Source organism: Protopterus annectens, chromosome 4.part0 (genome assembly GCF_019279795.1).
Source record: "Protopterus annectens isolate FY-2018-M chromosome 4.part0, PAN1.0, whole genome shotgun sequence".
Classification (NCBI taxonomy): domain Eukaryota; kingdom Metazoa; phylum Chordata; order Ceratodontiformes; family Protopteridae; genus Protopterus; species Protopterus annectens.
This window is the reverse complement of record NC_056733.1, coordinates 1,295,783,813-1,295,855,901: the sequence shown is the minus strand read 5'-3', so window position 1 is coordinate 1,295,855,901 and position 72,089 is coordinate 1,295,783,813. Positions and strand designations below refer to the sequence as shown.

General features: G+C 37.9%; 1 long non-coding RNA gene across 1 annotated transcript; it reads right to left on the bottom strand.

The window, feature by feature from the left end:
* Positions 1-19,123: 19,123 nt before the first annotated feature.
* LOC122799845 lies at positions 19,124-50,681 on the bottom strand. The gene is made up of 2 exons (XR_006364509.1): positions 50,616-50,681; positions 19,124-20,869 (listed from the first exon to the last, which is right to left on the bottom strand). It is a non-coding gene; the product is annotated as an uncharacterized LOC122799845 (long non-coding RNA).
* Positions 50,682-72,089: the final 21,408 nt, after the last annotated feature.

The following is a 72,089-nucleotide window of genomic DNA, read 5'->3' as shown; positions in this document are numbered from 1 at the left end:
AGGTTCAGCACAAACTTCTCCCCACCAAAGGGCAAATATCTATCCCAGCAGAGTGCTGCCCCTGACATCTCAGATGCTCATGTAAGAGCCGCCCTCTCCAAAGCAAAAAACACAGCATCAATGGGACCAGACGGTGTCCCGGGCTGTGTCCTACATGAACTCCAAGAAGAGCTAAACCCAAACATAAAACTACTGTTCAATCTCAGCCTTACTACAGGATATGTGCCCAAAGAGTGGCGTTCAGCAACAGTGGTCCCTCTCCATAAAGGTGGTGCCTCAACGGATCCTGGAAACTATCGCCCCATAAGCCTGACTAGCTTGGTCTGCAAAGCTATGGAAAGGATCATCATGGACCTCATAAATAAAGATATTGAGGACCTACAGACACTGGATCCTACCCAGTTCGGCTTTGTTAAGGGCAGATCCTGCCTCTTAAACCTGGTTGATTTCTTTGAAACAGTCACCAAGGCCATTGACGAGGGGAAGGTGGTCCACACAGCCTACCTGGACCTCGCAAAAGCCTTCGATGCAATACCCCACTCGGGCATTATAGATAAGCTAATCAGCTTAAATATAAACCCATATGTAACTAGATGGATTGCAAACTGGCTCAAGGACAGAACCCACATGGTTAGAATTTCTGGAGCCATGTCAGACTCCAAACCAGTTACAAGTGGTGTCCCACAAAGCTCAGTCCTGGGACCTCTCTTGTTCGGTATATATTTCTCGGAGGTACAGACCAACACGGAAGGGCTGTGGCTGACCAAGTTCACAGATGACTGCAAACTGGGCACCATAATCGACTCTCCAGCCAACACAAGCATCCTCCAAAAGGGCCTCATAGAAACAGACAACTGGTGCCAGAGCCATGGCCTCAAGCTAAATGCCAAAAAGTGTATAGTCATCCCCTTTGGCAAAAACAAAGTGCCCACAAATTACCACATAGGTGGTAATCCATTAAGTACAGAAGAAGTAATTAGGGACCTGGGGACCCAAGTTGATAGCAATCTCTCATTTGACAACCACGTGGCCAAAGTGGTTAGAAAAACATTTTATATAGCCCACCTAATCATGAAGGGATTCACATCTAGATCAGGGGAGGTCATCGTGCCTCTTTACTCATCCCTCATCAGGCCCATAATTGAGTACAATGCCCCTTTTGGGATGTACCTTACCAGACACCTGCAGCAACTGGAAAGACCCCAAAAGTACCTCACCAAGAGGATCAAAGGGCTCAAACAGATGCCATATGCTGCCCTGTTAAAGAAACTCCAGCTCTACTCAGTGGCATCCCGCCTGTTCAGAGGCGATCTGTGCCTGACGTATAAAGCCATGTCCAACCCGGAATTAATGGACATGCTGCACCTCAGAAAATCCAAATCCCATCGAGCTACGTGCTCGAGAGACTTGAACCTCAGCACTGAAATAAATAGGACATGCTGGAGGGACAGATTCATAACCCAGAGGCTCCCTTCACTCTGGAATAAAATCCCAGTCCAGATTAGGCAGAGTCCCTCATTGACTCTCTTCAAGAGAAATCTTGATGAGTGAATGGGAGATCGTAGGTTTACCCCGGGTATCACTTCTGTGTCACTGTTAGACAGAGGCACAGTATACTAACCTCGAAAAAGGGCATAGCAAAATAAATTTAAAATGGGTGGCGAAAGCCAAACACATTCTGGCTAGGCTTATAAATGCCCTAGGGAAGATAGCCTAGTATGAACCTATGAACCTAAGTCTGTGTACATCCAAGATGTCTAGATTAATGTCACTGTTACAGAAAGAGTTTTTTAAAGGTAAGATCAGGGTTACAGTTAGCAGATATCATTAAGGTGGAGCAGGGAGCTGCTGCCTCTAACCCTGTATCCATACCTCACCTTTAAAAAAATCTTTCCATAACAGTGACAATAGTCAAATATGAGCTGAATGTGCTCTGGATTTTGGTGTTTTGACCACCAAAGGAAACTGTTTTCTTTCGCAATACTTTTTTTTCAATGTTTACATTTTTTCAATATGTTGCACTCCAGAATGCTGTTATCGATGACTTCAGCATTTTGATAATTCAACACATAATCATATATGTGTACATATACACACACAAATTATATATATATATATATATATATATATATATATATATATATATATATATATACATAATATGTGTGTGTGTGTGTGTGCGTGTATATAGATATAAATATATAGGATGGAGCAGTGGTGCAGCTGTTAGCATTGTCGCCTCACAGCAAGAGGTTCTCTGGTTCAATTCTTGGCTAGGGTGCCATCATTGCACAGTCTGCATGTCCTCCCTGCATTTGTGTGGGTTTCCTCTGAGTGATCTGGTTTATTCCCACACTCTAAAGACATGTGTCTGGAGGGTTTGTCTCCAGGCCTCTGCTGAAAATGGGCTCCATCTCAGTCAGACTTTTCTGGTAAACAAATATTAAATAAATAAATAAATGTGTGTGTGTGTGTGTGTGTGTGTGTGTGTGTGTGTGTGTGTGTGTGTGTGTGTGTGTGTGTGTGTGTATACATATATATATATATATATATATATATATATATATATATTTTTTTTAATTTTATTTATTTATTTATTTTATTTTACATTTGTTAACCGGGATAGTCCAACTGGATACATGTCCATTTTCAGCGGAGGCCCGGGGAGAAAAGCTCCAACAGAGTTACAATGACAAATTGTTACAAAAAATAGTATATTAGATGAACAATAATGAGGAAGAGAGAAAAAAGAAAAAAGACTATTTACATACTATTACAAAACTACCATGCTCTATCATATGCAAAATACTACTAATCATTAGATTATACATTAATAACATGCTAGCAGAGTCGTTAGGCCGTTAGGCCATATTATACCTTAGCGTTTGGTAACATACATAGTTCTTATAACCCTTGCTAGGTTGTTCTGTTAATAACATGCTAGCAGAGTCGTTAGGCCGTTAGGCCATATTATACCTTAGCGTTTGGTAACATACATAGTTCTTATAACCCTTGCTAGGTTGTTCTGTTAATAACATGCTAGCAGAGTCGTTAGGCCGTTAGGCCATATTATACCTTAGCGTTTGGTAACATACATAGTTCTTATAACCCTTGCTAGGTTGTTCTGTTTGGGTATGGATAATACGAAAAACTAGTATGGGCTTGGTTTTGGTTTTAGTTTACGGCAAAGAGCTAGTCTGGGTTTGAGCAAGGACAAAGCCAACGTGACTTAAAGTGGAGTTTTAGACTATTTTTGAATTGACCTAGTGAAGTTATAAGCATGAGGTTATTGGGGAGAGAGTTCCATATTTTTCCAGTGGTATTAGCAAACAGTGCGTCACCACCTAGGTTGTAAGATTTAGTTGTTTGGACAAAGAGTCTATTTGCTAAGCGAAGGCAACTTAGATTAGAGTAAGGAGTCATTAAGTTTTTTAGAGCAGGGGTATTCTCAGGTTGTTTAAGGATTTTGACTGCCTCTATGAGTTGGTACTGCTGGAGAAGGCATGGGAATTCTATCCATCCAAGTTTTTTCAGGTTAATACAATGGTGCGTTCTGTAGGGTAGGCCTGTAACGAATCTGGCAATGTGATTGTAGCAGGATGAGAGCTTATTTAGGTCACATTTGTTAAGGTTAGTAAGCACAGGAGAGGCATATAGTAGGGTGGAGAGAAGGTGTGAGCGGGCAATGGCTGCCCTGGTATTTGGAGTAAGGAAGGTTTTTATTCTGTATAAGGACCCAAGTTTCTTGTTGACTGACTTAATGGTTTGGTTGATATGCATGTCAAATCTGAGTTTATTGTCAATGTCTACTCCTAGTAGCTTTGCATAGGTGTCAGGGGAGATAATGGTCCCATTATTGGATTGTATAGTAAAGTGTTCGGTAGGTGATTTATTCGTTGGGTAGAAGAGAAGTAGTTTGGTTTTATTTGGGTTTAAGATCAGGAGATGGTTGGCGAGCCAGTTTTCGACTGTTGTAAAACTGCTGGGTTGTAGTTTATTTTCGAAAGAGGCATTGGAACATATTAGAGTTGAGTCATCTGCATACTGAATACAGGTGGCTTCAGGAATGACTGTTTGGAGGTAGTTTATAAAGACTGAAAAGAGGAGAGGTCCTAATATGGAGCCTTGAGGAACTCCTATGGTATTTGGTAGCAGGCAAGAGAGCTTGTTCTGCCACAGCACTGCTTGTTGTCTCCCATTGAGGTAGGCTTGAAACCAGTCAAGAGCTGGACTATCTAGATACAGGGTTTTTAGAGTATGTAGAAGTAACTGGTGGTTTACCATATCGAAGGCTTTCGATAGGTCCAGGAAGAGAGCAGAGGATATTTTTTTGTTATTCCGGTTAAGATTTATATTTTCAGTAAAAGAGAGGAGGGCAGTGGTGGTACTGTGATGGGGTCTGAATCCATGTTGAGAGTCTGTTAGTAGTTTATTCTGGGTTAGATAGAGCATTAGTTGGTTGTGCACACACTTTTCCATAATTTTGGCAAGTGGTGATAGTATGGCTATAGGTCTATAGTTTGATAGTTCTGTGGATGAACCTCCTTTGTGGAGTGGTATAACGTAGGATATTTTCCATATTGAGGGGATTGTGGCCTTGGTTATGGTTCTGTTAATTAAAATCGAGATAGGGTAGGCTATGACATCTGCAGCTATTTGCAGATATTCAGCTGGGAGAAGATCGGCAGAAAGGGTGGTTGGCTTCAGCTTTTTCAAAAGGGATCTGATATAGGATGTGGACACAGGTTGGAGGATAAAAGAGAGTGGCGAGTCGGGAGTAGCATTTATTGATGTGGAGGGAGGAGATAGTTGGTTAGCTAAGGACTGAATGGTTTCAGTGAAGAAAGTATTGAAGGAATTTGCTACTTCTTCTCGGCTCTTGTCAGATAATGTACCTGGGGTAGGAGTGGTGGATTTGCCTGGTTGGAGAAGTTTATTTAAGCCTGCCCAGTACTTTTGAGGGTTATTTTGATTTTTATGTTGCAGATGGAAAAAGTAGTTTTTCTTGTCTAGTGTGATGGCTTTTTTAGTCTCATTTCTTAATTGTTGGAATTTGATACGGTCTAGGGGTAACTTGGTAGTGCGCCATTTATCCCATGCTTTATCTCTAGTTGTTATTTTGGATTTGGATTCTGTTGTTAGCCAGGGTGCTAGTTGAGCTTTAATTCTGGGTGATCGTTTTGGAGCATGTGAGTCAAGTATAGTAAGGAATATATTGTTAAAGAAAGACACTGCCTCATCAAGGGGAAGGTGCTTTAGTATTGACCAGTTACAAGATTTGAGTTCTAATTGAAATTTTGTTGGGTCAAAGTTTTTCTTGGTTCTGATGGACCTATAGATAGGCAAGATTGCCAACTGGTTTTGTCTTTCATAATGTATGTGATCAGATGATCACTAAGATCATTGGGGAGAGTCCCAGACATATAGTTCTGGGGGTGTCTGTTGGTGAGTATCCAGTCAAGTATACTCTCTTTTATATACTCTCTTATATATATATATATATATATATATATATATATATATATATATATATATATATATATATATATAAAATAGTTCCTTGAAATATCATAAACTTGAAATATAAATGATTGGCCCGAAATGGTAGATCATAAAAATAATAAAAAGGGGAAAAAAAGACAAATGGCATCTTTTTTCCTTGCTCTCAGGTTACATAACTTTCATTGATTAGTTACTTGTTGACTATGGGAAAATTCGATACAGCTGATCAAAAATCAGCTAACTGAATGTTACCAGCTTTTCCTGAGGTAGATCATAGATCAATGGGATTAGGAAATTTCCCTTTTCCCCAGAGAACAGTGTGTGTCTGCTGAATTCCAAGCCATCCACTGCTGAAAAAATGAAAATAAGCACTATTTAAACTTTTATTGCACTTTGCTGACTGTTTTTATTTAATTACTATTTCATTGCTGTTATTTTTACTGCATATCTGCACTTTTAATACTGTACTGTTATTGTTGTTTAAATAGCTGGTTAAATTCTACTGACTAGATTCAGGGCTGCTGAATCTAGATTCTGCCTTTTTCTTACACTTGAGCACTACACCAGCCATGTTACATTGAGGGCTTTTTTTCTGCATTCTTGTGGCAGAAGTGTACAGATCTAGACCCATCTGAATTGGGGATTGCTAGAGGAAGGCTCATTGTGTGCTTTTCTGATTGGTAGTTTGCCTTATTCTTGTTTATAGGTTCATAGGTTCATACTAGGCTATCTGCCCTAGGGCATTTATAAGCCTAGCCAGAATGTGTTTGGCTTTTGCCACCCATTTTAAATTTATTTTGCTATGCCCTTTTTCGAGGTTAGTACACTGTGCCTCTGTCTAACAGTGACACAGAAGTGATACCCGGGGTAAACCTACGATCTCCCATCCACTCATCAAGATTCCTCTTGAAGAGAGTCAATGAGGGACTCTGCCTAACCTGGACTGGGATTTTATTCCAGAGTGAAGGGAGCCTCTGGGTTATGAATCTGTCCCTCCAGCATGTCCTATTTATTTCAGTGCTGAGGTTCAAGTCTCTCAAGCACATAGCTCGATGGGATTTGGATTTTCTGAGGTGCAGCATGTCCATTAATTCCGGGTTGGATATGGCTTTATACGTCAGGCACAGATCGCCTCTGAACAGGCGGGATGCCACTGAGTAGAGCTGGAGTTTCTTTAACCGGGCAGCATATGGCATCTGTTTGAGCCCTTTGATCCTCTTGGTGAGGTACTTTTGGGGTCTTTCCAGTTGCTGCAGGTCTGGTAAGGTACATCCCGAAAGGGGCATTGTACTCAATTATGGGCCTGATGAGGGATGAGTAAAGAGGCATGATGACCTCCCCTGATCTAGATGTGAATCCCTTCATGATTAGGTGGGCTATATAAAATGTTTTTCTAACCACTTTGGCCACGTGGTTGTCAAATGAGAGATTGCTATCAACTTGGGTCCCCAGGTCCCTAATTACTTCTTCTGTACATAATGGATTACCACCTATGTGGTAATTTGTGGGCACTTTGTTTTTGCCAAAGGGGATGACTATACACTTTTTGGCATTTAGCTTGAGGCCATGGCTCTGGCACCAGTTGTCTGTTTCTATGAGGCCCTTTTGGTGGATGCTTGTGTCGGCTGGAGAGTCGATTGTGGCACCCAGTTTGCAGTCATCTGCGAACTTGGTCAGCCACAGTCCTTCCGTGTTGGCCTGTACCTCCGAGAAATATATACCGAACAAGAGAGGTCCCGGGACTGAGCCTTGCAGGACACCACTTGTAACTGGTTTGGAGTCTGACATGGCTCCAGCAATTCTAACCATTTGGGTTCTGTCCTTGAGCCAGTTTGCAATCCATCTAGTGACATAGGGGTTTATATTTAAGCTGGTGAGCTTATCTATAATGCCTGAGTGGGGTATAGTATCGAAGGCTTTTGCGAGGACCAGGTAGGCTGTGTGGACCACCTTCCCTTCATCAATGGCCTTGGTGACTGTTTCAAAGAAATCAACCAGGTTTAAGAGGCAGGATCTGCCCTTAACAAAGCTGAACTGGGTAGGATCCAGTGTTTGTAGGTCCCCAATATCTTTATTTATAAGGTCCATGATGATCCTTTCCATAGCTTTGCAGACCAAGCTAGTCAGGCTTAGTCAGGATAGTTTCCAGGATCCATTGAGGCACCACCTTTATGGAGAGGGACCACTGTTGCTGTACGCCACTCTTTCGGCACATATCCTGTAGTAAGGCTGAGATTGAACAATAGTTTTATGTTTGGGTTTAGCTCTACTTGGAGTTCATGTAGGACGCAGCCTGGGACACCATCTGGTCCCATTGATGCTGTGTTTTTTGCTTTGGAGAGGGCGGCTCTTACCTGAGCATCTGAGATGTCAGATTTTTCCAGTTAATTCCAGTTAATATTCAAGTCTCACATTTGTGCTAAGGTGCTCTCCATGCAGCAGTGAGAGGCAGTGCCCTGTATAGATGCAGATGACTTGTAGACAGGTTTTACCTTAAACAATCATCAATGTAACCAATTCCAGCACCCAGTTGCACACTGTGCAGCATTGTTTTATTGGATAACTGTAAACTACACAAGTACAATTCTCACTCCTAATCCCTGGGCTACCAGTACAGTAGAGTCAGAGCAACCCACTCCATTCCCCAATAAAAAAACACAATAAAGACCTACTATCATGGATGGGCAGTTTCACATCATCTCTCTGGCCCACCTGGTGGACAAGGGCATCCTGAGGCAATGTAGCAGCAGTCTCATGTATACTGACAACCGTTTACTCGTAAAATAAACTAATACTATATGTGAGAGATGTAGTCACACTATGAAATTGGAGGCAAAGCTTTCACACAGAGAAAATATAATACCAAACAGGTTATCAGTACACACACACACACACACACACACACACACACACACACACACACACACACACACACACACACACACACACACACCACTTCCCACACTAAATAAGGACTTGACACATAAACCCACATATGTAGAGGTATTCACTAGTAACTTACCAAAAGCCCAGAGGCCTCCCAAATGCAGCCTTCTGAAACTACATACAACTAAGCCAACAACAACAACCACAACACATAATGACACGCACACCAGTGTCTCAACAAACAAAGCCATAAGGCATCTCACCACTAAACTCAACCTACTAGTCATAAGTGATTTCCTAGTGAGAAGCACAGATGCCCTCCTCATCAGGCTGGACAAGGACAGGGTTATGGTTAGCTGCCTGTCATACATCAGGATCCATCATGTCACTCATGCACTCAGGTCACTCAACCATAAGTACCAGTATGACTCTGCTACAGTCCATGCGGGTGTGAATGATTGCAGACGTACCTCCCTGGACTATATGAAGACAGACACAAGTGAGCTCTCAGATTATGTGTAAGAGGTATGAGCCTTGCCATGAGCAGCATTCTACCATCAGCAAGGATAATGCCACAATGCAAACAAAAATTTATTGACTTTAGCAATTGGCTAAATTTCTGGTGTGTCAGTCAAAGGGGGTCCAATATCTGTCAGCCTGGGAAGACATGGTTGACAGGTCATACTACTTTGTCAGAGATAGTCTGCACCTGTCACCTCTAGGCTTTCGGATACTGGCAAAGACATTAGCCACCCCTATTGTGCTCGTTAAGGCAGTATCAAAACAACCAACCTTCCAACATAGCAAAATCTTCTCTGGATAAACTCAAAATACTGCTGCTCAATACCAGGAGTCTTAAGAAGAAGCTGCACTCAGAAGCAATTCTCATCTTGGAAGATGCTGGCATCAGTGCAGTCACTGAGCCATAGTTTAAAGCCATGGAATGTACCACAGCCATTCAAGGCTACAACACCTTCAATATGTTCAGACCACAAACTGAGTGTGAAAGAACCAAAGGAGGAGGTGTATCCATCTTCATTAAGGATAAGTACACCTTGAGACTGGTCAAACAGAAGGACTCTCTAAAAGCTGCTCCATGTCCAAGTAGCCATAGGCAAAATCCCCTACCACATCAATGCCAGCTAAGGTCCCCCACCATGAACCAGGAAATGTATACCACATACCTGGACTTACTAGGGTCACTTACCATGCAGCCTAACACCTTACTCTTGGGTGATTTTAATTATTCTACCATTGACTAGGGATCATACACGACCATGAACATGCAGACTCAAAGGTTCTTGGACTTTGTTGATGCAAATATCCTAGAACAGCTAGTCAGCACACCCACAAGGGGCTCAAATATCCTGGACATAATACTTATTAACATGGAGGAGCATTGCACCACCTAGTGTGATGTCCTCCCTGATAAGATCAGACCATAAAACAGTCTCCCTTCAAATAACTATTAGGCCAGATACCAAATCAAGATTAAAAACTCTTTACAGTTTTTCCAAGACAAATTACATCCTATGAAGTGAGGCCATAAGTAATTTCAACCCCCCCCCCAAAACAGAGATAACATGGACTTCTATGCAGAGGTGCACACCAACACTCTGTATAACCACTTAAGCAGTTGTTTACAATCAGCTGTATCTAACAGGATTATAACCAAGTCTTGTCAGAAAAACAAGCCACCCTGGTGGACCATCAGTATAAACAGGCTATACAACAAAGGAAAGAAACTAATGTCCAAATATAAGGGAACTGACTCAGTAGTGGAAGAAATCCTTTACTAGTCTAAACAAATAAGTTAGAGATTTAGTCAAGTCATCCAAAGCAAATTACCTACCTAGCTAAACAAAATCACAAGGCATTTTTTAACTATGTCCAAAACCTTAAGTGGAATACCCAGCTATGAGCAGAGCTGGTTGTGGATGGCACCACCCATACTCAACCAGAGAAATAAACAACCCGTTAGCTGACAGATTCAGATCAAATGTAACCCCCACCCCATCCACTCCAGCCTTCCCCAAAGTATACTTGCCACTACTCCTCTGCCTTTTATCTCAGACAGCAGATCATAGCTGTGCTCTCTATGGTCAAAAACATGGCATCAGTGGGAACAGAAAACATCCCAGGTCACCTTTTAAATAATTTAAAACATGACTTAGCTGACCCACTTGGATTCTTATTTAACCATAACCTCAGGACTGACTATGTGCCATAAGAATCGAGGATAACAACAGTCATTCCTCTGCACAAGCAGGGGAACCATCAACCAACCCTGGAAATTATAGACCCATAAGCCTGACTAGCTGCATCTGCATGGCCATGGAAAGAATCCTTTTGGACCTTATTAACAAGAAGATAAGTCACCTCCAGACTCTAGACCCAACCCAGTTCAAATTCATTAAGTGTAGATCTTGTCTGTTAAACCTAGTTGACTTACTTGAGAAGGTCACCAAGGCCATGGAAGACAGAAAGACTATGCATACTGCCTATCTTAACCTAGCCAAGGTATTTGACACTATACCCACTCAGGTATTACACAGAAACTCTCTCAGTTGGGAATTAACCCCTATGTCACCAGGCGGGTATAAACTGTAGTAACTGTTTACTACATTTGTAGCAAGCAGTTTGCTGCAGTTTAAAAGAAGAATTTTTTTTAAATAATTTTGAAGGAAGGTCGAGACCATGGTACAAATATGGGAATTGAATGGCTGAGGCAGGAGGGAGAGTGTGTCATTCACACCTGATTGGTGTGCCGGTAAAAGGTATGTCCTTTTTTTTGTTTTTTTTTACTCTTCAATGGAAGCGTGGGGGTTGTAGATCAGACTGCAATAAGAGGATCACTACAATGTGCTTATTACAATAAAGTGCTTTTTTCTTTCTTTTTTTTTTTTTTTTTTGTTGCTAGTTCATGGGCTGAGCCAGCTAAGTTTCTGAGTTAGACAATGAAGTCAGTTTTGACATCTCAGAAAAATATGTCAAAAAAGGAGCGGCCCCAAAGCCATTTGTGATAGGGGGCATTAAGGATAGAAGTCCTCCTATTCCAACTGTTGTATACAACCTAATAGCCAGATGTTTTCTGCTGTCATTTATTTTTATTGACATTTTTTATATACCTTTGTTGACCAGTTTAGTCCCACCAGGCCAATGGCCTCTTTTCAGGGGAGACCTGAGGTGATATTCATACTGACTAGGGAATATATGATCAGGACACCAGGGAACTTCCACTACACATTATTGTGAGTGGGAACCATTCCAGGTGCAGAAGCAGCCCAGGGAAACAGGAAGGCAGATGGAGGCAGAAGAAGCTGATGGATAAATGAAAGAAATGAAGGTGAAAGTAAATATTGAGACGAGAGAATGTGTGCAGGATTTTGAGGAAATGCTTCAAAGAAACCTGTTTGATGGAGATGAGTCCACAAATGATGGCTATATAATTACAACCCTCCAGTCTGGAAGGTTTCAGGATGATTTACTTAAAGAAACAGTGGTGCACAGTGAGGCAGAAAATGAACGAGACACTTCCTGGGGGTGACATTATGGAGAAAATACAAAAGAAGGATGCAGAGACAATCCTGAAAAATAGTGGTGAGATAGAAAAGAAAATACATGCAGGGAGAGTAAAAGAAGGTGCAAGTGGAGTAGCAGAAAAAAAGGCAGAAGAAAAAAGAACAGAAGTATGTGGTAAAGATTTAAAGTAAAAAAGACAACAAAATGGACAAGTATAAAGTGTGGGACAATTTAATAGCCCTTTGGGTGTAAAAGCACATGAGGTAAAAGCATTTATTTTTATTAACAGAGAGACATTTTTTATATTTGAGACTGTTTTTTTCAATGGAAAATTTTCTTGGAGAATAGGAAAAAAAAGAAAGACTGTAATCCATGGAGTCTTTATGTGATAAAAACATTTAACAGAAAAATAAAAAAAAAGATTCATGTACGATTTTGAACAGAGACAGAAAGAGAGACTTTTAAAGGTGATTTGAAAGCTTTATGTAAAGAAGTACTGGACATTGCAAAAGTTTATGATGAAAGGGGTTTATGGACTGGTGCCTGGGATTGCAATACTGTGTTAAAAATAGAAAGAGAATAAATATACCCATACCAAGCATGATAAATATGGAAGGGAATAGAGGTGCTGTAGGGACAGCCTAAAACATCTTTTTTTCTCCAAGAATGACATTTGATAAGTAACTGTGACAAACAAATGTTATATTTGTCGGAAAAAGGGAGATAATGCCAAAAATGTGAACTGAAATGTTATAAATGTAAGAAAATTGGATATTTATGGATTGATTTCAAAAATGAAAATTACAGTAAGAAAACGAAAAATAATGAGGAAAAATAAACAAAGAGAAGAAATTTTAAAAGTAGTAGAACTAGAAGAAAAATTAGATGAGAAAAAAATAATAAAGAGGATATGGAAGAAAGTCCTGAAATAAGTGATGAAGAAGACATAAACTGGGAGGTAGTAAAATGAAAAAAATAATTCTATTGGTAAAAGGGGTAAAATACAGAAAAAGAAAATATAAAGGAGTAAGTACAAAAGAAAAAAGAAATTATATTGATAAAAAAAATTATGCAGCTAAAGATGGGGTCCTGGTATAATATTTAAGGTGTTTGACTCACAAACACAAGGTACAGTGTTTGACTCTCAACTTTGGAAAGGAAATTGGTTAGTTCTACAATGGACTGTTAAGAAAGCTAGCCTAGTAATTAGCTATGAACTTTTGAAACCATGAATCTAAGAAAAGGGAAAATAAAAAAATTTGAGTGCTTTATGTAAATGTGAATTGCATTAAAAATATAGTAAGAAGAATAGGAATTTTGCAGTGGTTTAATACGTGTGATGTAGATATAATTATACTAGAAGACACAAGATGTTTAACAAATGAAATATTACAGCGAAACTGTGGGGCGGAAAGATAATTTGGAATTTGGGAAATGAGAAATGTCCTGGAATAGCTGTATTCTGTAGAAATAAAGTAAAAATATCAGATGTGACTTTAGTAAAAATGGGAAAATGAACCATTATAGATTTAAAATGGAAAGAACAAGTATATAGAATTATAACATTTTATGCTTATACTAACTGTAAAGAAAGATAAAGCTTATTTTATCATATTTCAGGCTATGTAATGACAAATATGAATATTATAATGACAGGAGACTTTAACTGTGATTTAAGAGAGACAAAAGTACAAAGAAAGGAAATTATACAAGAAAAATGTTAGAAGTTGCAAGATGTGGTAAGTTAAAACTTTGGGACAAAAATTCATGGACTTACAAAAGGGGTATTTATAAAACTAAAATAGATTATTTAATAGTATCAGAAGAGTTATAGAAGAAGATGAGGTAGTTGAAACAAGATTTTCTGATCATCTTGCAATATGGCTAGAGATAAAAGAAAACAATGAATAAATAAAAATAGACAAAGGAATAAAAGGATAAATGATAAAGCATGGAATGAAGAAAGAAAGAGATTTGTAAAAAAGTTATAGAAAGACCATATTACTATGAGAACTTCTTCTTCTTCTTTCGGCTTTTCCCAGTTAGGGGTCACCACAGCAGATCACCTGTCCGCTCATGATTGGCAGTGGATTTTTACGGTGTCGAGTTGCCATCCCGGCACCCAACCTTCCACAGAAGGCACACACATGCACACACTCATGCCTAGGGCCAATTTAGAGTGTCCAATCCACCTACAGCATGTCTTTGGGATGTGGGAGGAAACCATATTACTATGAGAACATTTTATAAAAACTGGTCTAATGGTGGATGATATTTAAGGAAAAATACAAAAAAAATGTTTTTTACAGTGGCAATATGATGTGAGAAAAGTAGAGAAAATAAAATATAAAAGAACATATAATGATGCAGTGGAAGATTTAGAACATAATGACAGAAAGTACTTTGACAAAGAAAAAGAATTATAAGAAAAAAAATCAAGAAAAAAATGCAAGAACTGCTATATAAGCAAAAATATTTTTTACAATAAAAAGAGAAGTATCGAGTTACTTAAGCAGATTAGTAAAGGAAGATAGCTGTATAATGAGAGAAGTAAAAATGTAAACGGGGAAATAAGAACTCAGGAAAAGATTATGAATAGTGTAGTACAATATGTGCAAGAAATGTTTAAAGAAAAAAAAAGAAGGTAGTGGAAAAAACATAGAAGTTAAAAAAAGTTAACAGAAAAAGAGAATAAAGAATTTGAAAAGATTTCTTTAAATGAGCTAGATAAAATATTAGGACAAGTAAATACAGATTTGGCTGTAGGCCAATATGGAATAGAGTAGGAAATGTATACAAATTTAAGGGATTGGCAAAAAATATATATACATATTTTTAAAAAAATTTGAATGAATGGTTAAATGAAGGTTTTATATATAAAGAATTATGTAGTGTAATACTTAAATTCATATGGAAGAAGGAAGACAGAAAATAATTAAAAAAACTGGAGACCAATAGTGCTGAATAATAATGATTATAAGATCTTTATGAAAATAATACAAAAGATATTTGAAACTAAAATGGAAAATAATATGGAAGATTGCATATATAGTACAAATGGGAGATTTGTCAAGAATCATTAATGACAGAGAAATTGGGGATGAAGTTATGAACAGAAAAAAAAGTAAAAATCATGACAGGAGATCTTAATAAGGCATTTGAAACAACTGGACATGAAATCGTATGGGTAATAATTAAAGAAAATAATATAAGTGAGAAAGTTAGGAAATTATGCATGGCAGCATATAGTAATAAAGAAAAAAATACTTGTAAATGGCTGGTTAAGCCAAGAGGTGCATATGAAGAGTGGTGTAAGACAGGGATGTCCAATGAGTTGTACACTCTTTGCATTAGTTATGAATGTGATAGTATGTAAAATAAATTACAAAATGAAGGAGGTGGTATATATAACAGCTGAAAGGTTAAGAATTCCAGTTCTGTTAGCATACACATATAGCATTTTAAAAGTTGCAAAAAAAAACAAAATTTGGATAAAAGAAGTCATAATTGACACAAATAAATGTCTAGAGAGGATAGGGATGAGTTTAAATAAAGAGAAAAGTAAAGGTTTATGTGATATAGTAAAGATGGGGGTATATAGTTTACAATGAATGAAATGTCTGTGTTGGTATAAAATTTGGGAATAAAAATGTAAGTAAAATTCAGAATTCATTGGGAAAAAACTAGAAGAAATAAACATGTCTTTTCTTGGAGAACATAAATTATCATTCAGAAAAAAAAGACTTATTCGATAAATTCAGTACTGATAGGAAAAACAGCATACTTAGCAAGTGTATTTATGTTGCCAACAGCATTTGAAAAGGAATTATTACAGTTTTTTTTCATTTATATGGGGTTCTAGATTAAACCCGGTAAAAAGAGGCATTCTGTATGTAAATAAAGAAGAAGAAGGTTTACGGTTAATTAACCTAGTGGTATATGCTGCTTCATTAAATTTGTACACATTGTTAAAGTGAATACATGAAAAAGGTGAGAGATTAGTAATAAAACTGTATGATACATTTTTAGTATGATAAAAAAGAGTAAAAGAGAAAAAGAGTGTATAAATGAAGAAATAAAATGTTACCAAGAAAAATGTTTTTGTGGAAAATAAAAGTTGATGCTATAGAAAGAGAAAAAGATAGAAAAGTATGGCATACAAATGTAATGATAAAACATTACTATGTAAAGCCATAGGAAAATCTAACAGATGAAAAAAAAGAAAGCTATAAAAATAAGAAGCAAATGGTGTAATCAGGAAGTAGAATGTCAAGATTTTTTTTGTGGAGACTGGTAACAGATAAATTGCCATAAAAGGAAATATGCCATATAAAATGAAAAGTGATAGAATATGTTTAAATTGCCAAGAAGAAATTACTGAACACATGTTTTTGGACTGTAAAAGTAAAAAAGTGATGGGGAAAACTATGTAAAGAAGATTTTTTTGAAGATATAAAAGAAGTGGATAAAATAGACATGGACATAATTAAATATGGATATTATAAGACAGAAGTAAAAATATACTAATAGTAGATAAAAAAGTTATTTTATGCTATATGGAATGAAAGAATAAATGAAATTATGTTTAATGGTAAATGGATTTTAGCAACAATATTAAGTAAAATCAGATGATGGTTATGGAAAAAGGAACTGGGGTCCACTAGAGATGAAAATTTAGATTATGCTTGTAAAAGAAATTATGAATATGTATAAACAGATTTGTATATTTATATATTTGTACATATGTAAATATTTGTAAATATTAAATATTTTATAAATAAGAGTTATTTTTGTATACAAATAAAGGACCCTATTCTTTATGATAAGTGCTATGGGATCATTTACATTCACCTGAGCTATTATCAATACAGGTAGATTGGGATTAAGTTTAAAGTTTTATCTGAAGGATAGCACCCCAGCCTTATGCTGCATTGCATTGTCAGTAATGGAAATTTAATCCAACTACTTGGTGTGGTAGTAGAACCCACAGCTTTCTGTGCAAACTGCAAGTGCACTACGTGCTGATCTGCTGAGAATGACTGATCAGTATGGAATAAAAGCAGCAGGCAGGCACAGACAAAGTATGTCAAGTTCACTCATCAAAGCTGCAAGACAGACAGAAAGAAAAAGCCATCATATACATTATACGGTAAAAAAAAAGAGAGGCAGGCCTCCCATACCTAGCACGTTGTTGTCACAACAATGGCTGTCTTCCTATAATGGACCTTCTGTTACATATTGCCCAAATAGAATATGGATAGCAGAGTAGTGACAGACAACTAAGACAGTAACATTAACAGGTGTTCCAACACTCAAGGCACTACCCAAAATGTCTGCAGAACTGCCTGTTGATATTCATCTCACCACTCTAAGTTGCCTGCCAGAGAGATTGGCAGCCTGCCTTGCTATGTGCTATTGAACATCAACTACTACCTTGCAATCTTATTGCTTCACCTAACCAGCATATTCATCTATGTTGTCATCAGGTTCCCACAGCCAGCACACACATGTTACGGAGGACTGGCAGTAGCTATAATTCAGCTGTCTCACTGTGACCAAATCAATGAAAAAAACATAGAAGGCAAGGCATTGTGACTGCTGCCAATCCATGATTCTTTACTGTCTCCAGTTTTGTTGCATAGTACTGCTCTGTTCCTCACAGAATGAGGGATTTGATGGTAAATCACAGAGTACTAAAATCAGTCAATATTGGCAGATATTAGAGTTTCATACTTCTTATTGTTAAGTGAATGTGTGCTGGTAGACTACTTGTTGCAACAGAAGACATTACTATATCCTCTGTCTCTCTCAAACATGCACACACACACACACACACACACATACACACACACACACACAAACACACACACACACACACACACACACACACACACACACACACACACACACACACACACACATGCACTCCTGCACACATTTCTTTATTATTTATTTACTTTCTTTCAATTTTACTCTCGTTAAATGTCAAAATGTTGATTAGTAAGTGTTAAAAAATAGTGGCCGTTTGCTTTTTTTTCTGTCTGAGGTTTATGGCAGCTTAATATGCTGAAGTGAAGTGGTGCACTTGCTTTTAGTAGGCATTACATGTACATTACCATTATAGGTATCTTTGTTCTCCACTCAAGGTGAAAATGCTCAGGTCACCCATTCTCTAAATAGGAGTGAAATCATAGTGCCCATGCTGTATAGTGTAATGAGTGGTCTGAGTCTGGGACCTACCTAATAGTGGCTGTTCTTTATATGAAGTTCAGTGACCTGACTGAGAATAATTAAAGGGATTTGAAGTTGCAGGAGGATTGCCCCTAAAACAATTTTTTTTAATGGTTTTTACTTTTGTTCCATTTGACAAGCTCACAGACATGTTATGACCATTTGTATACTTGAACTGTTGGTTTGCAACAGTCGTTGCCAGAACTTGGAAGTTTCATGGAACACTAGTGGATCCACATAAATATCTGCAGACCCTGCCTATGGTATACATATTCCCCAAAGGTCTAGTGCATAGCTCTGTTTTCCTCATGTACATCACTGTATGAATATTAACATTAAATTAAAAAAAAAATATATATATATATATATATATATACATATATATATATATATATATATATATATATATATATACATACATATATATATATATATATATATATATATATATATATATATATATATATATATATATATATATATATATATATATATATATATATATATATATATATATATATATATATATATAGATATATATTCTTATTATTGCAAATTCCATTGCCAAGACAGGCACAGCAACAGATCTCCTTTAATAAGTATGCAATCCACATCTACTCATATGATGAACACTATCTTGTAATATCTTTAGCTGTATGAAGCAGAGAGCTAACACTTAATTAAATGCAATATGTACTTTGCCTTTGGTACCAATCCTTCAGAGTCTTTTCCAGTGTTCAGTTATCCTGCCCTGGCATTTTCAGCCATTTGTATAACTGTCTAATTCTCTGTGCTCTGGAAAGAATGTTGTATTAATGCATATACTCTGAAATATTTATTGTAACTTCATTACAGTGTTCTTTTCTCTGATGTATGCATTTTGCTAGTGTCTCCTCTCCTCTCCGTTCCTCTGTAAAACAGTTTCCAGCCAGGCAAAGTATGTATTAATGAATGCAATTAATCAACATATGGCAAGGAATGATATAATAACAATAATACATTTATTTCTTTTTTTTTTATGGGCAACAAGATGTTTGTTTACCAGGAAGATCCAACTGGGCACAATCATTTACAGTAAAGGTCTGGGTAGAAAACCATTACATCAATGAACAAATATAGAGTAACATAACAATACAAGTAATATGGGCTGGGATTCAAAGACATGCTGAGTAGGTGTACAGTTTTAAAATTTTGTAGTTCTCTTTATGGGGAGTGTGGTTCATGGCTCTGCAGACAATGCATTACTCACTGTTTTTGAATCCCTGCATCCTTCCCATAGCTACTAAGTACAGCTTTAGTATGCGCTACTTGACTATGAATTCCATCCGTGGTTATACAATTACATGCCTGCAGAATAAATCTGAGAATAAGAGTATGTAATGAAACTGTTAAAGCAGTCTAAATCTAATTTCATAAATACAGAAACAATAAAAAACTGCAAGTACCTTATAACTTAAGAGCAACAAGAAATGATAATAATTGCAAAGTATCCAGATACAAGTATGCTTCTGTTAACACTCAATTAATTCATGCAGAATCCACATGGAACTATGCAGGGCAGAGAAAAACATCAGGAATCTAAAAGTATTGGTTGGCATGTAAATAGTGAAATAGGTAAGAACTGCCTAAAGAGGAGGAGCTCATTGATAGAAGAATTTAGGGTGAGCTACATCTTAGGTCTGCTGTTTGTGTGTTCTTTTGGGGCTTATTTCATCAAATGTTTATATATTACTAACTTTATAATAAACCAAAATAACTACTTTATTTATCAAAATTTGGTTGTTATGGAGTCTGTACTAAACAATGTGTTGCTGAAGTTTGCCATTTGTTATCCATTTAAAAACTAATGTTAGTTTGGGAGAATCACAACCAAGCAGGAAATATAAACATTACTTCACTATTTTATAGATTAAGCATCCTCCTGGGAACATTTTATGGATTGTTTTTCCCATAAACAACATAAACTACTGTGCAGCAAAACTGTCACCAATGAAACTCATCTACTAACTAACTAACTGTCATGGATTCCTGTTTAGGTTACTTCACTGAAGATTTGGGATGCAGCCTGTAATTCAGCACAAGAGAGAACACTAATACACAAAATGATAAGGAATGCACTTTTCTCTGGTTGTTTTTACCACGAACTGTACATTTTGAAATTAATCTTTAATGACCCTACTTCTGACTTCTCCAGTCAATTCAGTTAATCTGCATATCACCATGTTTATAAGAAACTGAAGCAACTCTCTTCCTTATGGGAGCTTGTGAAGCCTGTTTGGGAGTTTTGCCTAGTGCTACTGCAGGTAATGCTGCTTGCTTGCAAGGGCAATACGTGAGCAGGAAATCTAAGCATTATAGACTGAATACACTACTGGGTATATCCTATGCTTTGTTTTGTGTTGTTTCTGCTGAAAATAGCATATACTTTTGTGCAGCAAACATGACACTAGATGTGTGTGCCTACTTGCTGCTTGATTTCAGGGCAACCTCTGAACTGTTAATGCTTTCCGCTCAGGCTTTGCTTGGTTTGCTTTAGTAATGTTTTGGGCTACCGACCAATTCACACACTGAAGTACTGCCTCTTTCTGCACTGATGAATCCAAAATACTTTTTTTTCTATGACCTGAGACACAGGGACTAAGTATATCAGTTTTCTTGAATGAGTTTTGATAGTGCGTTTTGCCAGCTGCACTTCTGACTTCTTCAGTGTGACTCGGTTAAAGCACATCTGCAACAGAAAAAAGAATACTTTTTAAACTATTTTTGTAAGTAGGCATTATCCACACACTCATGTCAAATTGTACTTTCAGACCAATTTTTTCCTGCTTTAAGTTTCAGTGCTCATTCCATAACAGGGAGACCAAAGATATTAAACTAATATTTGTCAGGAAGACTTTTCAACAACAAAATTAAATGTGACCTCTGCACCAAAGTTCTTCACCCCATTTCATTTCCCATTAGTTTCAGCAAAAGCTTAGATAAAATGGGTTCATCCAAGGCATCCAATACTGGTAGTCTGATTAAATGTGCAGCTCTGAAAACTCACAAGAGGCCAAGATCGTTTCAAGTTGCAAATGCACTACTGGCATTAGAAGAAGATAGCTGCATATCTAATTCAGTGCAGATTCACAGACACCTGCCATAGAGGGGCACCATTTTCAAAGGATCTAAGTCAACTATGGCTGGGAGACAACAATCTGACTGAAAAGCAAATAAATTAAAATAAAAACTATACTATAATAACTTTCAGAATAATACTAAACACAACCCTAAAACAATTTTGGACAACCATTAAAGAAATCTTACATCCCGGCCAAAATTTCAACCCAAAACCCCCTCTAGATAACTCACCACTCGAAACTGCAATACAATTCAACTCTTATTTTATGGATAATATAACATCTCTAACCAAAGATTCCTCAACATCTAATCCCAACCCTGCCCTACAGCCACATATCATCAGCATCCGCTTTCACCTTCAAACCTGTGCCCACGTCCTGTATAAAACTACTCTTAAGACTTAAACCATGCTCTTCTTCAGCTGATGACCTTCCAAGTGAGTACCTAAAAATAGTAGCCAATAGCATTGCCTAGCCTGTCTCAATCCTTATATAAATAGGTCAGTCCAGGAATCTCAAGTTCCCTCCATCTAGAAAAACTCACACATTATCCCTCTGCACAAAGGAGGAAATTCAACAGACATTAATAACTTTAGACCTATAGCAATCATATCTCCACTCACCAAAAATACTTGAAAAATGTATTAAAAAACAATTGCTAGACTATCTCTTGCAGAAAGAACTCTTATCCCCTATAGAACATGACTTCCGTCCTTCCCATACTACTAGCACTGCACTTCTAACCTAGATAGATACCGCCAATAAAGCTAGAGATAATGGCAAACTAGTCAGTTCCTTACTTCTAGTCTTGTCTAAAGCCTTCAACACAGTTTGTTACAGCAAACCTCAACTTCAAATGTCCTCACTGGATCTTTCTCAGCCCATCCTTCTGTGGTTCAAAAGCTACCTGTCAGTAAAATAGCACTCTATGCTCTCTTTTACCTCCCAGTCACCACCAGCGTACCACAAAGCTCTGTCCTTGGTCCCCTCCTCTTTAACATTTTCACCAACACCCCTTATGCTTCCACACAACAGGCTACCCTATTACAATATGCAGATGATTCCACTCTCATTTGCACATCTGACAACATGGTGCACCTCTAAAAAATTACTCAGGAAGCTTTAACAGCTATTAAAACATGGCTTCATAACTCACAGCTCATGCTCAACCCCAAAAGACCAAACTACTACTTTTTTCCCCAAATCCCTCTCTTATGAAAAAAATAAATAAACTAAAGTCCTCTCTCTTGATAATACAACCACTGAAGTCACTTCTCATAGCAAACTATTGTGGGTGATAGTGGATGATAATCTTACATTTGACCTGGATATACAAAACTGCATAAGAAAAACTCATCAGAAACTAGGGATGCTTTACAGAGCCAAATTTTTCTCACTAATGCAGCAAAAACTACACTTCCCACTACTTATCTCCTGTCCACTCTTTTTATGGCACTCCCATCCATACTAACCTCCAGACTTCACAAAAATTAAAACTTGAACAATGCTATAACAAATTTGCTAAATTTGCAGAACATACCCCTTTCAGAAACCACCACTGTATAGCACTGAAAAGCATAAATTGGTTAGAACTGTCACATCAGTTAACATATACACAACTTCTTACCATCCATAAAATTATCCAGCATCCATCTGACTGTCCAGTACTAAAAAACATTCTATACAACTTTATTCCCAGTCAGTCATAGTGGTCCAGTGACCAAAAACTCATGTTTGTCTACAAACCTAGCAAATCTGCTGGGCACTGTCTCTACTCGAATGAGGTTGCTAAGGCCTGGAACTCCTTACCTGTATCCATCAGGTCTATACACTCCCTCTCACCTTTCAAAATCACTCTGAAAGACTTCCTAGCTAAAATATGGCTCTGTTCTTGCTCAAAACCAGGATAAACTATATTCCTAAATGTGAACAGATAACTTTTTATTCCTTGTACCTCCTTAATCTCTCTTTTTCACTTACTTCCTTACTGCTAGCTAATTCTCTTCCCTGACTTTCTCTCTAAATATACTATAAGCCTGTTTTTCCTCACTTCACATTGCAATTCCTGTTTGTATTAGACTAAGTTACCTTTAATTTCTCTACAAACTTATCTAAAATTTCTCTAAATATTAAATGATGGTCATATACCTTGTATCAATTATTAACCAATGTTTTACAGTGGATATAAAAAGTGTACACACCCCTGTTATAGTGCCAGGTTTTTGTGATATAAAAAAATGAAACTACAATAAATCATTTCAAAACTTTTCCCACCTTTAATGTGACCTATAACCTGTACAATTCAATTGAAAAACAAGCAAATCTTTTAGGGAAAAAATATAAAAAATAAAAAACGTACAATAAGCTGGTTGCATAAGTGTGCACACCCTTAAACTAATACTTTGTTGAAGCACCTTTTGATTTAATTACAGCATTCAGTCTTCTTGGGTACACACCTGCCATCAATTAAAGAGACTCTGACTAACCCCAAATAAAGTTCAGCTGTCCTAGTAGGATTTTCCTGACATTTACTCAGTTGTCTGCTGCAGCAAAAGCCATGGTTCACAGTTTACAAAGCATCAAAGGGATCTCATTGTTGAAAGGTATCAGTCAGGAGAAGGTACAAAAGAATTTCCACACCACTGGATATACCATGGAACACAGTGAAGACAGCCATCAAAAATTGGAGAAAATATGGGACAACAGTGATGTTGCAAATAACTGGCTGTTCCTGTAAAATTAATGAAAAGACAAAATGAAAACTGATTAGGGAGGCTGCCAAAAGACGTACAGCAACACTGAAGGAGCTGCATGAATTTCTGGCAAGTACTGGTTGCATACTACATGTGAAAACAATTTCCTGTATTCTCCATATGTCTGGGCTACGGGGTAGGGTTGCAAGACGGAAGCCTTTTTGTACACAGAAAAACATCCAGGCCCAGCTAAAATTTGCAAAACAATACATCAAGTCTCCTAAAAACATTTGGGAAAATGTGTTATGGTTTGATGAGACCAAGGCTGAACTTTCTGGCCACAATTCTAAAAGGTATGTTTGGTACAAAAACAGCACTTCACATCACCAAATGAACACCAGCCCCATGGTGAAGCATGGTGAGGGCAGTATCATGCTTTGGGGTTGCTTTTCTTCAGCTTAAACTGGGGCTTTAGTCAAGGTGGAGGGAATTATGAACAGTTCCAAATACTAGTCACTTTTGGCCCAAAACCTTCAGGTGTCTGCTAGAAAGCTGAAGATGAAGAAGAATTTCACCTTTCAACATGACAATGGCCCCAAGCATACATCCAAATCAACAAAAGAATGGCTTCACCAGAAGAAAATTAAAGTTTTGGAATGGCCCAGCCAGAACCCAGACCTAAATCCAATAGAAAATCTGTGGGGTGACCTGAAGAGGGCTGTGCACAAGAGATGCCCTCGCAATCTGACAGATTTGGAGCACTTTTGCAAGGAAGAGTGGACAATTATTGTTAAGTCAAGATGTGCCACGCTGATAGACTCCTACCCAAGAAAATTGAATGATGTAATTAAATCAAAAGGTGCTTGAACAAAGTATTAGTTTAAGGGTGTGCACACTTATGCAACCAGCTTATTGTACTTTTTTTATTTTTTATATTTTTTCCCCTAACATATTTGTTTTTCAATTGAATTGTATAGATTACAGGTCACATTAAAGTTGGGAAAAGTTTTGAAATTATTTATTGTGGTCTCATTTTTTTATATCACAAAAACCTGGCATTTTAACAGAGGTGTGTACACTTTTTATATCCACTGCATATTATGTCTAATTTGTTATAATTATTTGAACTGCAGATGTTTTTGTTTTATTTTTTAATTCAATTACCCAAACATTAACTGTGAGAACTACTCAAATACTAACTCCCTTGCCCAACATTTCCCAGAATTTATAAACTCAAATGCCCTGGATCAACTGGTCAACACTCCCACCAGAGGTGACAACATACTGGACCTGGTCAACACCAACATGGGCAACGGGTGTTCCACACCAGAGGTCAACCCCTTGCTGGTTAGATCTGACCATAAACAAATCACCCTGGATATCCACATTCCACCCCCACCCCTGGTCAAGGAAACCACTGTGAAAAACTTTTCAAAAGCAAACTTCACATTACTTAAGACCGAGGTGGAAAGTTGCAAAGCCCCCATGCTAAAAGATAACGCTGTCCAAGCAAAATCCTCTACTAATGCATTCTACGGGCACCTACAAGAATGCATGGATTGTGCTATCCCAAGCAAAACCAAGACTCACTCCTCCAAGAAAAGGAAACCAATCTGGTGGACCCCTGCCATAAACAAGCTATACAACAGAAGGAGGAAACTAGAAGAGAGTAAAATCCCAAGAAGGTTCATAGGTTCATAGGTTCATAGGTTCATACTAGGCTATCTGCCCGAGGGCATTTATAAGCCTAGCCCATTGTTTTGTGGCTTACGCCACCCCTTTAGTATGGGGAACTATACCCATTATTTTGCTGTGCCTCTGTCGAGCAGTGACACTGAGGTAATTCCTGGGGTATATCTGCGATCTCCCATCCATTGGTCAAGATTTCTCTTGAACAAGGCCAGCGAGGTGCTCTGCCTCACATGTACCGGGATTTTGTTCCACAGCATAGGGAGTCTTTGGGTGATGAATCTATCTCTCCAGCACGTCCTATTAATAGCCGTGTCGAGGTTTAAGTCTCCGCCCTTGTGGCTCTGATGGATCTAGATTTTTTGAGGTGAAGCATATTCATCAAATCTGGGTTTGACATGGCCTTGTATGTTAGGCAAAGGTCACCTCTGAGCAAGCGTGCGACTGAATAGAGCTGGAGTTCTTTCAGTCGGGCAGCATAGGACAGATTTTTGAGACCCTTTATCCTTTTGGTGAGGAACTTTGTGACCTCTCCAGCTGCTGCAAGTGTCGGGTCAGATACATTCCGAATGGGGCATTGTACTCAATCATTGGTCTGATGAGTGATGAGTAAAGGGAGACTATGACCTCCCTTGATCTAGATGAGAATCCCTTCATGATAAGGTGGGCAATGTAGAAGGACTTCCTAACTACTTTAGCTACATGGGTGTCGAATGACAGACTACTATCAACCTGGGTCCCCAGGTCCCTGATAACTTCTTCTGTGCTCAGTGGATTGCCACCTATTTGGTAGCTAGGGGTAACCTTGTTTTTCCGAAGGGTATGACTATGCATTTTTGGCATTTAACTTTAGGCCGTGGCTCTGGCACCAGTTATCCGTTTCTGTGAGACCCTTCTGAAGGATATCTGTGTCAGATGTGTTTTCTACTATGGCCCAGTTTGCAGTCATCTGCAAACTTTGTCAGCCATAACCCTCCTGTGTTTGCTTGTACTTGGAAAAGTAGATGCCAAACAAGAGTGGGCCCAGGACTGAGCCCTGTGGGACACCACTTGTGACAGGTTTTGAGTCTGACATGGCGCCAGCAACTCTGACCCTGTGGGTTCTGTCACTCAGCCAGTTTGCAACCCATCTTGTGATGTATGGGTTAACATTTAAGCTGATGAGTTTTTCAATGATACCCGAGTGGGGTATTGTATCGAAGGCCTTAGCCAGATCGAGGTAGGCTGTATGGACTGCCTTTCCCTCATCAATGGCTTTGGTGACTGTTTGAAAAAGTCAACCAAGTTTAAAAGGCATGATCTGCCTTTGACAAAGCCAAACTGGGTTGGATCCAAAGTCTGCAAATTCCCTATGTCTTTATTTATGAGGTCCATTATGATCCTCTCCATGGCTTTGCAGATAAGGCTTGTCAAGCTAATGGGCGGTAATTTCCAGGGTCTGTGGAGGCACCGCCTTTGTGAAGTGGGACCACAGTTGCAGTGCGCCACTCCTGGGTATGTATCCAGAGGTAAGACTTTGATTAAACAGCTGTCCTAGCTGTGGGTTTAATTCCTCATTGAGTTCGTGGAGCACACAGCCGGGGACACCATCGGGTCCCATGGATGCTGTGTTTTTGCTTTGGAGAGAGCAGTTCTCACTTGGGCTGGAGATGTTTGGGGGCTGCACTCATTTGGTATAGATATCTCTCCTTTTGGGGGAGGGGAGAAGTTTGCACTGAACCTGTCAGCCAGTATGTTGGCAATGTCTGTAGGATCAGTAATCTTCACATCATTTTGAACTAGTTCTGAGCATATCTGGGAGTTTCCTCCTAGGTTTCTAACATAGCTAAAGAAGGCCTTATGATTGTCTTTTGAGTCTTTAGCTATTTTTCTCTCGAAATTTGCTTTGGATGATTTTATGAGAGCTCTTAGTTTTTACTTATAGTGATCAAGGGTGTCTTACCTTTTAAGGATTTTGCTCTATCTTGTAGTAGCTTCCTCCTTTTGTTGTAGAGTTTGTTTATGGCTGGGGTCCACCAGACTGGACGCTTGCCTTTGGTACAAAGAGTCTTTGTTTTGCTTGGGATTGCCTTATCCATGCAGTCCTGCAGGTGCTGGTAGAAGGCGTTTGTAAGTGATTCAGCGGCTTGAGTATTGTTTTCCCGGCTCGGGGCCTGAAAGGAGACCACACTAGTCTTTAGAAGTGTGAAGTCGGCTTTTGAGAAGTTCTTTACTGTGGTCTTTTTATTTCAGGTGGGGGTGGGATGAGGACCTCCAGCGAGATTAGTTTGTGATCTGATCTCACCAGTGAGGGGTATACTTCGGTGTTGAACATTGTGCTCCCATGTTCGTGATGATGAGATCAAGTATGTTATCTCCTCTTGTGGGGATGGTGACTAGTTGTTCCATGGCATTTGAGTTTATGAATTCCAGGAACTTTTGGGCTAGGGTGTTTGGGCTTGAGTAGTGTTCCCAGTCTATATTAGGGTAATTGAAGTCACCTAGTATGATGGTGTTTGGTGATACATTTATCCCCTCTAGTGTTTTCAGGAAGGCCATGTGAGTTTCCTGAGTTTGTGAGGGTGGCCTGTAACATGCTACAATTTGCAGAGCAGTCTTGCCTATGGTTAATTGCACCTGGATGGTCTCCGATGCATCGTGCGTTGCCACCAGTCTTGAGGTGTGGGTGTCCTTGATGAATATGGACACCCCCCCTTCCTGGTATTGTCCGGATTTTGGGGCCGGAGCCCATGATATGAGGTAAAACCTGATAGCGCTGGGGTGCTCTCAGGAGCCTTGAACCAGGTTTCTGTCACAGCACAAACATCAATGTTCTCCATACTGAGAAGGGCCTCGAGTGCGTGCATTTTGAGATTTAGACTTCTGGCATTGAGCAGCATTACCCTTAGTTTTTTCCTTTTTGTGTTCTAGGGTGGTAGGTTTAGAATTTGAGCCTTGCCTAAAAAGGCACTATGGGGTGGCAAGAGCCTTTGCCAATATCCGGAATCCCAGGGTGACAGGTGCAAGCCGTCCCTTGCGCAGCGTGGCTTGTCCAGCATGTCATCCCAGGCAGACAGATACTGGATCCCCTTTGAATGACACCAGTGTTTAAGCCAATTGTTAAAGCTGATCATCTTATCTCTGTATTGTGGCATCATTCTTGGTGAAGGTAGGATACTGCTCAAGGTCAGGGTCATACCTGCCTGGGCTACATAATCAGAGAGCTCCTCAATGTCTCTTTTCATGTAGTCCAAGGAGGTGCGTCTCAGGTCGTTTACACCAGCGTGGACAATGACTGAGTCATATTTGTACCTGCTGTTGAGAGACCTGAGTGCTTGCGTTATGTGGCGGATTCTAGCCGTCAGGCAGCTTACTGTGACCTTCTCCTTACTCAGTCTGGTGGCGGGACATCAGTGTGTCTGACTATGGAGTCACCAATGACTAGTGTGTCTGGCATTGTGTTTGGCCTTAAGGGCTGTGACTGTTTGACACTCTGACTGTGAGGTCTATGTGTTCTTGGTGTTGTGTTCTGAGGTGGTGGTTGTTTGGGTGTCTGCTTTGGTGGCCTCTGCTGTTTTGGTAGATTTTTGATCAGAGCCTCCAGTATGTCTTTGTGTGTTTATGTGTATGATTTGAGGTTGTAATGGTACTATGTGAGACTGGGTCTATAGTGTGTGTGGTAACCTTCTCCTCCTGACTGGTCTTGCCAGTCCTATGTTGAGAGAGCTCAGCCTCCAGTTTGGCCGTATAGTTGCATCTCTCGCATGTATTTGTGTTTTGTGGGAGGAGGAAAGGGTTGTCTGTGTACATGAGGCAATTGAAACATTGCCTCAATATTCCCAAGTTCACCAGCTGAGCAGGAGAGGACACTAGCAACTGATCCCTCGACATGCTAGAAGGGTAGACAAAAACTTTAAAAAGATTCGGGGGGGCGTGGGTGACCGAGAAATGGGGGGTTGCCTTTTTGGGGTACTATCTATGACAAGAGTGCCGTATCAAGGTAATAAGTACTGTAGGAGCAAGTGCTAGGTTTAATAGATAGAGAATAGTCTACTTGGAGTCAAGTAGAGTTGATCTTTTTAGTTATAGGATACGCTGATTTGATCAGTAGTATAGTTTGAGGAAGGTAGTTTTAAGGGAAAATTTGAAGGGAAAGAAGGGAAAACATCCCTGATCAGTATCAGCAAAAAACTACGATCCCTCATAAAATCATCCAAGGCTAGCTTCGAAAGAAAAATTGCCAAGGACTCCAAATATAACTGCAAGGCATTCTTTAGTTATGTCAAGAATCTAAGTGGCAATGCTCAGATCTGCTTGGAGTTAGTGCAGAATGGCACAAAACACACTGAACCGACCGATATCACCAACATCCTGGCAGACAGGTTCAGTGCAAACTTCACCCCCCCTCTCACCCCTAAAAGGGCCCATAGCCATAGCAGAAGAATATAGAGCCCCTGAAATCACAGATACTCAGGTTAAAACAGCCCTCTACAAAGCCAAAAACACAGCATCAATGGGACCGGACGGTGTCCCAGGCTGCATCCTACATGAGCTCAAAGACAAACTAACCCGTCACCTAAACACACTGTTCATACTCAGCCTCTCCACAGGCTACGTACCCATAGAGTGGTGCACAGCAATGTTTATTCCACTTCACAAAGGTGGAGCCACAACAGACCCTGGGAACTATCACCCTATAAGCCTGACTAGCTTGGTCTGCAAAGCTATGGAGCGCATCATCATGGAACTCATTAACAGAGACTTTGGGAACCTCCAAAGACTGGACCCTACCCAGTTTGGCTTTGTTAAGGGAAGATCATGCCTCTTAAACCTGGTGGACTTCTTTGAGACAGTTACCAAGGCTATAGACAAGGGAAAGGTGGTACACACAGCCTACCTAGACCTCGCAAAGGTCTTTGACACCATTCCCCATTCTGGTATTATAGACAAGTTCACCAGCCTGAACATAAACCCCTATGTCACAAGATGAGTTGCCAACTGACTTAAGGACAGAACCCACATGCTGAGAATTGTGGGAGCTAGGTCGAACTCTAAACTGTTTACAAGTGGCGTTCCCCAGGGTTCAGTCCTAGGACCCCTCCTGTTCGGCATATACTTCTCAGAGGTACAGGCAAGCACAGGAGGACTATGGCTGACCAAGTTCACAGACGACTGCAAACTAGGGGCTATAATTGACTCTCCAGCTAACAAAGACATCCTCCAAAAGGGTCTCACTGAGACGGATACCTGGTGTCAAAATCATGGCCTCAAGCTAAATGCCAAAAAGTGCATAGTCATCCCCTTTGGAAAAAAGAAAGTAGCCACAACTACCACATAGGTGGTAGTCCCCTAAATACGGAAGACGTAATAAGGGATCTGGGTACCCAAGTAGATAGTAATCTCTCCTTTGATAATCACATTGCCAAAGTGGTTAGAAAATCCTTGTATCTGGCTCACCTAATCACAAAAGGGTTTGCATCCAGATCAAAAGAGGTCATTGTGCCCCTCTACTCCTCACTCATTAGACCCATCATAGAGTACAACTCCCCATTTGGGATGTACCTTACAAGACACCTGCAACAGCTGGAAAGACCACAGAAGTACCTCACCAAGAGGATCACTGGCCTCAAACAAATGCCCTATGCAGCTCGACTGAAGAAACTCCAGCTGTACTCGGTTGCATACCGCCTACTCAGAGGTAATCTCTGCCTGACATACAAGGCCATAACCAACCCAGAATTGATGGACATGCTCCACCTAATGAAAACCATATCCCCTCGAGCCACATACTCCAGGGATCTAAACCTTACCACAACACTAAATGGGATGTGCTGGAGGGATAGATTCCTGTCCCAGAGACTTCCCATGCTTTGGAACAAGATTACAATCTACATTAGGCAGAGCTCCTCACCAACATTCTTCAACAGAAAACTTGATGAGTGGATGGGAAACAAAAAGATTACCCTGGGGATCACTTCAGTGGCTCTGCTGGACAGAGGCACAGGGAACTAATCTAAGGGGGTTGCGAAAGCCAACATATTCTGGCTAGGCTTATAAATGCCTTCGGGCAGATAGCCTAGTACCTACCTATGAACCTATGAAGCTTGTATAGTTATTGTACTTAAAATGTTTTGTAATAATCAGGAGCTTTTCTCCCCAGGCCTCTGCTGAAAATGGGCTTCTACCCAGTTGGAGCTTCCCAGTAATCAAATGTTAATAAATAAATATAACTATTTTAGGATAACTGTAGATGTATTCAGCAGTGTGCTTTGTGTATGTAAAAAGTTTAAGATGGTAGTGATCTATGAGCTTCATTATTTATCCTTAATATAGTTATAAAACAAGGTAATACAGACAAGTTTTGCATAAGTGTTATTATATCCATCCTTCCATATGGAGTAAAAAAAACAGTGCAGTAAAATAAACCCACATGAATTATCACCATCTCAGTGTAACAGTAATGACTACCTTATATTGCTATGTTCCTAAAAACAAATCCAAGTATTCTGGTAATAAGTGGTAAAAGTAGACAATTTCAAATGGAAGTATTCTAGTCTGCAAAAAATTGACCAACATGATTAAAAAATACATGTTGCTGGACCCATCATTAAAGAAGCAAATTAGCTTCCTGCTTGTGCTGTCTACAGTTTTAATCGTGCTGCAAATTGCTTCTCATGCTAAATAGCTGGTTAAGACAGCGAGACTGTAATTATCTGTAATTAAATCTGTAGATGAGTCTTTGTCTAGTGGTGCAATGCATTTCACCATCCTTATCTGCTAACACTTCTTACAGATACTCAGAGATTATACATGCATTTTTATTTTATGAGTTAGAAAATCCATTATGCACATACGTCTGTGTTCACTGTAAACCACAAAATACAGGGTGGCAAATTAGCTTGCACAGATTAGTAGAATGTTCAGCTGTAAAATGCAAGAATGAAACCAGAGTCAAAAAGCTGATACTAACGTAACTGTTAGATTCTAATGTTCATCTACTTCTTGCTTTCTTAATTCCAAAGAACGCTGATCAACAATAAAAACAGGAAGGCTTGCAGAAATACACCGTGTAACTGCTTTAGGAAAGAACATTTACAGCTAAGACTTGGTTTCACAGTCTTAAGGGGGATTATATCTTAACTTAATGTATTTGATTGGTTATTGTATTAGAATCTGGAATATTATATTAAAACCTACGGGCACTTACCCCTACACCCAGCTCTCTAAAGTGGTAATATGAAATAATGTGAAAAGGACAGACAACAATATGATGAGAAACACATTACTGACAGACAAGGAACAAATGAAGATTAAGATGATGACGGTATTAATGGCTCTATTGGCCACTATAGTATATCCCGCAACTATCCCTGACTTTGTAGGATGTTCCTGATTTTGCCTCCTATCCTCCTATTTTTTGTCTGCTTCTTGTAAAATTTATATTCTTATGGCAAATCACTGAGGATTACAGTCACTACATAATGACAAGCATTTGAGTTTCAGACTTCATGTCCTTCAGAAAAATACATGCTAATACAAAATATTTTATTGTAGCAACTTTCTAAGCACATAAGAGCAACATTTAAAAAACATCCCAAATTCTGGGCCATTGTCTCGCATTATTCTTTTGGCTTTGTCTGTGAATCCTGAGCTAAGAAGTTGAGAGAAATGCAGTATAGTATAGATCACCAGCCCTATTAATGCCAGGTAAAAAAAAATAGTAATATCACAATAAAACTAATTTTTCTTCCTGTAGTGCAGGGTTTGATTCAAATAGCTTTAATTTGCCTTCTGTGTGATTCTGAGCAAGTCACTTAACCAAGTAATGCCAATAGGCCGAGTCAGAAAAAGGTCCATGTGGTTCAGTGCTGTATCCAAGTTACAAACATAAACAGATGCACAATCAGCAGTTGGTAGTGTGAGGATAGACTAGGGGCTGTAATTTATAGGCCTCAAAAATTCCTATAAGAGGGGGGGTGTGGCCAAGGATGAACACAGGATAGCAGCAGATTTCTTCAGCTCCACCAATTTCATTACACTGACAGGAATTAATTACTTAAAAAATTAATTTTTGAAGTAATTTTCTTTCTAAATACGTTTGTTTTATATAGTTCTTGAACTATATCTAAAAAAGAAAGGAAATCTTAACAATATTCCTGTCAGAAATCACTGTGGAAATTTTCCTGTCAGTTTATCAGTCTGAAATGAGTTCCAGTAAGACAAATTCTCAAGACTCCAGCATCAGGAAAGAACTTCAGTCTCTGATAATTATAATCCAGCAACTTACTGATAAAATGGATAAAATGGATACTAAAATAGACACCTTCATAGAAAAAACTACAAAACAAATAGACCTGTTACATACAGACCTGCAACAACAGAAGAACCAGATAACAGGCATAGAAGAAGCTGTGAATGACATGGAAAATAGAATCCAAGAAGAAGAAATCAACATTGAGTTTCTGCTGAAACAAAATACACATTTACAAACAAAGCTGGATGACCTGGAAAATAGATCTAGGTGCAATAACATTAGGATTTTTGGACTGCCAGAAAATATTGAAGGTAACAATATTACTTCTTTTTTAACAACTTGGCTCCCTAAAACTTTAGACTTACCAGAAGCATTCTCTTTTGGTATCGTAAGAGCACATAGATCTATAGCTAATACTAACTCTAACAAAAATATCCTAGATCAGTTATAGTTAGATTTCTATCATCTTTTGATAAAGAGATGGTTCTTAAATCTGCTTGGGCTAAAGCTCCTGTTAAGATTAATGAGACAACTGTGCGTTTTGACAATGACTATTCTTCCATGGTAATAGTTAAAAGAAAAGTTTTTCTGCCACTAATAAGGGAGCTTAAAAAGCACAGTTTAAAACATACCTTCTGTTTCCTGCCAAGCTTAAAATCTTCCTTCCTGATGGTCCTAAGGTTTTCGATGATTTAGACTCTGCTTTACTGTTTGTCAAAGAAAAAAGGATTTTGGATAAAATAGAAGAAATGGAATGGGCTAGTTCTTCATTAAAGAGATTGGCAACTGAAGCTTCGTGGAAGACTTCAGAGAAGAAGAAGAGACTAAAAACAAATGATTTGTTATATGTTTTTTTCTCTCTCATCATTTTAGTTCATTATTAATCTTTTTGAATATAGTTCCTGCATTTCCAGAAAGCCACAAATATTTTGGAAAAGATTTAATCAAAGTTATTCTCTATGTGCAAAGAAATGTTTTGTTTCATAACCAGTCAAAATACCTGAAGATTTAATGGCAAGCTGTGATTCAATTTGTTTCTCTTTCTGAAAAGAAGTAAGGTTAGTAATTTGATACATTTTTTATCTTTACCCTTTTTTTCCTTCTCCTTTTATTATTTTCTTTGTTTAAACAATGACATTCTATTTAGATTATGTAGTGGGAAAAGGGTGGGGGAGGGCAGGGAGAGAACAGTAATGAAAATATCATTAATAGAATAATAACATATTTATTCCTTGTAAAAGTTTTTATAAGTTCTTCAAATGCTATTTCTAATTATACTTTCTTGATTATACTGCTTATGCCTGTTTGTAAATAATCTGTTATGCTTTAACTAATAATAATCAGAACTAAATAAGAGTAAATAATATGTTTTATTTTTAATTCTATTAATATAAACAGTAAGTAACATTCCATTGTATATACTTCTTACAGCTTTCTCTTACATTTTTTTATTTCTGCCTCACTCCCTTTTATTTTCTACTCTCTTTTTCTTTTCTTTATTAATATATAGAAATGCTTTTGATTGTGTGGGCGCAGTGAATAATAGGATTTGTATGTAAATTGAGTTGGGAGAAGAATGTTGAGTTTTATTGCTTGTTTGTAATTTTGGGCTTAATTTCACTTATATAGAGGCTGTAATGATCTGTGGAATACATTGTGAAGGTTTTGTCATGTTTAGATGCATTTACACTGCTAAATGAATGTTTGTCACTAGTTTTTAGTAAGTTTCCCGCCAAAATGTTAAGAGAGAGACAATCTGAGATGTGGGCTGTCTCATGCACAGTGTTCATGAGTTACTTCAGAAGCTTCAGCTCACAGAATTCTCACAGAGAAACTGAAAGCAGTTAGTATAACCTTTGACATAGTTATCACACTGACACACCACAGATTCAGGAAAATACTCTATTCATAAAATATGTCAGTTATAATGTTTTGTTTCATAACCAGTCAAAATATCTGAAGATTTAATGGCAAGCTGTGATTCAATTTGTTTCTCTTTCTGAAAAGAAGTAAGAGGCTGTAATGGTCTGTGGAATACATTGTGAAGGTTTTGTCATGTTTACATGCATTTACACTACTAAATGAATGTTTGTCACTAGTTTTTAATAAGTTTCCCGCCAAAATGTTAAGAGAGACAATCTGAGATGTGGGCTGTCTCATGCACAGTGTCCATGAACTACTTCAAAAGCTTCAACTCACAGAATTCTCACAGAGAAACTGAAAGCAGTTAGTATAACCTTTGACATAGTTATCACACTGACACAACACAGATTCAGGAAAAATACTCTATTCATAAAATATGCCAGTTATAATGAGTCTAAATGATGTAGTTTCATGTAGTAAGTAAATGTCTTATTTTAGAAGGCATAGAAAATGAAACATTTATTTAAATGTTTTTGAAAATCTACTTAACAGCAGCATAATAATCTGTGTTAAAAATTTGTGTTCCAAACATATACTTTACTATAACTCATTTAATTCATCTGATTGACAAGCATAACTAATCTTATAACTCTATTCTGGAAGAAATGTCATGTGATATATTTTAAAGCAGTAGGTTAGCATGATTGTAAAATCTGGTTACTAAAATGTGTTTGCTGTGCATTATTTTGTATAAAGCAGACAGATTTATTCTAGGGACAGCAAGTAGGATAGTGCTCAACAAAGACACAACTCAGTGAGATCAGATATATATATATATATGTGTGTGTGTGTGTGTGTGTGTGTGTGTGTGTGTGTGTGTGTGTGTGTGTGTGTGTGTGTGTGTATGTGTGTGTGTGAGTGTGATGGCTTTGTTTATATAATAATGCAAGTGTTTCTGAGAATCTGCATAACTATCCAATATGATTTATAATAATTTCTATGAATACAATATTTTACTCTATTGACAAAATGAATGTTTGCCACAAGTTTTAATAAGTTTCCCGCCAAAATGTTAAGGGAGACAATCTGGGATGTGGGCTGTCTCATGCACAGTGTCCATGAACTACTTCAAAAGCTTCAACTCACAGAATTCTCACAGAGAAACTGAAAGCAGTTAGTATAACCTCTGACCTAGTTATCATACTGACACACCACAGATTCAGGAAAAATACTCTATTCATAAAATGTCAGTTATATAATGAGTTTAAATGATGTAGTTTCTTGTAGTAAGTAAATGTCTTATTTTAGAAGGCATAGAAAATGAAACATTTATTTAAATGTTTTTGAAAATCTACTTAACAGCAGCATAATAATCTGTGTTAAAAACTTCTGTTCCAAACATATACTTTATTATAATTCATTTAATTCATCTGATTGACAAGCATAAACAATTTTATAATTCTATTCTGGAAGAAATGTCATGTGATATATTTTAAAGCAGTAGGTTAGCATGATTGTAAAATCTGGTTACTAAAATGTGTTTGCTGTGCATTATTTTCTATAAAGCAGACAGATTTATTCTAGGGACAGCAAGTAGGATAGTGCTCAACAAGGACATAACTCAGTGAGATCAGATATATATATATATATATATATATGTGTGTGTGTGTGTGTGTGTGTGTGTGTGTGTGTGTGTGTGTATGTGTATGTGTGTGTGTATGTATGTGTGTGTGTGTCTGTGTGTATGTGTGTGATGGCTTTTTTTAATAATGCAAGTGTTTCTGAGAATTTGCATAACTATGCAATATGATTTATAATAATTTTTATGAATACAATATTTTACTCTATTGATAATAATGAGTTTAAGTAAATGCTCATATACAAACAATTCAAGATTTTTTTTTGGAAGCTGTTAATAGTATTCACATGACAGAAAATAGATGCATCTTAATATATGTAATGTCTGAATCATATTAGCCAAAGTTTTTTATTTAAATGAATGTTAGAACCTAATTTTCTCTCCTCTTGATTTCTAACATCAAGATTATTTGAATGCTATTTGAATACAAGTGTTATACATTACATAGATCTATATAGTAGTATGAACAGTTTCTTAAAAAAAAAAAAGTTTATTTTAGTTTATATGATGCTGTTTTACCAAATGTGTAGTTTTGTCTTGATAGATAATTGAATTGAAAACTGTTAACCTCAGTTAAATATAACTAGTATTAAATTGATAAGGTGGTAGCTGAGGTACTGCTGCTTAGGGTAGGGGGTTAACTTGAGTAGTAAATACTACTCTAAGTTGGAGTTTTCAACTCCAGGCTGGATGCAAGGTTTAATCCTTACATTATTTTCACTTGTTCATTGTTATATGTATATAGTTTTGACATCCACAATATATTTTGTATACTCATTGTCACTACAAACAAAATTGAATCCTATACAAAATCCCATAAGAGATTTAATAAATACAGCTATATTTAAAGGTACACCTAAAAGAGGAGATGTAACATTATTTATCTTGTTATTTGTTATTTCGATCATAAGATTCTTGAGTTTTAAAAATGCCAAATGACATCTTTAAAAGGAATTTCTTTAAACATTAATGGATTGAATAATCCGTGTAAAAGGGCAAGCCTAATAAGATACATTAATTTACACAAGGCCAATCTAGTCTTCCTGCAAGAAACCCATCTCTTGAAAAAAGATATTGATAAACTAGCCACTAATAAGTATACAGTATTGGTTAGTTCAGAGCACACTCAGAAAAAAAGAGGAGTGGCTATTTTATAGAATAAAAGTATGCCCATTCCTAAAACCATTAAGTCTTTTCAGGATGACAAAGGAATGTTTTGTATGGTTACAATACAAATTAATGGGAAGACTTACACTTTAATTAATGTATATTGGATACCTGGAATTGGTATTAATACAGTGAAACATCATATTGATAAGATCATATCATTCTCTATAGGGGATATTATTTTAGCTGGTGATTTTAATTGTATACTACATGAAAGTGATACTACCACTATAAGGAAAAGAAGAATTACATCTAATGCAAAACATTTAAATGATTTTGCTAATTCTTATCATTTGAATGATATTAATAATCAGATAGATTCAAAATCATTACCATACACCTTTTTTCTAACAGATACAAAACTTATTCAAAAATAGATAGGGTCTTTATTTCTAACCAGATGGTAACAGATTTAATTAATTCCAAAATCATTTCATGTCCTATATCTGATCATAACTCAATTGTTTTTGAATTCATGATAAAAATACTCATAATGTTCAGATCAAAAGGATACCAGCATACTTAACTCAGCTAAAAGACTATAAAGAATATATACTTTCAGAAGTACAACATTTTCTAGACATAAATAATACTCCTGAAGTCTCCATTGTCTATGTTTGGGATGCCTTAAAATCATATATATATGGACAAAGTATCAGATGGTATAATAACAAAAGGAAATCTTGGGATAAGGAATTGTTAGATATTCAAAGTAAATTAGACTCTTATAAACATAATAATAAAGAAAATATTATGGACAAGAAAGTTATTGAAGAAATAAACAAACTAAATGAGAAATACAAAGAAATTTTAACTCATAAAGTTAAAATAACTTTAGAGAAATACAAGTTTTGTCTTATTCAATAAGCCCCAAATACTTACATAGACTTAAAAATAAAACAAAAAGATTGAATAAACAAAACCATATCAAAGAAATCTTTTCTCTAAGGAAAAAGAAGAATGTTTCTAGTATACCAGAAATACTGGATGAATTTAGAAATCACTTTCACAAGATTAACCATAACAACATTAACATGGAACCTAAAGATAAAATAAAGGAGTTTATAACCACAAACATGAATAAAAAGCTTAATAAACAACAGATTAAACTATTGGACAAGAGTATTTCATATACAGAAGTTATTACACAAATAAATAAGCTTAAATCAAACAAAGCACCGGGTAATGATGGTATTATACCAGAGATATATAAAATCCTTTCTAAAACTACACATTCATTAATACATAAGGTTTTTATTTTGGCCCAAACTGAGTTAATAACCCCCCCATCTTGGCAATATACATTTATTTCACCAATTTTAAAACCTAATAAAGATCCAACTAGATGTTCTTCATATCGACCCATCTCATTACTTAATGTTGATTATAAAATGTTTATGAGTATTTTTGCTGCTAGATTGAAGACAATCATCCCCGGCATTATAGATATAGATCAGACAGGCTTCATTGTAAATAGAAATACGTTTGATAATATAAGAAGAACTTTAACATTAATTGATTTTGCAAATAGGAAAAAGAAAGATTTAACACTTATTAGTCTTGATATAGGTTCAGCATTTGATTCAGTAAGTTGGGACTATCTGTTTACCTTACTGAAATGCACAAACTTCTCTGATGCATTTGTAAATTTAATTGAGCATTTATACAAAGGAATGCTGGCTTATATTAAGGTAGGAACATATGTTTCACAAAAAATACCCATTCTTAAAGGTACAAAGCAAGGATGTCCACTTTATCCACTATTATTCACTTTAGTAATGGAGCCTTGGGCTAATTTGATTAGAAACAGTACTGACATAGAGGGTTTTGAAATAGACGAAAATACAACATCAAAAATTCAACTTTTTGCAGATGATGTTCTCATTACATCAGCAGGATCTAATTCTTCTATGCAGTCTTTATTTGATAAAATGATGAATTTTAAAAGTATTTCTGGTTTAATATTCAATGAAGAAAAACTAAAATACTACCTATATATACACGAAAAAATATTCTCATTAGTGATTTTACTAAATATGTACCCAATTCAGGTCAGATAACTTATTTAGGTATAATACTATCTAAAGATATTAAATCTATTATATATAATAACTATAATACCTGTTTTCTTAATATACAAAATCTTTTTAATACCTGGAATAATATGTTTTTACTATGGAGGAGAGACTTACAATTATTAAAATGATAATATTCCCCAAGATTTTATACTTAATACAATCAATAATACTTTCACCTACAAAATAATTATCAAGAAACTGAATACACTAATGTTAAATTTCTTATGGGCACCTAATAGACCTAGGATTGCATTAAAGAAACATACTAATAGCTGGTCTCAAGGGGTATTTCTTTTCCAGACTTTAATTTATATATTATCTCTTCTATTATAAAAGTTATTACTTTATTAATAGATCAGTCATATATCGCAAAATGGAAAGATTATTGGGAGCTAATTAGTATGCACTTCATGAAAATCTCCTTAACACATAAAAATATGATTGTAAATAACTCCATGTTGTGGTTGCTAAAGGAATTTTGTACTTCACCTATTACACCTAAACATATGGTTTGTTACCCATTAAATATTATTATTAGTTATCGTAACTTTATATTCATGCACCCTAAGTATAGGGAATGGAATTTTATTGTATCTCCTATAATGTATACTCAGGGTATGCTTATGTCATCTACTTCTGAAGGAGCTCATTTAGCTATAGATAATGATCTAAAGTACTGGTATCAGCTGATATCTGATAATAAAGTTAAAAATCTAGATTTCTTAAAACAAGAATTTGATCTACGAGAAACTTGCTGGTTAGAGGTTCAGATCTTTAGACAACATCTCATTGATAGAATAGATCTAATGTCTATAACAGTTAAAGAATCTATTCCAAAACTGATTGATTACTTGATATTAAATTTACAGCATAAAGTTTCTGATAAAGGTAAACTTTCATATATACATAAAATTATCAGACAAGAAACTTTTTACAGTGTAGATTCATACTGGAATTATTTCACCTCTATTAATGGGGACCCACCAACTCAACAAGATAAACAATATATATTGGAATCTGCTTATAGAACTACATCTTCCATTGTCTGGAGACTTTATACATGGAAATTTTTACATAGATCTTTTTATACACCTTTGATGATGAATAAAATAAATAATAAAGATAATCTATGTAAGAGATGTAATGTAGAAATTAATGCTGACTGGGCTCATATGTTTTATGACTGTATGAAGTTGAAAGAATACTGGAAGTCAATTAATGAATTTTTGCAGGCTCTTTTACAGATAATTTCATTATTTCTAAGTCTCTTATATTATTCAACACACCTGTACCTCAATGTGTTAAAAGATTAAGCTTCCCTTGTTATGGTCTATCCTAGCAGTGGCCAGGAAAATAATAACTAGAAATTGGATTTCAGATACACCTCCTTCGTTCAATGAATTTAAAAATGTTATGAATATAATGTGCCATATGGAAATAAGCACAATTAGAATGAGAACAACTAGAAAAACATCATATTATATTGTATGGGATAATTTACAAAATTTGTTAAAAAAAATCTAATTTCAATAGCACGGTATTTTAGTTTAATTAATTGATCTGATTGTAGTGGATGTCTTTGTAAATACTTTAGTTGTTTTGTTGAATATTATAATAATACCTATTTTTAATTACTTGTATAAAATTGTTATGATATTTCTCTTATATGTTAAAACAATAAACCAGTTTTGAGAAAAAAAAATTCCTATAAGAGAGCTTAAAGAACTAAAAAAGTTGCTTCAGCATTCCTGGAATGATATTTATGGGTTGCACCTCTCTTTTTTTACCATATAAGTCAACAATATCATTTAGATAAATATCATATTCTCAGGCTGCCAAAACTGAGATTCAAGGAACTGAAAAATGTTTCTTTGAATGCTTTAGTCAGACTCTAACATCAAACAATCTAGCTAATGCCGGTATTTTAGTATCTGTTTGTTTATTTGTATAGTGCACATGGGTATTCAACAACTATAATCTTTAAAAGAAGAAGTGCCATGCAGAAATTTAACAGGGAAGCAACGGACAGTCCAAAGTGGAATCACAAACTCTGATTAATCAACTATGTATAATAGGATCAAGGCTGCGATATCTCACAGAATTCAACATTCTCTGAGGGACAATGATCGCATTGTTAGTATATGGTATATAGCAGGCATGTGGAAGGGTGTTGTTCTACCCACATCGAGGATGTATTAGGTGAAACCCCTGCAAAAATGCTTTTAGAGTGTTGTCAGTTTCAGTTTTCAATATCTTGCTTAGAAAACCCACTGTTTTGTGATTTCACTTATAAATTTCATTTTCAGAGCCTTTCAGTTATTGTGACATTACTGCTCTAGCCTGCAAGCCTCTGCCCTACAGTTGAGAAAGGCAGGACAGATTGCTCTGTAATGGCAGTACTTGTTTTTTTGCCCAAAATTTAAAGGCTCACTCATGCAACCTGTTGTTAACCTACACATCCTTGCTAGCACAGGTTCATCTTACTCAAGTACTAAAATAAAATTTCTTAAATGTTACTAGAGGAGTTGTCCTTTCTCCTTTTCCATACCTCTTAACTGTCCAGATTGTTACCTTATATTTTCAATCTTTTCTTCACAAAATTTGTAGCTCTCTGGCAAGTCGCTAGGGATTAAAGCCACTAAATAATGACAGACATTTGAGTTTCAGAGTTCCCATCCTTCAGAAAAGGCATGCTAAGACAAAACCCTGTTATTCTTGCAACTTTCTAAGTTTAAAACAGCAATATTTAAAATCTGCCCCTATTTTTGTTCCCCCATTATGTTTGACTTTTTCCAGATTTTTTAATTTAAGAGGTCGAGAGGTATGCCTTTTACTGCCTGATAAGATAACATAATACACATCCAAATGAGTATGCTTGTTCCTAGAAATCATTATTTTTTCTATCAGTAACCAATAACGTTATGTTGTTTTGTTTATTTTTCTTTATTTTATTAATTTGTTAAAATTAATAAATAAATAGACACAATAATCCTTTCAAGGGTGATCCATTAGCATAACCTACATGTCTTGCTTAAAAACACACAGCAGGCTGAAGTCATCAACCCCCTAGACTACAGGATAAAGTTCATTAACAGCTCATAGCCTTAACCCTCTCCACTACCAGACCAACTAGGAGGCAATGTTAACTGAAAAATAAGAAGTTATGATTGCTGAAGAAACAGCTTCCTGAAACAAAATGCTATTTTTTTGCGTGTTTGTAGTATAAATTGCCACAAGAAAAAAAGATGCTGCCTTCTGCAGTAAAACAAGACCCACTCTAACACTGCAGCAATCTGCATTCTAGTACATGAAGACATTTTGTAGATGTAAGTCAAGTAAACTTGTCTTTGTTTATTTGTTAACTGGGTAAATTGACTGGCCTGGGACCCATATTCAGTGATGGTCTAGACACTTCACTTTCTCTGATATATGCAGAATAAGTATAGATAGATAGATAGATAGATAGATAGATAGATAGATAGATAGATAGATAGGTATAGATATAACATTTGACAGGAAGTGAATTAGGATCATGTAATATATAATTCTTAAAAGACAAATAATACAACATGAGTTAAAATGCCGAGTTATCATCTTGAGGGTGAAATTCTTAACGGAACCTCTGGGACTAGAAATTGAGTAACATAGCCAAATATCCATAAACGTATAGTATATAAGAATCATTCAACACAAAGTCAGGTGACCATTATTCTGTACTGATCCAGAAGGTTACACTTAAATTTCAATAAAGTCTGCTCATTTTAATGTATGTCAGCAAATGATTCTCATTAGCAGGCACAATTATATAAAGACCAAAAACAATTCTCTTTATAGTTAACACAGCTTGATCCTGTAATCTCAAGGGGTAGAAATGTGAAGCAGTTTTTAATTTATGTGCCAAGGTGGGTACAGTATTCCAGTAGAAGTTTTTATCCATCCATCCATCCTCAACCCCTTTTTCCCATTTTGCACATGGGGTTGGGGTGTTATTTCAGTAGTGACAATCATCCAGCTGGCTACCCATGGCACAGTAGTTCATCTGTAATGCTCACCCACACACACAGACACACAGATACACACACACACACTTGCAACTAGGGCCAATTTAGAGTGTCCAATCCACCTACTGCATGTCTTTGGAATATAGGAGGAAACTGGAGCACCTGGAGGAAACCCACGCACAGAAGGCCCCCCAGCCAAGAATCGACAGAACCAGAGAGCCTAGCTAACTGCTGCACCACTGCGGCCACAAGTAGGACATCAACAGAGGGGCTGTGGTAGTTCTTAGAAGCCAACTGTATTTCTGCAGTGAAAGGCAGTGGTGTTCTGTATCTAAAACAGTGAGAGAAACTGATACAGTATGTAAACCATGGTTTGCCGTAAGTTACTATTGTAGGATGAGGCAGGGTTACAAATAGTAGGGTATTTTCCATTTCTGGTACTAGCAGATTGGCTCAAATTTTTGTCTCATGTGAGGAAGCTTGCCAATACATAGGTTAGTTGTATGCGCTTCAAAACTTTATCAGCTTACTTTTGTTGAAGAGCTTCAGAGACAGATGTGAAGGCAAGTGAAACGTGTAAGAGTATCTGAGTAACAGGATTATGCAATGGGTCACAGATCTTCTTCATTTTAACTTCTGCACTTCATACCATATCTCTTTCTGCACTGTAGCAGTTGTTTCAGCTGTTTTGAATAGAATTAAATCATTTACAAATACTATAGCTTGAAGCTTTGGAATGTACAGTGAAACGTTATTTGCAAACAGAGAAAATAATATGTACCCCAGGACAGACTTCTGTGGTACTACAAACCTATGGGTCTAACCTCCAGTCACCGTCTGTCTAGGGAATGTTCTTTTTGGGTGCTCTGGCTTCCTCCAACTTCCCAAAACATGCTAGTTGATAAAAATCATGATTCAAAGTATGATCCTGAGTTTCTTATCCCCACTAGAGGAAGCAATATCCTTGACCTGGTTATTACTAACATGGGCAACCATTGCTCTACACCAACAGTCATTTTCTCCCTGGTTAGATCTGAACACAAACTAATCACCATGGAAATCCACATCTCACCCACACCCCCTGTAAAGGTAACCACCATGTAAAACTTCTCCAAATATGACTTTGGGCTCCTAAAAACAGAGGTGGCTAACTTCATGGCACCCTTGTCAATGGAAAATAGATGCATGACTGCCAAATCATACAACAATGCATTGTACGAACACGTACATAAATGCATGGAACTAGCCATAACCTGACAGAACTGAGACACTCTCCTCCAAAAAAAAGGAAACCAATCTGGTGGTCCCCTGCCATTAATAAACTCTACAATAAAAGGAAGAAACTGTTGCAGAAAAAGGTGAAGTCCCAAGACTGGAAAAACACCCTTATTAGCCTCAACAAAAAGTTGAGATCCCCTCATCAAAACCTCTAAAGCCAGCTATGAAGGCAGAATTGTGGCAGACACTAAAAACAACCACAAATCCTTCTATAGTTATATCAAGAATCTCCATGGCAATACCCAGGTTTGCTCTGAGTTACTGCACAATGGTACCACCTATACTGAGCCAACAGATATTGCCAACATACTGGCAGACAGATTTAGTGCCAACTTTACCTCTCTCTCCCCCCTAAAGGACCAATCACAATACCAGAGGAATGCCAGGCACCCAGCATTACTGCAGCACAGGTTAAAGCTGCATTGTCCAAGGCCAAGAATACAGGGACCTGACAATATCTCTGGATGTGTTCTACATGAACTACAAAGTGAACTGGCACCACATCTGTGTGCCCTGTTCAATCATAGCCTCACCACAGACTTTGTCCCTACCGAATGGTGCACTGCTACAGTCATCCCTCTCCATAAAGGGAGAGTGAATACAGACCATGGGGATTACTGCCCCATTAGCCTGACGAGTCTGATATGTAAGGCTATGGAGAGCATCATCATGGACCTAATTAACAATGATATAGGGAATCTGCAGACTCTAGATCCCACTCAATATGGTTTTGTGAAAGGTAGATCATGCCTGCTCAACCTGGTTGACTACTGTGAGTCAGTCACCAGAGCTGTGGATGAAGGCAAGGCAGTTCATACAGCCTTCCTCGATCTGGCCAAGGCCTTTGGTACCATTCCCCACTCAGGAATTATTGGTAAACTCTCCAAACTAGGCATCAACCCCTATATCACTAGGTGGGTTGCAAATTGGCTCACAAATAGAACCCACAGTGTAAAAGTAGTGGACTCCAAGTCAGACTGATGACCAGTCACAAGTGGAGTCCCACAGGGACTGGTCCTGGGTCTTCTCCTGTTTGGCATCTACTTCTTAGAAGTCCAGGCCAACACGGAGGGACTCTGGCTGACCAAGTTCGCACACAACTGCAAGGTGGGAGCCAAGTGATGTAGACATCCTACAGAAAGGCCTCACTGAGATCAATGACTGGTGTCAAAACAATGGCTTTAAGCTTAATGCCAAAAAATGCATTGTCATCCCCTTTGGTAAAACTCAGTTCCCACTAATTACTACATTGATGGGAGCCCACTGAACACTGAAATAAAAGATGTGGTGACACAGGTTGACAGCAACCTCTCATTCGACCACCACATTACCACTGTGGTCAGAAAGTCCTTCTATGTGGCACATCTCATTACCAAAGGTTTTGCATCCAGGACCAGGAAGAAAATGGTCACCGTCTCCCTCTACTCTTCCCTCATTAGGCCAGTCATAGAGTATAATGCACCATTTGGCATGTACCTCACTAGACACATGCAACAGCTGGAAAGGCCACAAAAGTACCTCATGAAGAGGATCCTAGGCCTTAAACACATGTCCTACACAGGCAGACTCAAAAAACTCCAGCTATTCTCCATCTCATATTGTCTACTAAGAGGCGATCTCTGCTTGACTTACAAAGCCATGTCTGAACCAGCTCTGTTAGAAATGCTACATCTAAAGAAATCCCAATCCCTCCGCACCAAACGCTCCAGAGACCTCAACCTCATTATCACAATCAACTGAACATGCTGGAGTGACAGGATCATAACCCAGAGACTGCCCATGTTCTGGAATAGACTTCCCATACATGTCAAGCAGAGGACCTCACTGGCCCTCTTCAAGAGAAATCTTGATGAGGGGATGGAAATTAGAAAGTGCACCCTGGGGATCACTCCAGTGGCTCTACTTCATAGAGGCACTCCGAACTAACGTTGGGCAGCACAATGCCAGGACACTTCTATGGGCCAGGCTTGTAAAGGCTTCAGGGCCATTAGCCTAGTACACACCTATGAACCTATGAAGATCTAATTCTGAGTAAGATGTGCTATTCCATACCTGTGATTTTATCTGTAAAGTAACTTCAAAACTCAATTAACCAGTCCTAACACATCCAGTCATTTTTGAGCTCTTTAAGACTGATCAGCTATGGCAAAAGTCCTTGCAGGTCCATAAAAATTCTACTGGAAAGAAGCCATTTTCCCATCTTTCCATAAATGTCATTAGTGACACTATTAAGTGCTATTAATGGTTGTTTGCATGTTACACCCTGTCCTTAAACCATCCTATGTCTGAAACAGCAGCCCATACTTAATACTATCCTCTCATGAATCTTAACTATTAGCCTGAGATTAAAATCAGCATAAATCTTGTAAAAAAACAGGGTTGATGCCTTAGGGAAAGGCATAATCACAGCATGGTTTACAGTGGGTGGCAAAAGTCATGTGATAAGGAAAATATTATTATACATTGGTTAAAATTTTACAATGGTGATTGATGCTAGCTTTATGAAGGGAAAGCGAAGACCTGCAAATATCTTAATCCTTCTGAATCTTCCACAAAAGTCTGTACTCATTTCTAACCAACATAGCTTTGGAGCAGAAGTTAGGCTCAGAACATGGCAGATTAGCCAGTTAACAGATGAGGGAGTGATAATATGACTGCTTAAGTTATTAATGTGTTCATCTATCGTGGTGATATGTGTTTTTAACAATTAGCAAACTGACAGAGGAAGACTTAGTATTTATACAAGTAGTAACTGGATCAACCTTCTTTTCAGCGTCCCCTATGAGGTCTTTAATAGCCTTCCAGAGTAATGTAGAAAGACCTACATGGAGGTCCTACTTTAGTTTCTGATATCTGGTCTTCATGGTCCTGATCCTATAAACCCTGTTGTGCACACAGATCCAGTTTCTGGGGTTTGGGTCTAACCTCTAGTCATTGCCTGTCTAGGGACTGTATGTTTTCTTTCGGTGCTCTGGCTTCCTCCAACTTCCCAAAACATGCTAGTTGATAAAAATCATAATTCCATGTATGATCCTGAGTTTCATTTCATTTTCTCTATGGCATACCTTTCATTCAGCTGTGACTTTTTTTTCTAAGAAAATAAACTTTCTTGTTCTACTATAAAGATATTACTGTGTAAGAAAACTATATAAACGGTCTGGTGCACATCCAAATAACTTTATTAAAAAACAAACCAAGAACTATTTAAAATAACGTATTTAGGATCTTGATACAATGTGTGTTTTTTAATTTTACTTATATAATACACAGTGATTGCTCATAAAGAGCTTTTGAATCTGTTTTTCCAAAATGTTAATGACTAATTCATGGCAATGGAAGCTGATTGGTGTAACAATTAATGATGTCAAGTATTACATTCATTTAAATAGGGTAGAGGCAATGTCAGGAATTGTATTCTGAGGAAGTCTCCTTTGTAGAGATGAAAGCGCTAAATACATTATTTTAAATAGTTCTTGGTTTGTTTTTTAATAAAGTTATTCGGATGTGGACCGGACCGTTTATATAGTTTTCCTACACAGTAGTATATAGTTTTTTATTGCTACTATAAAGATACTTAGGAAGATTTTAAGCAGTCTCAGCATCATTTTCATTAAAAAAGGTCCCACTTAGTACCCCTCAGATTGGTAACAACAGCCATTTTCTTCAAGAGAGACAAGACTGATGTCCCAGTGACATAAACTGATTCACCTATGGGATTTTAAACCTCCAGTAAGAGTGACAGAACAATTGTCAATCAGTGAGTGTAGATGAGTGTAACTTATATGTAAAATAATGTGGTACATCTAAATATTCTGTTTGTTATTGCTATAATGGGATCTAACAAAAATACTAAGTAATGCAATAATTCTACTTACCAACCTCATGCTTGGGCCGAACCAGTACAGATTAAAATCCCCTACCACTATGAAGTTCCTTCTAGAGTATTTCTGATGTGTTTTGGCAGAGGGCCTTCAAGGATGTATAAGGAAGATGGGAATTAAATACAAACTACTCCAACAAACAGCTTTGCATGCTATCCAGCAAAAAGTGGCACAACCATTAAGCCTGAGTCCTGTTCATTCTGGCTTCAGCTCCTAATGTCAGGACAACTGAATATAATTTTTGAAAGGTCTTCTTTATTGATCTTTTAAGCAACACAACTTACATTTAGATCATCATATCAGAATCCCTTTTCTGTAAACAAATCAGAAAATAATCTCATCCTCTTTAGATCCATAACAAAATTCTTGCAATCCTTATGAATTATAAACAACAGAAAAACATATATGGTACAACTGCATTTTATACAACCTTCTTTCAATGCTGTAACAATAACATGCCATTACAAAGGACATCTATTTTACATCTTTGCAAATTAACAGAGATGAAATTTTATTTTTAAATGTTGTTCATTCATTTTAATACCAAATAATATATGTAGAAAATACTGACTGCATAGTTAAAAGAAAAAAAATAGAAATAACCTTTAATCACCCACACACCCCTTTAATATTCCTGATCATATTGTAGACATCTTATCACAGTTTAGTGTGCTTGGATTCATTCCCCACAACCATCTACCTCAATCAAAATAATGACTTTTAAGATCACACTGTACTCCAGTTTCCCCCATCTCAAGGAATACAATGTAATATTGCTTACAGAAGTAAGAATGTCCAGTTTACTACAAACATATACATCATGAGTCCCTTACCTCCAAACCGCTTGTCAATCCATGTTAATCCCCTGCATCTGTCCCACAAATAGCCAGGTCCACCTATCAGAATGACTAACAGGGAAAAGAATTTGTCAGATTGAGCACTGTACATTAGTAATCAATTTTCACATCTAATGTAATCTTTCTTCTGTATGATTTTGAATCTAATATAGCATGACAGGCATCTGCTACAATCCATTTCAAATTAGCCCATCCATTCATCATTCAAAACCTAATTTTAACAATCTTCTTAGCAGTATTACCTTAACAAAGCAAGCCAGAGCTTCCATCACCCATAAGAAATCTCTGAATAACCCAAACTCTGCATCATTTCTCCACCTTACCAGAGCTTCTTTCATATTCACAACTTCTGTAAAATACATTAGACTTTACTCCTAAATACACCAACTGAGGTATTAATCTTTTTGTAGTCACCCAAGCCATTTGTAACTCTGTCCTAATGTTAATTAAGCTCAAACTCCTTCCCATAATTGTAACTACTTTCATAAAATGTCTCCATTTTTAGAGTCTTGTGCTGAAAACAGTTTTCAAAGGTCAATATTAAATAACATTTCAATACATGGATATGACTAATTTGCTTGCATGGATCAACATAAAAAACATTGTTTTACAAGTCATAAAGTCTACTCACACTATTAAAATAATCCACAATTCTTAGAGACACACTACATCCATTTGTATTAATAGTCAAGTGTTACTACAGAACCAAATATAGAGAAAATGAAACAAAAGTTCCTGGAACTGACAGATCTCCAGAAAAAGAAAGTGGGATGAAAACAGTAGCTTGTAATCCAAAGCTATCAAAGTAAATCAGAAATGTTATCAGAAAAGCTCCTTGGTTACCAAAACAGACTTGAAGTCCTATCCCTATACTTGGTCTCTTTAAGACTTCTACTTGATTATATATATATATATATATATATATATATATATATATATATATATATATATATATATGTCTTGCTTCCAGTGCCATGGAGGACCAAGCCTTTCTTGATCTTTTGCATCTCCACATATTGGAGGATCAGATATACTAACCAATGGATAGGAAATCTGAAATTCACCCTTGGTCTGGCACCTATGTCGCTGATGAACAGAGGCAGTCATTAAAATACCCCTATATAAATCAGATTTGTGGGACATATTTCTGTTGCATGGCTAGACTTATAAGGGCCCTAGTGGTCATTACCCTAGTATGCACCTATGAACCTATTTATGAGCCCAACATTTACCCACTCTCCAGAACAAATTGTCATTCATATAAAACATAGTAACACCCTGATATTATTCAAAATGAACCTTGATTACTGGTATCCACAAATGTATTCCTGGTTTGATCTGCTTTGCCTTCTAGAAGCTGGAGAAACATCATAAGAGTGGGTACAAGCAAGGTGCAAATGGTTTCCCAAGAGCTATGGCTAAGTCATTTGGCACCCTGGGCAGTGTACAGACTGGTATCCCCCCAAAAATAAGAGGAGAAGAAAGGTCTTCCAGTGTCAAAGACCAGTAAAATGTCTTCCAGATTTGAAAAGTTGAAGACCAAAAAATTAGAAAAGGTTGTCCAACCTTCTGAACTGCATCAATGGGCTTATACAAGCTTTGTGCTATAGTTATATTACTAGTTACTAAATGCATTAATTTCATCAGCTAGCAGTCATGATATCAATCTAGGTTGATAAAATAAATGCTGGCACTTCTCTCACACCTAATCACCAACTCTTCAGCACTTCCAATCATACCTCCAGTGGGTAATGTATGGGGTAGCCACACACTTCAGCCTACCCTAGTTATAGTGCTGGGTCTGTTGACTTGCATGCCTTATAATTCATGTGATTCTATGATCCTATTAATGATATAAAATAACAGCAAAAACCCTTTGAGGGGTACCACAGAATAAAAATACTGGATAACATTTAATGTATTAATAGAGAAATGATCTGTATGATCATTGTACACTGTTTGGCTGTTTAATGCATTTTAGTGATGATTATAATAATAAGAACTGATTAGACACTTGTGTTAATAGTTTTGTTTTATCTTGTTAGTGTGTTTGTTCCTGTGTATATAACAGCAATAAAAATATTTAAAAAAGGATTCAAGAGCATCTGAGAGAAGTAAGAAGTGTGCTACCTGTAAGTAGTGCAGTACTAAAGATACATTAACTTTATGTTGGCAGGACAAAGGGGTGAATACATTGTTCTGTTTACTGTCCATAATTATGATGGAAAGAACATGGCTGGGTTTTTATTAAATAAAGAAGCCATGTAAATTTGAAAATATGGAACTACTGTATCTCTACTGGGTCTAAATGTAGATTTAAATTGAGCAATGTTAATATAATGGGTTAAATGAAAATAATCATTTCTGTGTATTTAAATGAAATAGTCACATATTGTTTATGACTGGTGGTATTTTAAATAATATGAGTGTCAGCTTTTGTTACATAACTGTGAGAAGGCATTTGCTGAGGATCTCTACAGACCCCATGTGTTAATAAAATTTGTGCATCGGCTACTTGGCTTGTATTTGTTTATTTTTCTTTCACAAACATATTCCAGCAAGTCTCTTCTTTATTCTAGTATTCCTGTCAGTCACATTTATTTCTTTATGCTTTATCTTCCATTACAACTAATTGTAGCAAGACATATTCTACTCGTCCATTGATTTTAAATGTCTTTTTACAAATCTCACCTACTTCTATGTTAACAGGCATCGTGGTGACTTGATAACGTAAGTACTCAGTATCCTCAACTCTGGTCATTTACAAATGTCTCACATAACCATCCAGCAGTCCAATCACTTTCCACAGATCACATCTAATCTATTTCAGCAAATGTATTGCCTCTTTTAAATTGTTAAATGAATACTCGTGTTAATATCACACCCTTTTGATTTGGTCTGCATCTCTCATTCCTTGGCGTTACTCATCTTCACCTACAAACTTGTACTTTCTGTAATACTTTCCATATGCTTCATCATCACTCCCTAATCATCACCTGCACAATTTCAAAGGGTTTGTCTGAAACTAACGAGTAGCTTTAAATCAAATTTCTTTTAGTTGGGGTATAATACCCAAAAAGTTTTGCTGATCTTTTAGGTTGCATTTTTCCCCACTGCTGTGTAACCTAGAGTTTATATATATGGTTGTCATCAAGAAGAGTGAAAAGTCATATGAATGAATGCTTTTGAGTGATGAGAAAAAAGCGTACACTCCTAAGAACGAACGTTCTTTTAAATGGTAGTTTTGCCTGCAGCTTTTTGTATGTGATTGTGATGCAGCAGGGTAAGAGAATTTGCTCTTACCCCACTGTTGTGCGATCTCAGAGTAGGTATATATGATTACTGGGGGTGTGGGGGGGTGCACAGGGGCCTGCCCCCACCTCCTGCAAAAACATTACTTTGAGTTTGTGCATTTCTTGATCACTTTAAATTCGCTCTAAAATGATTGCTGCTTTGTGATTCACTCTTTTGTCAGTTCGATATTTCATGAGACAATCATATATATATATATATATATATATATATATATATATATATATATATATATATATATACACACACACACACACACACACACACACATAGGAAGGGAGGTGAAGTTTTCCCCAAAATGGGGCATGCAGAAATTGGTGGTTTTAAGTGATTTTTTTTTCTTCAACAAACAGCTTTCAGATAAAAGCATGCACCACAACTGAATGTGCTTAGCAGGACAATGACAGAACCGAATGAAACAAAACAGCTTCAACCACAGACAGAAGACCAAGAGACAGAGAAGAAATCAGAGCTATAGTAAGGTCACATGACCAGTATGAAGAATTTACAGGAAAAAAAACAATCACCCATGGTGATATTTAAAATGCATCACAGACAAATCTATAACCACATCTACAGTTTTAAGTATGAAGTTCTAATTCTGTCCACTATGGATGCTGTACAAGCATATTGTTGTTGTTGTTGTTGTGTCTTTCGGCTTTTCCCGGTTAGGGGTCGCCACAGCGGAACTCCGGTCCGCTAATGATTGGCAGCAGATTTTTACGTGCTGAGTTGCCGGCCCTGACGCACAACCTTCAACGAAGGTACACCCATTCACGCATGTCTCCACACAGAAGACGCTCTAGCTGAGAATCGAACAGGACAACATCTTATTGTGAGGCGACAATGCTACCGCAGCACCACCACCGCAGTGCTGTACAAGCATATTGATATAGTATTTTTGACTCTACTGGGCCAGATTTACTTATACTAAGTGTACACAATCTGTATTTAAGAACATCCTTACCACATTTTTTGTATTTTTTAGTCACTCAGAAAGATAACACTAAGTTTACATGTAGTCTACACAGTAGTAGCCTTTATGAATCCCCCCTGATATTTAAGGCTGCAAGAAAATAAGTGGGAAAACTAAAATTAGGAGGAAGAAGGTGTGAATTATGCTTGCGTTGCCTGTTTACTCAGAACAGTGTACACTCAATGTAGGCATTAATTGAATCCCAAAACATGTAGCTCCTAAATCTGATATGATTTGTAAATAATGCTTGTTGACCATTTGCTTTGAAATACTTTGTAAATAATGTTTGTTGATAATTTTTCTTTTGAAATGTCAAAAATAAATTTCTGTCCTTGTTTTGGAGCTTTTCTCCCCAGTCCACTCATGAAAATGGATATTTCAGTTCCCAGACACACTTTTCTGGTAAACAAAGACAAATAAATAAATAAATTACACAGAAAGATTGAATGCAGAATGCATATCGCAATAAGAAGTAACACCATAGGGGGATACAAGGGGACTATTACATTGAAAAGCCACATAAATATTTTATTTTACAGTAATATAATGTGCCAATTTTCTTAATACAGTTTGAATAGGTTATAAAACAGAGATTCGGGCCCACAAACACCCACCCCAGTGCACACAGCAAGTGAAGGTGTAATGTTCACACCCAGGAATGCCAATCACTGAAATCAGCTCCTGTCCACCCTGCCAACTCTTCACACATATGAGTCCAACAAAAAAAAAAAAAAACACAGCCAACTGTGCTCAGTAGCTGCATCCATAGAATTTTCCAGGAAACGCTGCAGAAGTCATCCAACACTATTTTCTTACAGGGCCATGCTATGCACACTGCCCCAGCAGCATCCACACTGTAAGATTAAAGGTGAATGCACAGAGGTAATCCACCATTATGTATTTCATCCTGGAGTTCACAATCACCTAGATGGTTTCATGCTGGAAATGGCACTGATCCCATCATAAAGAAGGGGGGGGGGTTACCCTTCAGGACAGACTCTCATAGAACATCCACATGTTCCTTGCAGATGACCAAGATTAGCTCTGGCAGTTACACTATTGTCCCACATAGCAGTTTTCTCCATGACTTGGCTCCCTGGCAGCTCAAGAGTGGTCACAATGTGTATACAACACAGATCTGTGCATCATGGTCAGGAGATGTCTCTTCTTTGATAGGTCCCATACTTTTTTTGGCCTCACCAGGATGCAGGTTTGCAAATCGTTCAAAGAAAGGGACTAATGCCAACATAAGTACCTCAGATATCAGCAGAGGAAGCGGAATGTGAGGCCATTAGATCTTTGACTTCCAGCTAATATTCTAACTTCAGTGCATATTTAAGCCACAGTCCACACTGCTGCAACATCTTTAAAATGCTTTGTCTCAGACAGAGTAGGCATCCATATATCCTAGAAATATTGACTATATCTGCATGGAATTCATAATAGTGCTCTCGATATCCATAAAAATGCAGTGCAAACAAATTGATGTATCTAGTTTCTCATCAGGGGACAGGAGTTGAAAGCAGAGGGTATCATTCAACAGTTGATATTTTTGTGCAATCAACAAATACACTGGAAAGGTGCACCTTGTGTTCATTTTGCCAGCAAACAATGCATAGTGTAAACCTGTTGGCATATACATGACATCATCTGGAAGAGTGCATCAGTTATCCAACAAGTGGTAGTTTCCAGATATTTAAGGTTGGTACCAGTTGTCAGGTGTTGTGTGCTATTTGGAATATCGTACTTGAGAATATGGCACATTATGAAAGATCTAAACCTTAAGGCAAGATCTTCAGCAATACTGAAACACTAAGCTGGGAATGAGGGTTTCCTGCAACATTGCTGCCTCCTCCTCTCACATTGTACAGGTCAGTGCTGTGACCTATTGGACTGCAGGAGCTCAGTGCTTATGCTGGTGTCTCAGCATAGAAATAGCAATGCTGAACCTTCACTGCAGAGGATATCTTCTTTAGGCAAACATAAACTTGGCCACCTCTACCTCTCTGATGTCTGAAATATGATGCTGTGCTTCTGTCATGAAAGCGTGTCTCCATCAGATATAGGAAAATGATGGCACATCCCTTAGATGCAGAACATTTCTTATACACATAACACCAGTAATGCTAGGCATTCAAACTTTTTCTGCATAAAGTTAGTATCCAGTCATTACCAGTCTCAGTATTTCTCACTGGATTTTTATTGTTATGTGTAGACTTCAAATGTTTCCAGGTGTTGGCACCTCTATCAGCTCCCTGGTGATATCACAGGAGCATTCTAGTAGCTCCTTTGTCTCCATAAACCCATTCCTGGCACATCTACACTTGTTGCTGCATGCTTTTATTGTTTGGAATACCTGGCACACCTGTCTGAAGTGCACGCCATCATTTATCCATGTCTCAGACAAGCTTCTGTGCTTTCCAGGTTACACGACTGGTGAATTATGTGTCCATGACCTGTCCAGGGGCTCTGCTTCATGCAGCTGGTGCTCCTCCTACTACATATTCACCTTTCCAGGTGTGCTGGTTCAGTTAATCGCAATTCCAGCTATCACAGGGGAAAACCACATGTAGATTACTTTATATACCCATGCCAGTCCAGTCTCACAATAACTACAAGCTGGAAAGAAGGAGTTTTTCTAAATAACTTAGGGAGAATCAAACTTGCGAAGTAAGGAAAACCCTGCATTTGTAATGCCTAGAAGTGGACCAGGTACATTGCATTAGCCAATTATTCTGCCATTCTTTATAACTAATGCAGAGGATATTTATCCCTCTCAGATGCCCAACAGATACTAATGCATCCTACAGCAGTACCTAACAATGGCTGCTGCTTCAATAACAGCATCACATTAAGCCTACATGGACTCATAATACTTAACTAGGGGAAAAGCACTACATTTGGATTCCCCACTGAGCGGGTTTCCTCTACAGTGCTAGGAAAATTAGGTAATAATTAACCAAACATCCTTGACATATACTGTCACAGTTACACTACAATGTAAGAACTACTTTCTCATATGGCAGAACGTGCTTCTTAAAAATTAAATATCTAAAAAATATCTTTGTGTGACCAGCTTGAAAGCTATGACTGTAAAGACTTCAAGCTGAGTTATGACTTAGTGTTATCTGCAAATAAATATGGCCACAGTGGTGCAGCGGTTAGCGTTGCCACCTCACAGCAAGAGGTTCTCCAGTTCGATTCCTGGCTGGGGTGCCTTCTGTGTGGAGTCTGCATGTCCTCCCTGTGGTCGTGTGGGTTTCCTCCGGGTGCTCCAGTTTCCTCCCACATCCCAAAGACATGCTGCAGGTGGATTGGACACTCTAAATTGACCCTAGGTGTGAGTGCATGCATGTGTGTGTGCCTTCTGTGGAAGGTTGGGCGCTGGGCTGGCAACTCGACACTGTAAAACTCCGCTGCCAATCATGAGCGGACAGGTGATCCGCTGTGGCGACCCCTAACTGGGAAAAGCTGAAAGAAGAAGAAGAAGGAAGGCTAGTTTCACAATTCCATGGTGACATGCATTGTCTCTGGTTAAGTTAAGAAAGGTCTTAACATTAAATACAGGAAGCCCCTTTCAATACTGCAAACATTATGGGATGGAATTGTACTTGTTCACCTTACTAATACCTGTTTTCTTAGTACATAACAACCCATCTGGTGGCACTGAGTAACAGACTTATAGATAAACAGAATACGTAGTAGTATCTTATGATCACCCACATTAAAAGCCTCTGATAGGTCAGAAAAATGACCTAGCAAGTTTATTACTGTTAGATGGGCATGCATGACATGAGTGACATTAATTAAGTCTGTATCTATTCCACGTGGTAGACTAAAGCCAGTAGTATCAGAAATTAGTTTATAATTATTTAGTTGTAGGAATTATGAATATAAATATTTTCCATTATTATTTGATAAAGGGGAAAACAAAGCAATCGGTCTATAATTACAGTGAGGCACCACCTTTATGCATGGGTACAAGAAGTTCCATTTTCCAGATGGATGGAACAAAGGCTGCATAGCATTACTTAGACTCACAATTCTTCAACAAGTATTAAGTGCAAACATAAAACTGATGTTTATCTATTGCATGGAAAGTGGAAACTCACTGTAACAATTCTAATTCCAGTGCCAGTTCTGGATGGCACAGTAGTGCAGCAGTTTGCATTGTCACTTCACAACAAGAAGTTCTCCCATTCAATTCTCGGCTGGGGTGCCTTCTGTGTGTGGTCTGCATGTCCTCCCTGTGTTCATGTGGGTTTCCACTGGGTGCTGCTGTTTCCTCCCACATTACAAAGACATGTATCTGGAGCCTTTAACCCCGGCTCTCCACTGAAAATTGGTTGGTTCTAAGTCGGACATTCCCAGTAAACAAATGTTAAATAAATAAATTCCAGAAAGCAAAAATTCTCAACCATCATTTGAATAAGTATATATCATATTACCTGTTGCTACATCTCCTCTGACTACTACTATAATATCATCTTGTATTACACAATATTCCATTATGTTCCTTACATTACGAGCAAGCATTATACAATGCTCTACTTGTACTATGTATGTGATTTGTACATATGTGGTCAGCTGTATACTGTATGTCATCAACCATATCATCATGTTTGCTGATGATAAAAGTTGTGGGGCTCATCACAAAGGAGGATGAAAGAGCATACAGAGAGAAGCTGGCATCTCTGATCAGCTGGTGTGAGGAGAACAACCTTGACCTGAATGTAAGCAAGACAAAAAAGATCATCATTGACTTCAGGAAAAAGAAAACAAACCACCCAGTGCTCAGGATCAATGGTGAGAGTGTGGAGAGGGTTAAGTGTATGAAATTCATGGTGTACACATATCAGAGGATCTCTCAGTTTCTGAGTAACACCGGCCAGTTGGTCAAGAAAGCACACCAATGCCTCCATTTTTTGAGAAGGCTGAAGAAAGCTAAGCTGCTGCCTCATATCCTCTCCACCTTCTACAGAGGTGCGATTGAGAGCATCGAAAAGAAGGCACTACAGAGAGTGGTGAGGATTGCAGAGAAAGTAACGGGTACCAGTCTTCCATCACTACAACTTTACTCTGCAAGGAGCATCAGGAGGGCCACCAAAATAATACAAGACACCACACATCCAGCACACAGATTATTTAAGCATCTGGAACTGGGTAGAAGATATTGCAGCATCCACTGCAGGACTACCAGATTCAACAAAAGTTTCTTCCCAATAGTGATCAGACTTCTGAACTCAGGCATAGGTTCATAGGTTGATACTAGGCTATCTGCCCTAGGGCACTTATAAGCCTAGTCAGAGTGTGTTTTGCTTTCGCCACCCTTTTAGATTAGTTGACTGTGCCTCTGTATAGTAGGTCACAGAAGGTAGCCCTTTTAAGGTTTGTTTACTGTACCTCTGTCAAGCAGGGACACAGAAGAGATCCCAGGGGTAATCTCCCATCCACTCGTCAAGATTTCTCTTGAAGAGGGTCAGTGAGGGGCTCTGCCTAACCTGGACTGGGATTTTGTTCCAGAGTGAAGGGAGCCTCTGGAATATGAATCTGTCCCTCCAGCATGTCCTATTCATTTCTGTGCTGAGGTTTAAGTCCCTGAAGGCTGTAGCTCTAAGGGATTTGGATTTCCTGAGGTGGAGCATGTCCATTAATTCTGGGTTGGACATGGCTTTATACGTCAGGCACAGGTCGCCTCTGAGTAGGTGGTAAGCAACCGAGTAGAGCTGGAGTTTCTTTAGCCTAACTGCGTAGGGCATCTGTTTGAGTCCCTTGATCCTCTTGGTGGGGTACTTTTGGGGTCTTTCCAGTTGCTGCAGGTGTCAGGTAAGGTACATCCCAAATGGGGCATTGTATTCAATTATGGGCCTGATGAGTGATGAGTAGAGGGGCACAATGACCTCTCTTGATCTAGATGTGAACTCTTTCATGATAAGGTGGGCTATATAGAAGGTCTTTCTAACCACTTTGGCAATGTGATAGTCAAAGCAGAGATTGCTATCTACTTGGGTTCTCAAATCCCTAATTACTTCTTCCATACTTAATGGATTACCACCTATGTGGTAATTTGTGGGCACTTTGTTTTTCCCAAAGGGGATGACTATGCACTTTTTGGCATTTAGCTTTAGGCCATGGCTCTGGCACCAGTTATCCATCTCAGTGAGACCCTTTTGGAGGATGCTTGTGTCAGTCGGTGAGTCGATTATGGCACCCAATTTACAGTCATCTGCGAACTTGGTCAGCCATAGTCCTCCCGTGTTAGCCTGTACCTCAGAGAAATATATACCGAACAAGAGAGATCCCAGGACTGAGCCTTGTAGGACGCTACTTGTAACTGGTTTAGAGTCTGACATGGCACCTGCAATTCTGACCATGTGGGTTCTATCCCTGAGCCAGTCTGCAACCCATCTTGTGACATAGGGGTTGATATTTAAGCTGATGAGCTTATTTATGATGCCTGAGTGGGGTATTGTGTCGAAGGCTTTTGCAAGGTCCAGGTAGGCTGTGTGGACTACCTTCCCTTCATCTATGGCTTTGGTGACTGTTTCAAAGAAGTCAACCAGGTTCAAGAGGCAAGATCTGCCCTTAACAAAGCTGAATTGGGTAGGATCCAGTGTTTGAAGGTTCCCAATGTCTTTGTTTATGAGTTCCATGATGATATGCTCCATAGCTTTGCAGACCAGGCTAGTCAGGCTTATAGGGCAATAGTTTCCAGGGTCCGTTGTGGCACCACCTTTGTGGAGTGGGACCACTGTTGCTGTATGCCATTCCTTGGGTACATATCTTGTAGTAAGGCTGAGATTGAACAGTGACTTTATGTGAGGGTTCAGTTCTTCTTGGAGCTCGTGTAAGACGCAGCCTGGGACACCGTCCGGTCCCACTGATGCTGTGTTTTTTTGCTTTGGAGATGACAGCTCTCACCTGTGCATCTGTGATGTCAGGGAGGCTACACTCTGTTGGGATAGACATTTGCTCTTTTGGGGGGGGAAGGGGGAGGGTTGCACTGAACCTGTCTGCCAGGATGCTGGCAATGTCTGTGGGTTCAGTGTATTTTTTGTCATTTTGCACTAACTCAGAGCATATCTGGGAGTTGCCACCCAGGTTCATGACATAACTAAAGAAGGCATTGTGATTATCTTTAGCGTCTTGTGCAATTTTTCTTTCGAAGCTGGCCTTAGATGTTTTTATGAGGGATCACAGTTTCTTGCTAGTACTGATCAGAGATGCCTTCCCTTTTTGGGATTTTGCTCTATCATGTAGTAGCTTCCTCCTTCTGTTGTATAGCTTATTTATGGCTGGGGTCCACCGGACAGGTCTCCTGCCTTTGGAGGAGTGAGTCTTGGTTCTCAGGAAATCTGAGTGGGGTTCCTGAATTTGGGAGGGTGGTCTGTAGCAGGCTACAAACTGAAAGGCAGTTTTGCCCACTGTTAGTTGCACATGGATGGTCTCCGATGCTTCGTGCAGTGCCACTAACCTGGAGGTGTCGGTATCTTTGATGAATATGGATACTCCCCCTCCTTTTGTGGTTCAGTCTGAGTTTTGGGGCCGAAAAGCATAGTATGAGGTATAACCTGGTAGTGCTGGGGTATTCTCGAGAGCCTTGAACTAGGTTTCTGTTACTGCACAGATATCGATATTCTCCATACTGAAGAGAGCCTCGAGTGTGTGCATCTTGAGGTTTAGACTTCTGGCGTTGAGCAGCATTACCCTTAGTTTCTTTTTCCTTATGTTGTCTATGGAGGTGGGTTTGTCTTTTGAGCCTTGCCTAAAAAAGGCACTATGGGGGTGGCAAGAGCCTTAGCCAGTATTCGAAAGCCCAGGGGTGACAGGTGCAAGCCGTCCCTAGCAAAGTAACATGGCTTGTCGAGCATGTCATCCCAGGCTGACAGACACTGGATCCCCTTTGAATGACACCAATACTTTAACCAATTGTTAAAATTGATCATTTTGTCTTTATACTGTGGCATCATTCTTGGTGAGGGTAAGATGCTACTCAAGGTCAGGGTCATACTGGCCTGGGCTACATGATCAGAGAGCTCCTCTATGTCTCTTTTCATGTAGTCCAGGGAGGTACGTCTCAGGTCATTCACACCAGCATGGACAATGACGGAGTCATATTTGTACTTGCTTTGGAGTGACTTGAGTGCTTGTGTTATGTGGCGGATCCTGGCACCCGACAGGCAGCTTACAGTGACCCTCTCCTTGTTCAGCCTGGTGAGTGGGACTTCAGTGTGTCTGATAATAGAGTCACCTATTACAAGTGTATTAGGTGTGTTGTTTAGCCTTAAGGGCTGTGACTGTGTGGCACTCTGACTTTGTGAACTATGTGATACGTGGGCATTGTTGTGGGGTAGCGGTTGCTTGGATGTCTGCTTTGGAGATCTCTGCTGCTTGGGCAGATTTTTATTTAGAGCCTCCGAGTATGTTTTTGTGTGTTTATGTGTTTGGTTTGCTGTTGCGATAGGTCTATGTGAGACTGGATTTGTGGTGTGTGTGGTTACCTTCTCCTCCTGACTGACTGCGTCAGTACTGGGTTGAGAGAGCTCAGCCTCCAGTTTGGCTATATAGTTGCATCTCTCACATATATTTGAGCTTGTTGGGAGGAGGAGAGAGTGGTCTGTGTACATAATGCAGTTGTAACATTGCCTCAAGATTCCCAGATTCACCAGCTGGACTGGAGAGTAAACCCAAAACTGACTTTTGGACATGCCAGAATAGTATAAGGAACTACTTTTTGACTGATCAAAAAGGACCAATAGGGAGCCAAGTCCCAGAGAACTGGACATTAACTAAGTCAGTTCTTTCTTTCTTTTTTTTCACATTTATCATCTGTTGTACAACTTATACCTCACAAATTCCAAGTAAGTGCAATATTTATTTATATTATAGTATCAAGCGCAATATTAGACAGACAACTTAGGCAAGGTGCAATATGTAATATGTCTTTTATTTAAATGGGGCAGTTATTATAACTTAGGGGAGGGTATACTTATCCTATATTTAAGTATTGAAATTATTTTTTTCTGCTCTTTTGTACGGGTACTGGGAGTAGGATTGTACATATTAGTTATGTCATTCTCTCACTTGTATGTGGTGTTTTACTTTCTGTATGTAATCTCAAGAAGGAGCTGATGCATGGAATTTAATTTAGACTACACGTGTGTGGTCCTAAATGGCAATAAAGTCTACTTTGAATCTTTGAACCTATATTTGCATATCATTGTTCAGTTATATACTGTATAATGACTGTTACTTTTTGGAGCTTTTCTCCAGAGGCATCTGGTTAAAAGGGATCACCAACCCAGTCAGACTTTCCTGGTAAACAACTGCATTTTTGCACACACATAAATGCATCATGGGGAGGGGACTGCACCCCCTACACTCCTCTACTTACATGTGGCTAACTCTAAAGTCATTATGCCTCTGAGCAAGTGCAATCGTCCAAGAGACCATAGTGTTGGAACATGTATCTAACAACTTCTAGTCAGCACTTTTGAATTTGCACTTTAAAAAAGTTGAACATCTGTGAATTGAATTTCTGTTTTGTGCACCGAAACAAGACCATCAATTGGTCTGTATTATTATTATTATTAAGTATGCAGTAGCACATGTTTAGGACTTTAGGAACTTCAGGGGAGTGCAGTCTGCTGATACTGATCCAGGTATTACTTTAAGAAGTTCATACACTAGACTGGATATCACACTGGACCTTCTCTATGGGTCATGATCTAGCAGGAAGAAAGGTTTACATCTATTACAATCTATTTGGTAAACTCAAGAATGTGAGGACCAAAGTCATTCAGAATCCTCGTAATTTAGATTATGGAACAGAAAAGTCATGAACTTAGGCCCTGCCTGTAGTGGTTTATCATCACTGTTCCTGAATTTCCTAGGATTAGATAAATTCACATACTGCTGTTCCTGGTGGCAACTTTGCTGTATACCTTGCTTCCCTATGTTCCTTGAGATCAGTAACAGGTTTCTGTTAGGTAACATTTAAACTTGAGATCAGTAACAGGTTTTTGTTAGATAACATTTAAACTAGAGGTGGTCTTTGAGGAATATAATATTCTTAACCTGAATTTTAATTCTTTAATTTAATTGAGCATGTAAACATTTTATATGAAATCTTTTACTCGTGCTTTTCAAACCCTCGTGCTAACCTAAAGCAAAATTTCACTCACTAGATCATGACAAATGAGCTATAATGTATCATTTTCATACATAACCTACTTTTGATCTCAACATACTATTTTTCAAAATGCATTTATCTTTGTCACTATGTAATTTAATTATATTATACAATCTTTGCCAATCTTGTTACCTATGTTTTTACACTTTTTCAACATTTTTTTTTGTTTATGTACCCTATAATATTTTTTTTCCAGTTCATACCTATGTTGTATAACTACTATTATACAGCTTGCCTCCCTGGACCTCCACTGAAAAGGGATCTTTTGAGATAAATCAGACCATCCTGGTAAACAAAGTGGAAATAAATTAATACATAAATTAAATAATTTATCTACCTTGTCTTGGAGTCCACAAAGAGGGCTATACTGTGTATACAATTCAGAAAGTTCATACTGAAATCTTCACAGCATCAGCAATTAGCAAGGAGTGACAAAGAGTCTAGTTAAAAAGTTCCCTTCTCAAACCTGGTCATATTTATAGTGTAACAAAGCCTTTCATCTTTGTGAACTTTATCGTGGTCACATATCACAAAAGGGGGTTGATGGTTGTTTATGAAATCACCCATTACTCTGATTATACAAATGCTACGAAAAGATGTTGTGAAGCCCCAGTCCAGTACCTTCTAGCTTCCAGATGTAATGCTGCTACTGGTGGGAAGATTTAGTAACTAATGGAATTTGATTGGTAGACTGAGAACAAGTTGGTGCTAGCAGCTTACAATTCAAAGTAATATGTCTTGTCAGCAGATCTATTTGTAAGAGTAGAGATAAATGTCAGGGAGTTAGTTAGGTTAGGATATGAATAGACTGTAGTCACGTACAGATGAAGTCAGGGTAAATTGATCATATATTTTTGTTAGGATTGTTGCAATAACTAGATGAAGATGGAATGCTTGCCATAAATTACATTACTTCTGAGATAATCCTGAAGTGGTTGGATATGGCCATGGTCAGATAAGCAACTAAGCAGGTCAGGCATAGAAGGATCAGTAAGGCCATGGTCAGACAAGCAACTAAGCAGGTCAGGAATAGAAGGACCAATAAGGTCATGGTCAGACAAGCAGCTAAGCAGGTCAGGCATAGAAGGACCAATAAGGCCATGGTCAGACAAGCAGCTAAGCAGGTCAGGCATAGAAGGACCAATAAGGCCATGGTCAGACGAGCAGCTAAGCAGGTCAGGCATAGAAGGACCAATAAGGCCATGGTCAGACAAGCAACTAAGTAGATCAGAAATAGAAGGACCAATAAGGCCATGGTTAGACAAGCAGCTAAGCAGGTCAGGCATAGAAGGACTAAAAAAGTTGATGCTGAAGTCACTAAGAGTAAAATTCTAGTTGCATATATAATGTGGGGAATTAAGCTCTGAAGAAGTTTTTCAAAATCCGGAAATGGAAGAAAATGGATTAAAGCAATGGCAGGTCAATTAGAGCTCTGAAGTGCTAGACTGGTGATGAGCCATTTAGCACTAGATCCATCAGTGCTAAAGAAGGTAACAACTATTCTGCAAAACCGAGTATTTCTGAAGAACAGAAGACACCCAGTGAAGATTCTAAGTCCAGGATAAACCATGCACAATGTGGTTTAGTGGTAAGATCTCAGATCCACAGTTTCAGTGCATGGGTGATCTCCAGTCACGGTGTGGAGTTTTTCAGTGCTCTCCCTGTGTCTGCCTGGGTTTTCTCTGGGTACTCTTGTTGCTTCCCACCTCCAAAAAAGAAGCTGGTCAATTGGATACACTAAACAAATTGTGCATATATATCTTGCATTTATGCTTGCACTTCAGGCCTAGGGTGTGGCTAAAAGGGGTCTGCGAAGGGCAATTCACCTACCCAGTTAACAAACAAATAAAATAAAATGAAAGATATCACATTAGTGAAAGTGAAAAGCAAGATTTTGGAAGCCAGGTTTCTTAGATGACTATTAATTCAAGATCATATTAAAGAATCCACACATGAAAATCTTCTGACTTACTGCTGATATAGTTTTAGAAGACGAAACCAGAGACCTGCAACTAGTGAATTACAACAGGACTGTGAATTTAATCAGTTTGTAATTAGAAGGAGAGATAGGCCCTTGACTTGTTTTGAGGTTGCCAAACATCAAAAGTACCCAAAGAAATGTACATAATTAGTGTTTCTGATTAAGAGATCTTTGGAGAAATGAACAGAGATTGCAGTTAGTCTTTTGGCGAATGAAAAAAAGGAATATGTATATGCTGGGAAGCAATAATGTGGAAATAACAAATGGCTAAACTTACCGAGTGAAGGGCAGATAGAGTATTAGCAGCTGTGTACAGGTCTGAAAGAAGTCAGTGACTCTGTTCAATAGATTGGTAGATCAATAGATTTGTAGAAAATATCAACCACATGGAATTACAGGGATCAAGTTTCTTGAATCTCAGAAGAGTATAAACTTGGCAACTGAAACTATGAACCTATCAACCCACAACCCTATAAAGAAAAGGTTAAGGGTAGGGGAAGAAGTGGTTGGTAACTGAGCCATTTGAGTAAAAGATGTCAGAGAAAGGGGTTACTTAAGTTAGGACCAAGGAATGTGAAGTAATAGTTACAAGGGGGGGGTTGATCCCAGAAACTGGTCTAATGTCTCCAATGAAGTTCTGCCGAGATCTCACAAGTGATTGAGTTCTTGACAGTATCAAAGGACTACATAACAATCAGTGTGGGGAAACAGAAGTGTGCCAACACAAACTGCCACCAGTTTCTGTGTATCTGACTAGTAAAACATAGAAAAGATGAACAAGAGGAAAGAAAAAGTATGAAATGGAGGAGAAGAAGAGTCAAGGTAAAATAACAGAATTGATACTGCTACCAATACCTCTACGTACAGGTGCAGCAAAAACAGGAAGAGGTTCTGGGAAAGGAGAAATATGACACCATAGCAATGTATACAGAGGAAGGAGAAAGGAGTAATAGTTGAATGGACTATAGTGAAGGGTAAAGTTTATGTGTGAGAAATAAAAGTTAATAAATCAAGAATGGAAATGTAATGTGAAACTTTTGGAAGGAAAAGCAAACAATAACACAGAATAATTATTTCTCATTAATAACATATATAATCATACAACTGTGAAGAAAGAAAAGTAATATGGTTATGGAAAAGCGTCTGATAAATAGTAAAGCTTTTACCTTGGAGGACAGGCTTATGTTCTACATATGTAATAACTCATGAGGAAGTTAAGAAACAGGTATCAACTCCACATTCAATGCAAAAAAAAAAAAAGTGCAAGAATCCAGTAAGCAAAAAAATGCAAAAAACATAGGAATAGCATTTTTAAAGCCTTTTGGTCAATGCACTACAAATCTCCAAGAAAAAAATAAGAGATTTTCTCACCAATCTGTCCCTAAAGAGAGTCCAACAGGGGATGGGATTGCAAAAAGAAAGCATACAGTAAAAAATGAAAGAAATTTAGCAAAACATTTTCAGATTAAAAGGGGACAGAATTATAAAAAAGTAAAATGCTCTTCCAGAAAAAAAGAGGAAGTTTTTGTATAAATGCCACCACAATTTAAATTAAATCAATAATCAAGAAGCTTATTGTAAGAGGATTTTTTTTTTTTTTGCAAATGAAACCTGCTTTGTAATGTGCAGCTGTATGCTCTTATTTTACTGGAATTCTTCAGGCTTTGACTGCTTTGGACGAGTGTGAGAATAAGAGACAAAGGGAAAAAATTGCAGATTCTGAGCAAAACCTTAAAATAAGACGTACTCAAACACCTGCCAACTGAACAGTAGGACAGGAAAGGATGGCATGGGCATAGAATTTTTTAAAAAGACAATTTACTTTTGTGTGTAATGAGATGCACTAGAATTTAAATAAAAAACTGGCATATTTTTCATAAGGTATTGCTGACTGAATGTGTGCTTTACTTAAATTTGTCACCTCAGGATTTTTTTTCAGCAGGATGCAGGTATACCTTCCAGAAACATGCAAATGTCTGGGGTGCAGTTTCAGTACTCAACTGTATAATTCCAAAAATCCTTTTAATGTCCCTGGGGAATGCTGCAATACTTCACCAAAGGAAGAGGGTAATTTGAAAGTAGAACACCTGCATACCACATGGTACGTGGCCAGACTCCAGGTCTTCCTAGTCTTGGACTAAAGTATCTTTTTTTTTTTTTCAAAACAGGTTTATTGTTTTAACATATAAGAGAAATATCATAACAATTTTATACAAGTAATTAAGGACTAAAGTATCTTGACTGCAGCAAAAGGACCTTGTGGCTGAAAAGGGTCATCAGACAAGTTAATTTATCTGGATAACAAAGATTGATAGATTTTAGATAGATAAACAAATAATAAACATCTCCTGGGGAGCAGGTGAATAAGCCTGTCTAACACAAGATGGTGGAGGACTCTACAGTAACAATATATATATGTGGAAAAACAGCTTAATTAGTGTATAGTGGACTCAAGCCAACAAGAAAAGAAATGACCAGGGAAGCTGTAAACACACAGTGCAAACATACGTTTTAATTACCCATACTCAGGGTTAGCCAGGAAAAAAGCATACAAATTGAATAAGCTATTCAGACTGCAAAGTGGTGTGTGTGACCTGAAATGCGAACAGACTGTAACCCAAATAGATTATACCAGACAACTGCACTTCAAGTTACTGTTTGAACTGAAAAAGAACAGCTAAACCAACTTGAGCTCTAAAGAATGTAGAAATTCTATAAAACAAAGCCTACGATACATATATACACACATATATAAAGTTGCAGTTAATTTGTCAACTATGCTTTAGTCAAGAAAGTTAACTTCTGTGAGTTTTGCTCAAACTCATAGTTTTTGACTGCCCAAAATGTGCTTTTACACATTTTGGGCATATACATAGTTTCAGTTGCATGAAATTGAGTGTGTGTGTGTGTGTGTGTGTGTGTGTGTGTGTGTGTGTGTGTGTGTGTGTGTGTGTGTGTGTGTGTGTGTGTGTGTGTGTGTTTTAAGCTGACATTTACAGATATATCAAATTGTTTGGCATTAGGGATGGGCTTGTATGTGGGCAAGTGTTTTTTGTGTTAGATAAGGACATAGATTTACCCTGGGATTTATTAACACCTACGCTAAGTGGACACCATTCTTAGTGAACAGACAACACAAGCATAACTCACACCTTCTTCCTCCTAATTTTAGTTTTCCTACTGATTTTCTTGAAGCCTTAAATACTGAAGGAGGAATCATAAAGGTTACCACAAAGTGTAGACTATGTGTACACTTAGTGTAATCTTTCTGAGTGACTACAAAGTACAAAGAATGTGGTAGGGATGTTCTTGAATACAGATAGTGTACACTTAGTGTAGGTGTTAATGCATCTGGCCTACAGTATGCATGTATTTAGATAAAGTGTGTGTGTGTGAGCATCTTGTGTGTTGGTGCTGTTAAGGAGAAAGGGATTCTGGTAGGGTAATGGGCCCAATTCAAAAAAACTTGCAGTCAGTGTAGGTGAGAACAGGGATTTTGGAATCTGGCACCCAGCGGACACCTGCTTTATCGATAGGTCTTACACTGAAGTAAGTCATTTACACTGACAGCAAGTCTTTTGGAATCAGGGTAGACATACTGAGAACAGGTGTTTCGGAATCTGGCCCAATATGTAGGGTTGGGGGTTAGCACATATGAATAAAGTGGTACAAGCCTTAATTTGATTGAATTTATGTAATTCTTCCTAGGGATGAGCCTGAAAATGGTCCAGGTGAAGTAGTGTTGTGCTCCAGTTAATAAATAACTAAATAAATGTTACATACAGAAGCACCTGTAGCACATTGTATAATTTCTTTGGCCTTTTCATTGTACGTGGGGAGTTTACACTTATCAAAATTCAAAGTTTTTGGGTCCTCTCCAGTTTTAGGATTTTTTTTTGTCTTCTCCTTAAGTAAGTAGATGTGTGTGTGTGTGTGTGTGTGTGTGTGTGTGTGTGTGTGTGTGTGTGTGTGAATATATATATATATATATATATATATATATATATATATATATATATATATATACACATATACACATTTTTTTAAAATTGCTTTCCCTAAGTAAGTATAATTTTTTTCTTAATTGTCCCCTTTCTGGGACTGTAGGGATTTTTTTAACCTCTGCAGGTGGCCTGCTTCACTGTTGGTGCATCAGTGTGTCTGCTACTGCTCACAGATGTGCAAACGATGCAGGGCATGAGGTGTGCAGCTCACATCTGAATAGTGACAGACACAATACCCTGTAATGATAGGCTTCCAAAAGACAAATGTCTAAGGAAACCAATTCTAGAAATCCAACCTGAGCACTCTGCTGGTGAGTTCAACATGAAAAGTCCTAAAACAGAAATGGATTGAGGCAACAGCTGCAAAGTCCTGCCCATATGATACAAAAATACAAACTCACTTCTATGGGAACTCCTTATTTAAAAAGACTTTAAAAAAAAAAAAAAAACCTTGGAAATTTTCTTATAATGAAGGATTTCAATGAAGATTTTAAGCACTTTTCTCCAGGAAATGGACTTCATCAGATCAAACAATCTGACTAAGACAAGTTACAGCAGATCAGTTTATGTGTATATTCAGGTGGGCAGCACATATATGGCCTGATGTGTCCAAGATTGGTTCAAGACATCAAACTATTTCACCGGGAATGGGTGCTTGGAGTACAGCTTAATTTGAATAATAGCTGTAGATGACCAAAAGAAACACTCTGAAACTATTCAGTTACAGTAACTGGGGATAGGTGTCTGGAGTGTGGCTAGACCTGAATAATAGCTACAGTTGTAGGTGACCAATAAGAAAAGTACAGTTTTGTACCTACCATAAATGTAGATGTTCGAGGATCCACATTGCTGCAGTCCTAACTATAGGGTAGTCCGCTGTCCAGTCGGCCTGAATACCAGAGTATTTTCTTGCCCCAGATGTCAGAAGACCCTAAAGACAAGGCCCAAAATACCTGCACCAAAAATATGTACATTATATACAAAA